The sequence below is a fragment of the Dermacentor andersoni genome, chromosome 3, assembly GCF_023375885.2.
Source record: "Dermacentor andersoni chromosome 3, qqDerAnde1_hic_scaffold, whole genome shotgun sequence".
NCBI classification, from domain to species: Eukaryota; Metazoa; Arthropoda; class Arachnida; order Ixodida; family Ixodidae; genus Dermacentor; species Dermacentor andersoni.
The window spans coordinates 141,308,578-141,369,525 of record NC_092816.1 but is presented as its reverse complement, the minus strand read 5'-3'; the positions used below and the strand labels follow the sequence as shown (position 1 = coordinate 141,369,525).

General features: G+C 46.8%; 1 long non-coding RNA gene across 1 annotated transcript; it reads left to right on the top strand.

Annotated features, from left to right (window-relative positions):
• Positions 1–17,358: 17,358 nt before the first annotated feature.
• Positions 17,359–37,963, top strand: LOC126525006 (uncharacterized). The gene is made up of 5 exons (XR_008611059.2): positions 17,359–17,436; positions 25,958–26,028; positions 28,492–28,593; positions 33,115–33,247; positions 35,315–37,963. It is a non-coding gene; the product is annotated as an uncharacterized lncRNA (long non-coding RNA).
• The last annotated feature ends 22,985 nt before the right edge of the window (positions 37,964–60,948 follow it).

Below are 60,948 nucleotides of genomic sequence, written 5' to 3'. Positions count from 1 at the left end.
AGTTACAAGGTCATAAAATAGAGAGTGAAGTACTGGTGATTGAGGGGGTGACTTACGACTTTCTGCTATCCAGACCAGATATAAAGAAACTAAAAATGAACGTATACTGGGACGATGCGGTTTTAGTGGAAGGACTATCAAGGCAAGAGACACAGCCGGATAGAAAAGAGAACGTGCTAGTTGTCAAGTGCGCGGAGGATATTGCAACGACCTATCCTGAACTGGTATTCATAGGAAGCTATCCACAAGCGATGATGTCACACAAGGTGCCTTTCAAGCTAACTGACAAGACCGTCATCCGAAAATCACCTTGTAACTTGTCAAGAGAGCGCAAGATTTGGTTGAAGAAGGAATTGCAGGAGATGCTAGACGCCAATATAATCCGGCCTTCGGTGTCACCCTTCGCCTCTCCCATAACTATTGCGCCGAAAGCAGATAGAACTTTCAGACTGTGCACAGATTACAGGGTTCTCAATCGACAGACAGAACTTATACCATTTACCATGGCGAAGATAGACACGATTATAGATGTGACAGGTGGTTGCCGAAGTTTTTCACGTATTGACTTGTGCAAAGGTCTCTGGCAGATCCCACTAACCGAAGAAACAAAAATGTACACTGCTTTAATCACGCCCTTCGACCTGTACGAGTATAACCGGCTTCCTTTCGGCTGGAAAAACTCGCCAGCATGGTTCCAGAAGATTATGAACGAAGTCCTGAAGCCTTTCCTAGGTGTCTTTTGTAACATGTACATAGACGATATTATCGTCTTCTCCAAAACAGAGGCGGAGCATCAGGAACACCTGTCCCAGGTATTAAATGCCTTGAGCTTACCACACCTCAAGGTTAATTTTAAGAAAAGTGCGTTCTTTCAAAGAAAAGTTGTGTTTCTTGGAAGAGTATTTGATGGGACTACCAAAAGCACGAAACAAGCGTCCGTCGGGAGGATATCCCAACTGGTAAAACCATATGACGTCCACTCATTGCGTGTGTTTTTGGGATTAGCAGGACATTTCAGACCCTTCATAAAAGACTTTGCCATAAAAACAAGATGCCTCACGCGCCTCACGCAGAAAGAAGTTCCATTTGAGTGGGATGAGGAATGTGAGAGAGTCTACCGTGATCTGGTGCACAGAATCTCTGCTGACCCTATTCTACGCATACCAGATTTCACTTTACCCTTTGAACTGAAACCGACGCTTCACAGTATGGGACAGGTGCAGTCTTGTACCAGAAATGTCCAGAAGCATCCGGCCGAGAAAAGCGACACGTAGTAGGTTACTACAGCTACGCCCTCAAGCCACCTGAAGTCGATTACACCACTACTGAAAAGGAAGCTCTTGCAATCCTTAAAGCGATTCAGTACTTCCGTACGTACCTAAAGGTGCGAAGTTTACTTTGTTCACCGATCACCAGGCCCTCACTCATCTCTTGAATATGACCCAACCTAAGGGACGTATCGCCAGATGGGTGAACTACTTGCAGCAGTTCGATTTCACCATCTCCCACAGACTTGGACCCCTTTTGACTGATGCAGATGCATTGTCTAGACTTATTACACAGGCCAACAACGAACAATCGGAAGAAATCAATGAACTTAAATTGTGGGAAGGTACTGAACAATTGATTTTTATGGAAGGTCGTTATCAAGTCCCGCCAACGCTGGTTTCCAGGGTGCTTTATTTGTACCACAATGCGGAGCGTCTGTCTAACGGAAGGTGCCTCGAGCCCTCCCTCGTTCACGAACCCGGGCGGATCGTGACATTGCCGACGAGTACCCACGGATCGTCCCACGCCGCTGCGAGCGGCGGAACACCGCCCCCCGTTGCTGCCGCCACGCCCCTGTATGGAAGGCTCGAGCCGGTCGAGGGAGATGGATTCGCCTGGCGAATTTGCGAGGAACAAGTACACGCGTTCTTTCGAGCAAACGACACAGGACGTTCCTGGCCATCCTTGTCCCGGTGCGCCAGGACGGTTCCCACGCCGTACGGCGACGCATCTACGGTCAGGACGACAGGCTTGGCAGGATGGAAGTGTACTAGCACTGGAGCCTTGGTGATTAGCTCCTTGCTGCGCTATAAGGCCCGGTCCTGCTCCTTCTTCCAGCCCCATTGCTGACCATCTCGAAGCAGAAGATGGAGCGGCTGTACATGCTCAGACCGGTTCGGCAGGAAACTCCTTTAGAAGTTGATGAGGCCGAGGTAGCTCTGAAGCTCTTTCTTGTTCTGAGGCTTAGGCGTCTTGAGCAGAGCATCAACATTGCGGGGAGCCGGGGCTAGGCCAGCCTGAGAAATGACATGTCCCAAGTACTCAACACTGGGGGCCAGGAAAATGCAGTTTTCTAGTTTTAGCTTGCCGGCGTCTTAAAGTCGTGCGAGGACATTGTACAGGTTCTGCAGGTGGTCCCCGTCATCGCTGCCAGCAACCAGGACGTCGTGCAAGTACACCACCACGTGTCTTATGCCCCTGAAGAGGTTGCCCTTCTACCTCTGAAATATGGCTGGGGCTGAGTTCACGCCAAATGGTAAGCGCATGTACTGGAAGAGTACTAAAGTTGTCGATATTGTGACATACTTCCGGGAGTCATCCTGGAGCACCAGCTGCTGGTAAGCATCTCTGAGATAGAGTTTGGCGAACTTCTGTCCGCCGGACAACGCTGACCAGAGATCTTCAATCCGGTGACACGGGTACTTCTCGACGGTAGCGATGCGGTTTATGGTAACCTTGAAATTCCCACTCATCCGGACACTGCCGTCTCGCTTGAGGACTGGTACAATGGGAGCGGCCCATCGAGACATCTTGAGGGGCACCAGGATGTCCTCTCGCTGTAACCGTTGCAGCCCCTAGGTGATCCCGTCCTTCAGGGCGAATGGTAGTGGGCGAGGTTTGACAAAACGTGGCCGGGCTCCCTCAGGTACCTAGATACCAGCCATCGTGCCGGCAAATGTGCCCACCCCTCGCTGGAACAAGGACTTGAACTCGGTCAAGAGGCTGGGGACGTTTTTCACCACATTCAGGCTGGCTTCCTGGTACTATGGCAGACGAACGCCCAGTGCATGAATACTATTTTGGCCCAGCAGCGTCGGTGACGACTACCTTGGTTAATTAAAAGGGAAGGGTTGCCTCTCGTCTCCAAAGCGAACCCTGACCTGTGCCTGACCCTGGACCTGGGAGAGCTGCCCGGAGTGGCTGCGCAGCATCACGCTGGAAGCGTCGACGGACCCGCCGGGGAAGGCACGCTTGAACCATTTGCCGGCCATGACAGACACGCTGGCCCCTGTGTCCAGCTCCATGGAAATGTGTTGCCCGCAGATGTCGACGGTCAGCATGTACTGCGGCATAGACAATGGTACAAGGCCTGTGTGCCACATGTCGAAAATCGGCGGGTCCACGGCCACGACGTGGAGCCTGGCCGCGGAATAACTTGAGCCTGCCGCCGCACGCTCCCGCCGCATACCCTTGCGACGGCTACCCTGGCCGCGGGCTTATGGGGTACCTGGGCTTGAACCAGGCTGCTGCTACTATTTGCTGTTCATCCTCCCCCTTCGTACACCCGTGCCAGGTGCCCAGTTTTCCCGCACGTGAAGCATTGTGCATGAGAAAACTGGCACCGTGAGGTGGAGTGGCCACCACCACAGCGACCGCAGGTACTGCCCTTTGTCGCCAACTTGTTCACCACCGCTTCCGCCGAAGGTGAGCCAGTCGCACGGGCAATCCCGCCGGCGTCCTTGGCGGCAGCCTCCATTGCCAGCGCTGCCTTAACGGCGTCGTCCTGCGAGGGGTCGGAAAGCTCCAGGAGTCGCGTCTGCATGGCAAGGTTGTTGATGCCGCAGACGAAACGGTCCCGGAGTAGCGAGTCCAGCTGGTCCCCGAAAACGCAGGCACTCGCTAACCCTCGTAGAGCAGCAACGAACTGCCCAAGGGTCTCTCCTTCCCGGAGGCTCCGGTTGTTGAAGCGGAAACGCTCCATTAGTGTGGGCGGTGCTGGGTTGAAATGCGAGTGCAGTATGGGGAGCAGCTCACCCAGCATCTAAACATGCGGCGTGGCTGGCTTGAGAATGTCAAACAGGAGACTGGAAACGCGGGTCCCGCAGCTGGCCAGGAACGTCCTGTGTCGTTTGCTTCTCGTCGGGTGCAGAGCAACGCTACAGCCAGCTGCACAAGGAAGGCCTGGCCCTAATGTTCGGAGTCGAACGCTTCAACCAGTATCTGTGGGGCCGGAAGTTCGAGGCTGTCATAGACCAGAAGCCGCTATTCGGGCTGCTGGGGCCTGACAAGGCAGTTCCCGTGCAAGCATCACCTCGAGTGGTACGCTGGGCCGTGAGGCTGGCAGCTTACAGTTACCCACTGGTTTACCGTCCGGGAAACGACGTGGGGCCTCCTGATGCCTTGAGCCGCATGCCCCCGCCAGAGGTGCCTGATGCTGTTCCGGACCCTGCTGAAGTGTTCATGATGGAGCACGCGTACTCGGACGTGCTCTCCAGATGTGCGGTATCTCAAGCGACCAGCCGGGATCCAGTCCTCTCTCAGGTGATCAAAGTGGTGCCCCATGGGGAGGAATTGGTGCAGCAGGCTTATAGCCACAAGGCCGCTGAGCTGAGCTTGCAGCAGGGCTGCCTACTGTGGGGTTCCAGGGTGGTGATCCCAGAAAGTATCCGGTCCAGGGTCCTGCAGTTGCTGCACGCGCGTCATCCTGGCGTGGAAAAGACAAATATGGTGGCTCGGTCCCGTGTTTGGTGGCCTGGCCTGAACCAGGACATCGCTCGCATGGTGCAGGGCTGCCATATCTATCAGGAGCATCAGCGGGCATCAAGTAATGTGGAAATTACCCCCTGGCCGTTCCTACAGAGACTCTGGTGCCGCCTACATGTGGATGTTGGGGCGCCCTTCAGGGGCGATTAATTACTGGTTGCGGTGGACGCCTTTTCGAAGTGGATGGAGGTTCTACCTACCACCAATCCATCAGCAGGCACGACCATTGCAGTGCTACGTCAGGTCTTCGCCACCCAGGTGTTGCCGGACGTTATCGTGTCCGACAGCTGTCCTCCTTTAGCCAGCACAGAGTACCTGGCCTGGCTGACGAAGAACGGAATCCGCCGGATGACGGTTCAGCTGTACCACCCTGCTTCAACGCAGATTGCCTCGATACTGTTTCAGTACAGGACCACGCCCCACGATGTCGCCACGCCCCCTGTGAAGTCCTGCTGGGTCGGATAGTCAAAACACCCTTGGACGTCTTGCATCCGGACCGCCGATCCACGGTGCTCCTGAAGAAACCGAAGCAGAAGCTGGCTGCTGACCGAGGGTGCCGTCCCGGCCTTTGCTGGAGTCCGGTGTTCCAGTTTTTGCCAGGAACTTCCATCATGGCCCACCCTGGTCCGACGCACAGGTGGTGTCTCCTGTCAGTGCCTCATCGCTGCTCGTCCGCATACCAGACGGGGCCACGTGGTATACACACGCCGACCATGTTAGGCCTCGAGTCGGGACCTGACCAACACCCTCAACTGCCCCTTCGGAGTTTCAGCCCGCAGGAGGACAAGCGGCAACACCAGTCGCTTCCAGCGGAGCACCGAATACCTCGGAGGCGGCAAGCGTTTCCAGTGGTGCTGTGCCCATTGGGCTGGTGTCGAGCCCGTACCACTCACAAGGCAGACCACTGCGGACCCTCTGGACCGAGCGAGGCTGTCTCAGGCAGCACCCGGCATTGCCACACCCGGCCCGTCAACACCGGTGCCACCGGACCGTTACTCGCCTGGGTAGCAGGCATTGTCAACGGGACTGGACGGAGGCAGAGCCTCGTACTTTGAACTTGGACGTTTCTTTTTTAGTTATCGACAAACAAACGGGGGGTAAGGGGGTGTAAGAAGCATATGACGCCCCCTCGGGTATAATCTTCATTGGCCCGCTAGGCTCGGTGGCCTGCCATGCTCGGTAGGCAACATTGGGCACCGCACACAATAAACACCGACGAGCACAGCTGCTCGGTGGTCAGTCATCGTTCATCACCACCACGCTGCGGAGCGTCTGCCTAACGGAGGCTGCCTCGAGCCCTCCCTCGTTCACGAACCCGGGCGGATTGTGACAGTCCCGTAACAGTTGCTACGATACCCAAGCAAATTGGAATAGACGTAAAATATCCCCTGCGATTCAAATATAATAACCCAGAGAAATTGAATCTAGGTAAATCATGCAGCCCAAACCAAACGCTTACTCACAGAAGCAGCACCATGTCACCAGTCCTCCGCCATATCCAGACAGTTGCAAAAGGTGGTCATTCCCAAGTAGCCTTGGGAACGACCACTGACTAACAGGAGTGGCCTGAATGACTGATCGGAAAACCGGTCAGTCACCACGTCCCAAGGTCCGTGAGGTCAATCTCACCACTTCCTACTGCTTGTAAGATTCGGGGGTCGTGGCCTCGGGGTCTGGCATTGACTGAGGGTCTGTTTAGCCTACGCCTCTGGTGCGTCTCGTAGCTGGTAGCTGGACTAGCCTACCGGAGCCTCGCATGGAGGCTAAGCGGGCCCACGCGATTGTCTGAGTTTCACTGATGAGGGCTGCTACTTTCGTGAATGCTACGAGCTCTACAGGTTAAAGGAACAGAACAGGCGGTTTATTTACACAGAAGAGGCAAACTTAATTACAAAGCGATGCATTTTCGTACTGACAAGAGCACAGAGTGCAATACATCGTTCTCGTAGCATGAGGTACAAGTAAGAGCAAACATCTTTTTGGAGAGCGCACAAGGACACGTCAGCATACATCAGCACGCTCTCACTGCCTCAAATGCGTCTGCATTGAAAGCGGTTCATTTCTCTAGATAACTAGACTATGGAATCTGATGGCTGCGCCTCGGCCAGTCACAATCACCTTATCGTTCGCGAAATTCCGCTCATGACATCGCATGCTACCGCCGGACTTTGCCTCCAACGCAGCGCGATCTGCCCCGCATACGAGGCAACGAGGCCGCGAACTGGGAACTGGATGTCGACGCCATTCCCGCGGAAGTCCACGACGTTCGCCACTTTGATCAATTAGTGGGCTCTTCGTGACGTTCTGCATGTCACGGTCAGGTTCAGGTAGAAAGGTCTTCGTCGTAGTTACCGCTTCCACGGAAGGTGGCTCCTGTTATCGCCTCGAAATGAGCTCCTTTGTTGAGCCGTCACAGCCTACGTCGGGTCTTGTTGCCGTCTGGGCAATGCTGGTGGGACGTATTGTGAGCTCCACCAAGCTGAAGTGGATCAGCTGAGGAAAGCAGGAGAGATTCGAATGTCGCTGCCCCCGCTGGCCTTTCGTAAGAGCTCCTCCACGGCCTGGAAAATCTCAACTGGTCAGTGCTAACAATCGCTGGTCAGGATGAGAGTGCCTGGTGACCAAGGAGATGGCTTGGCTCTCAGCAATAACTGCAAACTCAGAATGCTTGCTTCCAACCATCTCACAGCAACCGACATGCGAGCGTTGACCGCGGCAACACATTAGCGCATAGCGTCCAAACGTCCGGAATCAGCTGTCAACTCAGCAGGCTTCATATCACACCAAAATTTTAGTATAAGCCGCTGAACTGGAGACTGCAAATTTCGAACACAAAGTTTTGTGCCGCCAAAGCGAACACTCACATTCCTTTCTGAGTTCAATCAAACCTGCAGCCGTTCTTAAGCGCCGTACTCGTGCATTATGCTGCGTACGTGTTGCTTGAGAAAACCCCACCATTCCCCCAGTTTTTATTTAGAGTGAATGGGAGAGATACTTAAAAAAATCAACCTGTAAATATTGAAGTGGAGGTGAAAATTAAGGGCTAAATCAAAAATGCAACACAATCGATCTGTGCCCGTTTAGAAGCGTAACGTGCAACGCTCAGACATTTTGCCCTGGTGCACTTGAAGAAACAACAGACAAAGGGCGCAGTTATATTTCTTCCAGGATATGCAGCTAAATTCCACGATGTTCGTAAGCACTTAAAATGCTCTGAAATATTCACATGAATTGCTAAAATCAATCGATTAACCTCCATGACTTTGCCTTCGTTTTTCTTCCTATTCGTACTGGTAAAAGTGGATGGCAATCATAAACTTCGAAAATCATTACCGAACGCTGATTTTCGCAATTTTTATGTGCATTATGTAGGGCGCGGAGTACGTTTTATTGCTGTCGTCGGTTACCTAAACATTGTGTTTTGATAAGGTTTAGCGTAAATATTAACAGATGTAAACTTTCTTTTAATTGATAGTTTTCTACCGACTTCTTATGACGCGTTCAGGAAGAGCGGCACCAAATTAATATGACCAAGACGCAATATACGCGCATAATATATATACACTACATTTATGTATATAAAACATATACAATCAATCCGGGAGCATTGCACAAAAAAGTAGCAAACGCTATTGTGCATATTAGGCAAAAAGATGAAAAAATACAGTCCAAACAGCAACCAACATAACGATGTACAAAACTACCCACTCCAACTTCAGGATCAAATACATACAAATAAAACGCAGAGCGATAAACTCAATAATACATCAAAATAGCATCAAAACTGATTAAAATAAGAAAAAGGACATTGTGCTTTTTGTGATCATTATGCAGGCAGATATTAACATTAAGGTAGCGGAATTTATCAGGGTTTGCTTAGGAAACATTTAAATAAGTTGTTCCATATCCGAAGGCATGGAGAATGCCATATCTGAAGACTGTTAAGAACGGCCTGCTGAGGTGCAAGTTTTGCCAGCCAGTTGCGACAGTGGCGTCAAACTTTTCCTGGAAGGCCACCGCTACCCTCTAGTCGCGGCGTCACCAAGTCGACTGTGTGTGGAGAGCAATACACGCGTCCTCGACTCTCCGTCGCTGGAGCCAAGATGAGTGCGACGAAGCAGGCTAAGTGCCGGAAGCCGCCACCACCAACGTGGTCTGCTGTGAACAAGGTAGTCCCCGGGAGAACGTAGTTCGAGGTCCCTCCCCACGTGTCCCTTGCTTTCAAGACGCAAGACAATGGGCAACCGGCCGCGCTGCGGGTGTCACCTCGGGGAATAGAAGGCACCTCTCCTGACGTAAGCCCCGCGTTCTATGAAGTCCGTCTGGCCTCGGGTGGGGACCGTGAACCTCGCCAAAGAAGTGTGTGTGTGAGGTGTGTGTGTCCCGCCCGCAAAAAGGCGACTCGTTTACGATGACTGGTCGAACGTTTCCCTCACCTTGGGATCGAGGGAGGACCGAGTGTTTATAAACCGCTGTTGTGCGGCTGCTCAGTGTACTTTCTCGTAGTCATGCTAGACGGATAAACTGCAACTACCTTATGTAGATAATAAACCCATATTCCTCGTTCTCCATGAGAAGCAGTCCTTCCCTCAGCGCGGATAAGTTGGAAGACGGCATGGGCCAGCTACCTTCTAATTCATGCCCGACTCCAATCTGGAGAACTGGTTACGAGCAATGGGATTGAGCCCCAATCCTCACAACTGACTGACAGCGGTGAGATGGACTTCGCGACGTGGTACTGTGTCTGCGGTGAGTGCTTGGTTGTTGCTTTGACTCTCTAGGCTACATTTTCTGGTTGTTCTGTTTAGAACAGTAGGGAAGCTTGACTGTTGATTGCTAGCTAGGTTGTGTTTTCCTAGGTAGGTTTAGCGAGCAGGACCAAGGCAGTAAAGCGGCAATAATGGAGTTAAGGAGACTGCTGAGAGACGAATTGTTGTTGAGGAGCTGGGCCTAGAGGTACGCAAGGAAATGCTAAAAGCGGAATTATAGGAGCTAATTTCCGAACAGGCCCGTGAGGAAGAAATTGAAATGGGGTTGGAGAAACGGGACAGAGAGAGAGAAGAACGTGAGAAAGAAGAACGGGACAGAGAGAGAGAGAGAGGAACGCGATAAAGATCGCGAGTTAAGAAAAATGCAACTTGAACTTGAAAGCAAACGTTTGGAGTTGTCTCAAGGAAGTGAAATGGCTCTGGGACGATCAAGTGAGGCAGAATCGTACCACATGGATAGGCTATTACAGTCATTTGAGGTCGGGACCGAGATAGGCTTGTTCGTATGCAATTTTGAAAGGACTTACGAGAAGATGAATTTCGGTCCGAGTACATGGCCACAGCGGTTGCTGTCTATGTTGCCGTGTGAGGCTGCAGAGGTAATCGCCAGACTCAGTGCGGAAGATGCATATGATTATGCGAAGGTCAAGGCCAGTCTTCTGAAGAAATACCGCCTTTCAGCCGAAGCTTTTCGGCAAAGGTTTAGGAGCACAGGCAAGAAAGATAGCGAGGGGTATCCGGAGTTTGCATATAGCTTAAAGGCAAACCTAGTCGAGTGGCTGAAAAGCGCGGTAGCGTATGAGAGCAGAGACATAATCATTGACTGCATGTGTCTAGAGCGGTTTTACAGAAGCATCCCACAATCTGTAAAGCTGTGGGTGCAAGACAGAGGGAATGTAAACACTGTGGAAAGGGTGGCTGAATTAGCCGAAGAGTACGCAACGCGTAGAAAGTTGAACGCCGAGGACGGAAATTGGGATGGTCGAAATGGACCACGGAAACCATTTCCGTTCAAGAAGAGTTCGCAGACTAGACGACCGGAGCCTGTAGCCGTGGAGAAAAAGCCGTCAGAAAAGAGCGAGGAGAAATCAAACGGGGAAACAGTACCAAAAGAGCAGAAAAAAAATCAAAACTTTCAGACCAATCCACTGTGATAAATACCAAAAACTGGGACATATAGCTATAAACTGCGGGAAGCCTAGCCTAGTTTTCTCCCTCGTGGAGGAAAAAGATGAGAATATGGAACTTTGAAGCCCATATGTTCACGACCTGCAAGTAAATGGCAAACTATGCCAAGTGCTAAGAGACAGTGCCGCCTCAATGGACATTGTTCATCCGTCTTACGTGACGGTAGATGACTTCACCGGAGAAGTAGCATGGATGAAACAGGTTGTAGAAGAACACAGCGTGTGTCTGCCCATGGCAAAAGTCGAAATCAGTGGACCATTTGGGGAGTTAGTGACCGAGGCTGCAGTTTCCACGTTTTTGTCCCTGCGGTGCCCTTACATTTTTTCGAATCGTTCGAATCGGTTACTGCGTGACAAAGGGCTAAAACTGGGAGAGGGCATAGTACAGGCCAAGCTCGTACAGGCCAAGCCCGAGGCCAAGCTCGTAAAATCGCGTTGCTTTCGGCTCAAAATGCACAAGCTGCTCCAGCGGAAGCAGCAAAAGAGATAACCTCAGTATCCGAATGCGAGCTAGGCCCGAGGGACAAAAAAAGAATTGAGGAAAGCCTGCCAGCTGACCAGCTCAATGAGAGCGTATCACTAGGGTGTCAAACTTCACGCCTGCAGGAAGAGCAAGCTGACGCAATCGCAAGCGAGACAGGGTCGTTATTATCACTGGCATCAAAGAACTTTGATCAGCTCTTACGTGTGGACAGAGAGTCAGTGGCAGCCGAGCAGAAGAATGATGACAGCTTAGCTAAATTACATCACACAGCTAAAGAACGCATTACTAGGTGCAACGTGACGATGCATGAGAGAGGAGGACTGTTGTATCGGCACTACAGAGATCGAAAAGGTAGGATTTTAGATCAGTTAAACGTACCTACTAAGTACAGGCAGGACCTTTTGAGTCTCTGTGAAGGAAATGGGTGGTCCGGCCACCTAGGCATAAACAAATCAAACGAAAGATTGCTTATGGAATACTACTGGCCTGGCTGTTTCAAAGACGTAGAAAACTTTGTAAGATCATGCGACACCTGCCAGCGCTCGGGTAAACCAGGAGAGACATGGAAAGCTCCACTAAACGTAGTGTCCTTAATAACAGAACCTTTCAGACGACTTGTGATAGACACGGTAGGGCCTCTACCAAAAACAAAATCGGGTTACAGGTACTTGTTTACAATGCTGTGTCCGGCTACAAAGTTTGCAGAAGCAATTCCTCTGAAAGAGCTCAGCTTCACCGAAGTAGTAGACGCGCTTTTGACAGTATTTGCACGAGTTGGGTTTCCAGCCGAAATTCAGGCGGATCAAGGGTCAGTATTCACCAGCGCACTGACTTCCACATTCTTGCAAAAGTGCGGGGTAAACTTGATACACTGTTCCGTCAATCACCCTCAGTCAAACAGTGTAGAAATGTGGCATTCAGTGCTTAAGCGAGTTTTGCGGGTGCTCTGTTACGAGCACAAGGAGGACTGGGAGAACTATCTGCCGGCAACTTTGTTTGCTTTGCGAAGGGTTCCACATGAAGCGACACGCCTTTCGGCAGCAGAACTAGTGTATGGGAAGACACTCCGTTGTCCACTAAGAATGTTAAGAGATGTTGGAAGAAAGATGAGAGAGTCCAACAGCGGTAGAATACGTGCTAAATCTGCTGAAACGGTTAAGCGCAACTCAAGAACTAGTCGGAAAGAACATGGGAGTAGCTCAAAAGAACGCCAAATTCTATTACGGCAAGAATGCGAGACTTCGTGCGTTTAACGCCGGAGACCAGGTAATGATCCTCAAACCTTAAAGAAAGAACAAGTTTGAAGTTCAGTGGGACGGGTCCGTTAAAGTGTTGCACAAACTTTCAGATACTAACTATGCTCTGAAAATGCCCGGTCGCAGGAAGGAGGTGAGGATATATCACTGCAATTTGATGAAGCCGTATGTAGAGTGGAGCGGAGTGGTTAACTATACCATCAAAGAGCAGGGTGGCACTAGTACCAAGTTCAAGGAGTATAGGGCGACCTCCAACTCTGAAATCGGCCCAAAAGTAGTAAAACCTTTGGTAAGCTCGCACGCTCTAAGACCCGAGCTGCTAGATGAGCTAAAAGGAGTGTTAGGGGAATATCTCGATGGATTCAGCGATCGGCCAGGTAGAACCGAACTAATAACTCATGAAATAGAGCTGATATAAACCGAACCCGTAAGATGAAAGCCTTACAGGGTGTATCCAAGACAAAGAGAGATTATGGAGGCAGAGATACAGCGCATGCTAGAATTGGGAGTTATTGAGCCCGCTGAGAGTGACTACACGTCACCGCTAATACCGGTAGAAACCCCTAACATGGACCCTCGTACGTGTGTTGACTACAGGGATTTAAATGCCATCTCTAGGGATCAGCTGTACCCGATACCCAACATTGAGTAACGAATTGAAAGAGTTAGCGCTGCTAAATATATTTCAGCTATAGAACTCGTGCAGGGGTACTGGCAAGTTGCCCTTTCAGAAAGTGCCAGCCACTATGCCGCATTCATCTCACCTGTAGACACTTTTCGCCCTCTCGCACTCAGCTTCGGGCTGAAGAACGCGCCGTTTAGCTTCCTAAGTTATTGAATATTGTCCTAAAGGACTTGCAGCACTTCGCCTTGCCATATCTTGATGATGTAGCAATTTTGTCGCACAGCTGCGAACAGCACGTATCGCACCTAAAACAGGTGTTCTCACGATTGAGGGAAGCCGTCTTAACAATGAAAGCGGAAAAGTGTAGATTTGGTTGTTCGTAGGGGCCTTATCTGGGCCATGTTGTCGGCCAGGGCACGAGACGGCCGGCCGAGCTGAAAATAGCTACGATTGGAGAATTTTCTCGGCCGCGCACGAAAACAGGCCTTCGTTAATTTTTGGGAATTGTGGGGTACTATCAACGGTACATTCCGAATTACTCGCAAATGGCAAGTCCATTAACGGACGCCCTCCGAAAGGGAGCACCGAGTAGCGTACACTGGGATGAGAACAAACAGAACGCTTTCTTTGCAAAGAGAACCAAAGTTTGAAAACGCTATTGGTTTCGCGACCTGTGCTTCGCGCGCCAGACTACATAAAGGAATTCATCATTCAATGCGGCGCAAGCGACAGAGGTATGGTCGTGGTACTTCGTCAGGTCGGCGACGATAACGAGGAGCATCCTATCCTCTATGCCAGCCGTAAGCTAACTGTAAGAGAGGAAGCCTACAGCGCTTCAGAGAAGGAATGCGCTTGTTTAGTTTGGGCCGCCCAGAAGTTGTCGTGTTACTTGAACGGAGCGAAGTTCATCTTCGAGACCGACCACTGTCCTCTGACGTGGCTCAATCAAGTGTCACACAAAAATGGCCGCTTGCTCCGATGGAGTCTCACTCTCCAAGAGTACAGCTTCTCCGTTGGATATAAGAAGGGAAAGTTGCATAGCAATGAGGATGGTTTGAGCAGGCTAATTTGAATTCTGCGTTTAAGGGTCTCGCCTAAATTTTATGGTTACTATTGTTAATTTGGTTAAGCCATGAAGATCCCCTCTCATTTAGCAGGATTCCCTCCATGATTGCTGAATTGGTCAGCACGAAATTGCCTCGCAAATTGGGATAGCGAAATGCGGCATTTTTTGTTCCTACGTTTATGTTTTCTTTGAAGCCTAGCGGGTCTAAAGAGAGATCCAAGGTACGTCATCTTGGTGCAGAGCCGTGTAGTGGGGTTCGTTTTGCAGTTGCCTGTCCTTGTTGGATGTTTTGGGGCGGTGACACCATTACCCAAGTGGTCGCTGCGAGCCAAGGCATCACCCCCTGGCCACCTGCCGTTCTCTTCCTGCCAGCGGTTGTCAGCACTGGACATTCGAGATTTTCCGGGCCATGGAGGCGCTGTTAAGAACGGCCTGCTGAGGTGCAAGTTTTGCCAGGCAGTTGCGGCTGCGGCGTCAAACTTTTCCTGGAAGGCCGCCGCAACCCTCTAGCCTCGGCGTCACTAAATCGCCTGTGTGTGGAGAACAATACGCGCGTCCTCGACTCTCCGTCGCTGGAGCCAATATGAGTGCGACGAAGCAGGCTTTGTGCCGGAACCCGCCACCGCCAACGTGGTCTGCTATGAACAAGGGAGTCCCCGGGAGAACGTAGTTCGAGGTCCCTTCCCACGTGCCGTTCAACACGCAAGACAATGGGTAAGCGGCCGCGCTGCGGGGGTCAGCTCGGGGAATAAAAGGCAGCTCTCCTGATGTAACCCCCGAGTTCTAGAAGTCCGTCTGGCCTCGGTTGGGGACCGTGAACCTCGCGCAATGAAGTGTTTGCGTCCCGCCCGCGGAGAGGCGACTCGTTTACGATGATTGGTCGAACGTTTCCCTCACCTTGGGATTGAGGGAGGAGCGAGTGTTTATAAACCGCTGTTGTGCGGCTGCTCAGTGTTCTTTCTCTCGCAGTCATGCTAGACTGATGAACTGCAACGTCCTTATGTAGATACTGTAAATAAGCCGATATTCCTCGTTCTCGATGAGAAGCAGTCCTTCCCTTCAACAACGCCCTCAGCGCGGATAAGTTGGACGACGGCATGGGGCAGCTACCTTCTAATTCATGCCCGATTCCAATCTTGACAACTGGTTACGAGCGATGGGACTGAGCCCCCAATCCTAACCATACCCATTGAATGCGCATGCGTTCCCGTAGTTGCGCGTGTAGCTCAGGTGATTATGTAATCTGCGCGATGTTCAAGGCGCAAATTTAAACGGTGAAGAAGACTCGCTAGCACCATGGTGGTAGCGAAAGTGATAACAGCGCAAAATCAAAAAGAGTATTTAAGGTCAGAAGTCAAATATGGTGATATATTTGTGAGGTGCTTAATTTGCTGTTATATTTACGTGACACATACCTAGCGGGCTTATTTTCAAACAGTTCAAGAAGCTCTTTAGGTTATTATGATAAGTTCACCAAGCCATCGAAGCAAACTCGAGCTGAATGACGTACAGACAATGTTCAAAGTGATTGGTTTTATTGCAGACCTGCCAGTAGACCGACCTACCTGCGGACCCGCCTGTCCTAAAATTTAGCTCGCGATCCCGGGCCAAATTTAACGGTCACCTAGACTAAATAAATATGAGAAATATGGGCAGTATGTGATGGCGCATGATTATATGAAGGCAAATAAATGCTCATAGATCACGGTCATTGAGAAACGTTTATTACGGAAGTCTCGAAGTGCGTTATTCTGCCGCTATTCAAATGTTTTCCAGCGTCCTGAGAGAACTGCACAACAAACCAAGTTTCCGAGTTCTAGAAATGCGGAGCTTGTTAAGGATAGCATGACCTGAAACACTTGCATTTCTCTATTCATTGCGGGCACTGAAAGTAATTACTGAATTTTCCTTTTCTGCATATTTTACAGCGTTATACGAGGCGACTAGTATATTCTACGGTTTCTTCAGTGTTCTAAGCAACGCACTTGTACGTACGCAGGGTGGTGCGTACGATGGACACAGAATTCGTGATGCGTAGGAGAAATTCGGAATGAGTGGAACGTCTAAAAATCTGGGTATATTTACTTGTCCATGTGCTCTAGTGTTATGTGCTTCAAGAGTGGCGTGGAATTTAGCCCGCTCTCCTAAAAAAATCTTACCAGCCATCGAGATGAAATTAGCGATAATGAGTAGAACAATGTGACTGACGCGCATATTGAGGCAAATGTGCGATGATAAAATGTCCTGGTAAACGAATTCTCGGAATAATATAGGTTCATTATGTGTAAAATTCCCCAGTGTTTGAGGGAACGGTTCGTCGCACTGGGTTGACATATACAGGAAATGGATTAAGAGAAATGTGTCCCTAATTCATCCTTTGTGGCCTAATTATGTGCTTTCAGAGATCACCACAGAAATATCCGTTTGTTTCTATATTTTAGGCCTTATACGAAGTTCCAGCACTGTCAGCCTGCTGTCCAAGAAGAATTGACAGTCGCGCATATTTCAGTTTGTTTTTACGGAATCAAGGGAGCCTGTTAGCTCTGACGCTCATGCAAAGTTTAATGTGTGCAGGTGCGTTAATTAATGCATTCCAAAACGTTATTTGCATGCATTCTCAGTGTCTTAAGATAAGGAAATGAAACATAAAGTGTAAATTTTCACATAGTATAGTCCAGGGAATGAGCCACTGCAGTGGAAAATTCAAAATGTGTGGTATGTTTTAAGGCAGTTTAACTGCTTAATGCAACTGCTCGAAAAAAACAGCTTCTCTTCAAGTTGGTCTGTGAATTCGCAAGGTCGCCCAAGTCTGCTCCCTTTTGTTTTCACTGAAGCGCCGTGCTGAGTGAGGACGCAGCCATATTCAGACAATGAGATGCAAATAATATTAAATTCACTGCATCCAAAACGTTAAGTCCTATATGCTAACTCTACGTGGCCTCTAACCGTATATAAAGTAGGTTACATGCTGCTATATGGTGCATAAGAATATGTGGATGTTAAAAAAAATTGTTTCAAACTCAAATGAATACCTTTCAGTGCCTCAGACGTCAATGTAGGCGAAAAGTCCGAATAATATTCGGCCTTGTAGGAGAGGTCATGTCATTCCTTGTCGAGAAAAATTAATCTGTCATTACACAATGCATACATGGCTGAAATGCGCGCAAGGTAGAAAGATACGCTCTTGTCCATGTCTGTCCCTTTTCAGAGACAATAGAACACATGAAGCGATGGATTTGCCCCAGAGAAGCTCGATGTTATACTCGTATTTTATCACAATCTCGATTTCAGTCGCAAGTAAGTGAATGTTAATTCTTTGTCTCTTTTTAATCGCAATGATGAATTCACAAATATGTAACACGAATCAGTACGCTATTTGCCGATATTTTTAGGCCGTATTGGACGAATGGAATTTAACTTCTGTAGACTTCATCCGGTATACTCCCCGCAATGCTTCCGTACCTTTTATGTATACAGTTACGGTTGTTATAATCAACGCTGACATCATTTTCTTTATTTCTCTTTTTTTTGATGAGACGGTCTGCAGCTAAGAATCCTAATGAAAGGAAAGTTTCTATCCACACTTGTTGCGAACAGCTTTCGAGACATGTTTGTCTGATCTGCTGCAAGTTCCTCGTGATTCGTGATCGCTATACACTGTTTTTTCATGGGCGACAACATATTGCTCCACAGTGGCTTCATCGATGGGCAGTCGGCATGCGAGCTTGGGCGAGCGCTGCGTTTTGCATGGCAGGTATACGTTCGACGATAGTTTCTGGTGTTTGCTTTCGCGCTCGCGCGGTTTATTTGGCATGACGTGCGTCTTCTGCGCGCTAAATGATTCTGCAAGACGTACGGAAGTGGTTTAAGTCGGTATGGCCGGACTTTCTGCCAGCATTGAGGCGGACGGAGCGCGCAGCGCGATGTGTGCCGCATATGTTTGAGCCTACAATCAGCCTCGGAGATCATTTGTGCATTTCTGAATGCTCCATCCAGATATGTGACCTTATTGCAGCATTATCCTCTAGTTCTAAGCTGCGGTTTAGGAGAAATGAAACATACGCGACAATCGTACCAGCGTGTGTATACCGTTCTGCTACGATAGGAGCTGTCCTGTTGTACTTTGACAAGCGTTCAAACTGTTCGCTGCAGGTTACATTGCATGACTACTTGGTTGGATGGATCAGGTTTCCACCCATGAATAAAATAGTTTTGGCTAGTAATAGCGCGTACCTTACAGTCTGAATAAAGGTGCTGGATTACAGATATCTTTGTTCTATACAGCGCATGGTGCAAGCCTACGGCATCAGCGGTTATATATCGTTATATATATCAGCCGTTATAATAATAAACGTTCTGCGGAGTGACTATGCGAGATCGTATTGAGGCGTTAGCCCGTTTTCTCTTGCTTTTTCGAGAAAGAGGACGATAACCGAATTTTTTTCGGTTGTGTTCGTTCCGTTCTGTACGACGCACTCACACGTATTACGGAAATTTTGTCCTCAAAAATAGCCATCGCATTCTTTTTATGGGATCCCTCTCGTATGTTATGGCTGTATAGAGGCCGAAAAGCAATGCCGAAGCAGACAGATTTTATATGTATCATGCTGGTTCACCAACCGCAGTGATCGCTGTGTTTAGCAGCGCCATCGGCATCATGCTGGAAGGCGAGCATAGACATATAGTAATTTCAAGCCTACTAGACTTCAAATGCGCGAGAGCGATGCCGGTGTATCACAAATATTTGATAGTACCTGTCGCTTTGATGGTTCGTGGTTGCCTTAGGTTGGCCGTGCACGAGCATGCGCCTCTTATGTTTTATGTTTTACTCCCTACGCCAAGCGATCAGACAGTGAGCTGATTTACCATATTATGCTGGAAATACAGACACCGGGATGCTTTGTTGAATTAACCCTTTGTTGCACGCGGAATAATTACGTGCGCGAACTGTGATTTTTTTCTTGTTTCGTGTCTTTCTGCATCAGAAAAAACGGGAAAAATTTTTTCATCTCTTTCAAATGTTTATTTTGGAAGATACAGAATGTCCACTACAGTGGACAACATGAATACCAGCTCCGGTAGGGGAAAGTAAAAATGTTTATGTTTGCCTTTTCCACCAGGCAAAGTTCTTCCAATAACAAAAGGGCACTTTACTCTTCATTATGAAATTAAAAAAAACAGTCACTTTTGCCGTCAATGCACAAGAACACTTTGCACTTCCCGCAGAGGTATGTTGTCTTCCGCTTGCAGCCATTCATTTTGCACCTTTGTGCTGCACACGTTTGCTGGCGGGGGAAGTGGCTTACGCTGTCGTACCGCACGTCTGCGGACACCGAGCTTGCTTTCGCAGGCGGCCTTCGTTTCGCTGCGGCTGAGCATGCTAGTGCATTAGAAAAATCAGTTTCATCAACAGTGGTCCTTGATTCTGCCTTGATCAGTGCTATCGCCACCGATAACTTGAAGTGGCTCAGCTGCATCTTACACTCTGCTGCAACACAGCGGTATAGCAGCCATGCTTTTACGACAGCCAAATCGGTCAGGTGAAAAATTACTCTTTTGTACCATTTTTTTGTCTTGAGGTGGGTCCGGTACATAGAAAGCAGCATGTCACACTTGTCGACGCCGCCCATATTTTCATTGTACCTTGCGATTAGTGCAGGGCTTTCGACCTCAACGTGTTTTTTTTTTGTTTTCGGTCAAACCGCCTCACTTTTACAAGTGGGTTGACGCCATGCACATTTGAGGCCACCATTACAAGCCTGTTATCGTACCACTCACAAACAATGATGCCATGCTCTCTATCGACTTTGTAGTCGAACGAGCCCCTGCCTTGTTTTCTCAGCTCTTTTTCAGGCATCAACGGGCATTTAGCTGCCCTGTTTCTGCGCAGGGTGCATGTCGCATGCAGTCCCTTATCCTTTAGGTGTGCCAGGAGCTCTGGGGACGCAAAGATATTGTCAAAAAAAAGGAACGTACTTGGAGGTACAGCTCTGGCAAGGCGCAGCACTACGCGTCCTGACGGGCCAATAGTCTGGGGTGCGTCAGGCGGGTCGGACTTCAGGTTGTCTCCGTGAAACTCTATTTCGTGAACATACCCGGACTGACCGGCCCTTACCCAGACTTTGTATCCCCATTTTTTTGGCTTGTTTGCCATGTACACCTTTAGCGAGTGCCTTCCTTTGAAGGGGATGATCTGCTCATCTATTGCCTGGCAAGACTCTGGTTCAGCCAAATTCTTGAATGAAGCATTCAGTTGGTCGATCATTGGACGAACTTTCTGGAGGCGATCGAAGCCTTCCTCAGAACTCTTCTTTTCTAAAGCAGCATCGTTGAGGTGAAGAACTGATAATATTTCCTCCCATCTGTTCACCGTCATTGCGTCAGCAACCATGTCCTGCCTAGTGTTTGAGGACCAGTACGAACGCCTTAAAGGAGATGTCGACTATTGACATGTACATGCATATGCCCAAAAAAACCTCCATTTCATTCTTTGTTATCACCTTCATTTTTGGACGATTAGATATTCTGTGCCTGTTAGATTCAAATGTTAGCAGCTCAATGAGATCCTCACCATACATGAGCTTGAACATTTTCAGTGCAGTTTTGCCTTCAGCAGCTGCAGCCTTAGGCTTCAGCTCGTTGTGCACTTCGGTGCAATGAGGAATATCTCTCTTATCCCAACGCCATACCTTCGGCTTTTCCTTCTGAATGCGACGCTGTTTTGGTGCGCCCTCGCCTTCAGCACCGCTGTCAAAGTCTTCCTCCTCACTCGCACTGCTATCGGTTATATCACTCCATCTGTCCACTTCTACTTCGTTCTGGCTATCATCTTCACTGTCAAGGCGATCATCGTCACTACCAGATGGCAAGTCTTCTCCAAGTAGCGCATTCACCTGGTCCCGTGGCAACGGGACATCCAATAGTTTATCGATTTCCGCATCGGTTAATTTCTTCTTTGAAGCCGGAATCCTCCTAATGAGAACAAAGTAAAGCTGCGTTAAAAACTATATAGAACATAATAAATAATGCACTCAAATCTGAGCAGCAGCAGTAAACCCTTACGAAAAGCCTCACATGGGCATGTCGTTTTCCCGCCATGCATGGTGTCCACCTCAGTGGACATTTGAAAGAAGTTGTTCGGAAAACTGACCTATGTTTTATTCAGTCGTAATATCAATGGCGCGTACCTAACAGTATCTCTTTTCTTGTTTCCGCATAATTATACATCGCAAATTAGGGAAATGTGCGAATGGTAAGCCAAAAAGTGAAGACAAACGTCACTTACCCGCTTGAGCAGGGGGCAGCCATCTTCGTAGCAAAATTTCGAGGCAGCCGCAGTATGGTGGCGCCATCTAGCGCATCGAAAACGCACCTTTTTTGTCCACTGTAGTGACCAGCATGCACAGGAGCACCTGGCGTACACTGAACTTGCTCTAAAAATCGCAGAAATTTGTCCACTACAGTGGACACCATGCAACAAAGGGTTAAAACCGATATAAGCAAAACAGTTCACAACATATACACACACCCCGACTGCTAATGCGCGTACGCTGCGGCTGATTATGCGCGTCACATTTTTGCGCCCCCAAGACATATTTCTGCCAACTGTATTTACCGATTCACCGAAAGGCTTCCTTGACGACCTTATAGGAACGGACATGGTGTCAATTTCACAAAGTACGATCTAAAACATTCCGAAATCGTTCCGCAGCACGCGACAGCAATAGTTTTCAAGCAGCGCCGCACCGGATCGCCCAAGGCAGAGAGGGGGAAAGCCTCACCGCGCGCCCTTTCCTCGTCGCCCGATGAAGAGGTCTGTCTATAGGTAGTGATCTTGTTCTCCTCTTCATGCTTTTTACCCCCTCTGCGATTTTTTTTTTATTATTCGGTGTTCTCTGTTGCTGTGGATTTCTGCAAGGTTTAGGCTTGTACGTTAGTCATTGTTACCAAAGCTATCCTTGTTCAACTATGTTCATTCGCCATTTCTGAGGCCATGGTGTAGTCGAAGCATGACTGTTTCTTTACAATTTCCTTTTTTTTAGTTCAGCACATTTGTGCTCCTGGTCGTCTACTACATGGTTGAGTTCCTCTTACGCGTGTGGGCATTGTATTCAGTAGAATTGTTACAATCTTTATGGAGAACCGTTACTACCGGTACCCACCGCAGTAAGGCAGTCGCTATGGCCATGCGCTGCTGAGCTCGAAGTCCGTAGGTCCCATCACAATATGTGTGGCCGCAATCTTATGAGGGCAAAATGCAAAGCGCTCATGTACTTACATTAAGCCTTACGTTCACTAAGTTCAGATAGAAAAATTGATACGCGCTTGCCCCCACAACTACTTACCTCATATTCAGATTTGATTTTGGCACGTAAGACCCCAGATTCTAATTTTAATTTATAATCACTATATTTCTGTAGATCTTCCATGTGCGCGTTCATACCTCGTACTAGTGCAGTAGTAGTTCCAATGCAGTGCACTGAATGTTTATAAAGCAAAGCTTGATTCGCCTCGTCCTCATTCCTTTTGGGTGCAGGCTGCAGGCCACTGGCTGCGGCCCAGAGCCAACATCATTGCGTTATTGCCATCATGCCATTCTGATTGTTTCTTCGTTGCCATGCCTTCGTCATACTTTTTCTGTTTTCTCTCTGCTCTCATCCCTGGGTTGTAATCCTGTCATCATCATGCCGTAATTTTCCCGTCGTCGTGGTCATACTGTATTCGCATTACATTCTTCACATTAAGTCGTCGTCATAGGCTCCTTGTTATAGTGTCGTGGCCATTCCATCGTCGTCATTCTGTCGTCGTTCTGTCATCATTCCAGCTTTGTAATCGTTGTTGCCGTCGACATATCTTTTTCACTCCAAGTGTCATAATCTTGTAGCAATGTTGTCATCCTGCCATCCTCGTACTTCAATTGTCGTCATTGAGTTGTAGACATTCCAAAGGCATTATGTCATTATTGTCACGGCGTTATCGTGATTGTGTCGTCCTCTTACGATCGTTGTCATGACGTCATAGTGGTTCCATGGCCCTCATTCTGTCATGGAGAGTCCAACATCATCATGCTGTTGTTGTCCTTCACATGTGATTGTTCCGTTGTCATATTCTGTGTTACTGATTGCAGTGTCGTCATGTCATTGTCTTAATGCCATCGTCACCTACATTCGTGATCGTCCGTTTTCCTTATTTTGGGTTCATCATTGTGTCGTCGCCACACCGTGGTAGTCGTTTAGTCGGTGTCATTCCATCGTCGTCATGTGCGGGATACGCATGATCGAGGGCCCGAAGTTAATGTAGAGCGAGGGGTTTAAGACAGAAATGTGTCAGATTTCGTAGTTGTGCACTCTGTATGCAAATGCTCGCTAAACAATAGCAGAAAATTTCGAAAACAACAGAAAAAGCTTCGTTTAAGCAGATTCCCAGACTGTGGGATCTTCATATTTTTTTCGCTCTCTGCCGTTAATATACGTAATCAGAGCCACGTTTTTTTTTTACTTTCCTATGCGCCCCTAATATATAAATGTTCCTTGCATATGCCTTGGCTCGTGAGAAATACGATCGCATTGCCTGAAATAATAAAGTTGAAGCCATGTCTTTAAATATACTTTTTGCACGCTGCCAACTAAGGTCTCACCTTATGAGCATGCCTATATACAGACTTTTCTTGGTCCATTCATTCAGTTGTACACTTCCCATACGAGATTGCCAATACCAGGTGGCTGCTCCAAATCTCGTAGATAGTGTGCAGTAAACTCATTAGTGTTAGTAGCTTCGTCATTCCAATGCATTTCAATATGGCCCACATTATCCTGCTAGCAATCACTCTGCACCTTTACGTACCACCTTCTAAAAGTGCTGCCCGTGACCCAAATCAACATCCAAGAGCAGTGCAGCTAGTGCTCGCTAAGATGCAGCCTGTTATATAAAATGCACCGTCACTGTTCGCTTAGCTCACTTCTTGGTTGATGCCAATGAATGTAAGTAAAATGAAGTTTTTCGAGATGGGGCAGCAACCGCTGGCAGCTTAACTGCTTGGAAGCCATGTTCAGATATGCGACTGATATCTGACGACCATGGTTTCATCAGCTGAGGTGCCATTCAGGAGCTGGTAATAAAAACATCAAGTATTGACCGGACTAGCCGGTTTACTAAGATTGCCTGGCGCTATATTTGAGCAGTATTTTGCTAATTCTTTGCGATTCGCAAGACTGACTAACAAATGAAGAAATATGTGGCCAAGTTACGAAGAAAATGAAGAGAATGCTCTGCACATTGGTAGTATCAGGTAGCATTTTGCTTTTTACATTTGGCGTAGAGCTGCGGGCCACGGTACTCCACCGTCAAATATTGATACAGTCACGTGGAGCCCCTACATAATTGGGTCGGTGTGCGTAGCTCAGCTCCATAACGTTTGCGCAAAAATTCGCTAGTTATATTTTTACACAATGGCTCGCTTTTCATTGCGTGTTGCCATGCAAGAAAAGTTCACGTTTCCAAGAGACGCCGTGTCCGCGGGGACAAGTTTCGCAACAGCGGGTGGCGGCGTCCGCCGTAGCATGGCCATTCGGATAACTGCTTTTGTACCACACTCGAATATGCGGGGCTCCACTGTTCGCCATTGTGATCTGTGCCCTCTTTGTCAGGCACAAAACACATTCAGGTAGCGTAGTCAAGGCTCCTTTAGTAAAAGTGTGCCCGCAATGCAAAACGAGCAAGCACTACGAACGCCATAAACCTAACTCTTCTTGGCTTGGAACGTAAACTATATGAATAAAAATACAAAGAAAGCGCATTTATTACTGTAGAGATAAACTTTCTCGAAAGGATGACGTGCATTACTGCTACAAAACTCTAACTAACAAAATAAGCAAAAACTTTGAGAAACTATCGAGGATGCTTGTAAGTGAAAGCGAATTGCCGAACAGTTTTAGAAAGCTATTCGATTTATTAAAAGAAAAGTGCACTTTAGTACGTATATTTGGCGCTCTAAGGACATCTAGGGAGCGTTTCTTCTTTCATTGCGAAATTTCGTAAAGAGCTTAACCGTTAACCGGAACACCTGTAGTGGCAGCCTGAGCCCTCTTCTGCACCTGACAACGTCGGATAAGGCCGCCGGTGAAGAGAAGGTGGCTCTTTTCGGAGTACTCCTGCACAGCATGTAAATCTTCAGAGGCCCCAAACCGCTGGCGTCAGAGCACGTTCGAGGGCCGGCTGTTCGCTTACACACACAACAATGCTGCGTGCGGGTAGCTTGAAGTGAGCCGAGCTGTAACTTCGTATTGTTATGCATTCCTTGAGCACAAACTCGTGCACGGCCTTGTAATGCAAGGAAACATTTATTTTTCAATTGCAAATTCCATAACAATAGAACTCATAAGTTTGCGAGAACTACTTTTTACTTCTCGTTACCGATGAATACGCCACGCCATTCGAAACTAATGGGAAAACCAAGTGTTTGATATCCTGGATCGCATATGTTTTCTCCTTTTATCAACGCAGGCGCATCATCGCTTTCTCAGTCTTACTGCTGTTTCTGTGAAGCGCAGGTTTCCATAAGTACTGCTGAGACTACTGATTAAAAAATGTGTGTTGGAACACGTTCCACGGCGCTCTCAGTGTAGTGACTCCAGGTTTCTGCACTTTGACCGTCAAGCTTTGCATTGCCGTAAAACGAAAATAATGAGAAACGTAGGCTATAGGTTACATTAACAGGATATGCTGTCTCCAGTATGTCTTCTGTTTCACGATATAGCTTCTTTTTCGTCGATACTTATCGCACAACTTTTTTTCTTTTCACTCTTGCTGTGGTATTTAGTGGCGTTCCCATCACGAACGCAACTTCCAGCGCATAAGGAGCATTGCTACCGCATTTGGCCTCAGATATTGGTGAGATTCTTTGCCCTATTTGATGTTCTTGTTTAACTTTTACCGCCAATAAGCGGACAACTAATATAGTAAATGCCACTTCAAAATTAGCAAATATTGACAAGTGTACTTGTTTATCTTTCTCAGGTGACCGCTTTGCACCGACTAACAAAGGTTAAACGTTATCGCTCAGCGCAGTACGCGCCTGCATGTATCGGAAGTTGCTCGAATGTTATCGATGGTTCTATCCTTTGTCTGTTGTCACCGAACCTTGTGTAGTCTGATTGTATGCGCCGCGCGAATTGTGTAGTATTTCCTGAACGATACGCGGATACCAGTGATTGTTCTGGAACATTCATTGACTCATGTATAAAAAGCGACATGCTTGCCGCTTGAAATCGGCCTCTCATTTCGTGAAAGAAGTTAATGGCTCGGCGATGCGCGAAAAGTTCTTGACGAAGCGCCTGCTATAGGCACACAAGCCAAGAAATCTACGCACTCCTTTCTTTTGGGTGGACTTGGGGAAGTTAGCGATGGCAGACGTCTCCTGCGGATCAGGGTGGAATCCAGATTTACTGATGATGTGGCCCAAAGAGAGAATCACGTCGTAGGCCAAGCGGCCGGTGCATGAAAGAAAAAACACCTCCACCAGACTTCACGTTGCAGTGACGATGAAGAAAACAATTCCGAAAAATAGAATGACGAAACTAACTCTTGATTGTCGAAACTGTGCGCAGTAAAACAGACTACACACAAAGCACAACAATGGCGGCGAACAGAGTCGGCGATCGTCAAAAATTGGATCTGCGGGGCAAGTGCTTTATGTGTACTCTCCGTTATAACGCCATAATGCTATGTCACAAATTTCCATTGCTAATATTGGTGTGACGAAAGCTATGACGTCAAGCTCACTACTGCTTCCTTTGAAGCATCCCCATTAGATCCTACGGTGGTCAGGCCAAGTAGCATGTCATGGGTAAGAGTTCGCAAGCCTTGTACCTTCTAGGTGGCGTTGGTAACGCGCGATAATTTGATTTTGTAGCGAAATCTGTTGCACTCATCTTAATTCCGATAGCAGGCTCGCCAGAAGTGCGCATATAAGTGAGCATACGAACATCTGATGACCCGCCATGTGCAGTGTCGTGTCTCTACAGCATGCTCTTGCTTCCTCAGAGGGCACGAAAATGCTGTTTAACACGCGCTCGCCGATTCCGATATATCTTGTCACCACCTATGCATCCCGTGTGAAGGCATTGTTAACTTATTTAAATGCCGGAGTTTTCTATGGCGAAGCCACCATTTTTGTTTTTATGCATTTGGTAATACGAAGGCTGCAAATTAATTTTCACTACCTTACGATTTTTGCGGTCCATCCAATGCATCGTACGGTGCACGAGCGCTTTCGCATTCCGCACCTATTGAAATGCGGAAGGCCCAGTTGAAAACTCACTCGCGGCCTCGAGCTGAGCCACGCCACGCCATCGCCAATGGTTTACTGCGGAGGGTGCACTTCTCGGGTAAATATACTTTTCGGTAAAGACAAAACATTAGAAGCTTCGGAAACATTTACACCACCACAACGGCACACATAGGAGAAAATGCTTTGAGATCCGCGACTTCACGCCACCGTACAGGCACTTTGGTTTGAGTGCGAAGTCCAAACATTGGCTCGTTGGTCTCCATTTTCTCTTTTAGTGTGAAACATCTCACTACGAAACGCACGAACATAGAGGCTTCAAAGAGTGTTTTAGCAGTATAAACTAACTGTGGGTTTCATTTTACGTTAACACGGTATTTTTACGCAAAAGTTAGTGAAGTGCATAGGGGAGAAAATTTACGGCATCAGGAATGAGTTACTGAAGCCAGTGTTCTCTTGTCTTGTGTAGCTCAGGCGTGGCGAAACTAATTGGGCAGTTTTAAGCGTGGCTCCGCCACTTTGAACAGATAAAAAAAAAGCAATACGCGCGCATTGACAAAGGTCTGAGGTGGTGTCTGGATATTCCAGATTTGAGCGATCAAGTTTTTCTGCAGGATGGTAATTTTCTTCGGGAAGGTGCACTGGAAAAATTCCTGCGTATGCCGTGGAGACTGGAAAATATAGTCGACTTCCATGCATCAAGGGAGCTTTCTGGCCATAATAGTTTCCAAATACTTGTAAACGTTAACTGTCTCATTCCATTGATCGAAGGAACATGTGCATATATAAGTGTCATCAAGACGCATGTTTTATTTCATGAATTGACGCACCTTGACGACTAAATGCATAAGGCATTTATTGCATTTTCAAGACAATATTACATCTTCCGGATATAAGCTACGTTGATATTGTTGCGTTAATCAAGCAATTTGCTCTTTAATTCAGGAGCGCGTCCATTCGTATGCGCTGTATAGGAACGACACGTGATACTACATAGACTACTTCGTTATTACTATTGCTTATATGACTTTACCCGTGGAAATACGACACCTTTTTTACGCTTTCAGACATCAAGACTCACACCTTGTTACTACTCATGCTCTGTTTCTACCGGGAGAGCAGGCACACACACGCTGCAACGTCGAGAACTGGATGGCACTAAGTGTTGGGTATGTTTAACGCTGATCTTCGTTTAGTTTGATTCAAGATCGGTGTAGAGAAATGGCTAAAACGTTAGTGTCGAGGTTTCCGTGCTTGAAATTAACGGCAACGACTGAAAAAAAAACTATGTATAATTTTTATCTAGGCAAGCGGTCTCTTTCTTTAGTGCTTTGTGTGTGTAAGCACGCACGCCACAATAAAGAATATTTATTCTCGGTAGAACTGGTCATTTAGTGATAACAGATTTACAGATTCGTAGCGTATAGTTAAGCACGTGCTAAACCCACTAAGCAGCATTGCATGTTCCCATGATTAAGTTCCCAAGGCGTACACGCGATTCGCATGATCGTCGAAGCCTGGAGTGCCTTTGCTGCAATCACAAGGCGGGGTCACAATTCCTATAAATATCTAGCAGCGAACGCCGCTCAGTAGCCACGACGAAATGTAATATCGTAACATTGGGTTGTTATTTCTAATATTATTCTGTAGTATTGTTTTGTTTACTAACCTGTCTTAGTTAATGTCGCAAAACAACGCTGTGGCTGCGAGATATGCTGCAGTATAGAGCTACCATATTCTTACAGCCGCCTGTAGTTCGTCAATCTGCACCTAAATATATGTACGAGGTCGTATTTCCATTTTGTGCCCAACGACATCCAACAGCCACGGACGAGAAATTTATCCGCAATCTGATCCTTAGCCACGGAATGTCATAGCTACTGAGCTATCATGGATTATACACGCGCCATGTGCTCATGTTACTTGCGTGGCGCGTACTGTGCCTGTCCTATGATAGCGTTTGGGTGTGTGCGTGCGTGTGTGTGTGTGTGTGTGCGTGTGTCGTTTGACATCATCCTATAAAGAAATAATGGCCCTTAATTGTTCATTCAAGAGATATATTTGGTGCATGGGCATGTGTATCTGAATCTGAAATGCTAGTGCAGCATAAATAATGTTAAAAGTTAAATTTAACCATAAGCATGGTTTAAATGTGTACGCGTTTAAAATATGAACAATTATCGCATCAACAGCAGAAAGGTACGAAAACAAAGGTGGGCCTTTAGTAGACATTGATGGAAGAAACGCAAATGAACACGCGAAAGAAAACGGAGACTGAATGAGGGCAAGCTGAAACATATTTATTCAAAGATGTTGAACCGATAAACTTGGATGGAAACCAAGTATGGCCATGTAAAATAACTTATATGGAAAGCAGCAAACAGAAAAATACACGGTATTAACGAAGTGCTGTGATGATATGTAACATTCTAGTATACACACACTGGTGAATGACAGAGGTGGCAAAAAAAATTATGAACACTGGAATTGACGCGGTTCTTAAAGATGTACTCACGTGATGCTGATTGCCACTTCTGAGGTAACGCTGAATATTTCGGGAGAATTTCATTAGCAACTATGCACGCCTGTTGCGTCGTCACAACATGGCAATTAGGCTCATATATGTTGCACTTATGCTAGCACGTCTCTTTTTTTTGTTTCATGACTAGCACTCGTATTTCGCCAGCGAAAGAAATATTTAGAATTACAACATCGGCAAAATCATACAGCGCGAAAGGAATCAGATAACTCAAGCTCTCTTTGAATCTGTGCATTTTTTTGCTAGAGTTCGGTGTTTGATTCTCACGAAGTTAAGCTACCTTGTCACTCCATTTGCCGTTTTGCCATTGAGTTAGATGATTAATTTTAGAACGTGTGCAATGGATCCCGATAAAGGTCGGCTGGTGCAGAAAAAAACACGACATGAACGCTCACTGACAACTGCCCTTGTGTATTGCATCACATCATTGCATCCGCAGTTGCATGAGCAGTTTCAGCAACTGGTAATTAACAACACAGTTCGAAGCGTAAACTGATATATGACACCCATTTGATACTTTTATTGCGTATAACACTTTTGAGAACTTGCTTCGGAACTTTTTAGCAAAAACCGTACCTAATTGCTACACACTTCAAAATTCCCATGCACATCATTCTCACTGTTTCTACCACTTTCACGAAATTTCATCTCGGTCGCTATTATAGCACTTCCAATAAAGCTATGCACTCTGCACCTCTCCGCAAACTCTGTACCTTTCTTAACGCACCCTCTGGAGCGCTCGAATATGTGATTTCCTACAAAGGCCGTAACTAGCCCACAAACATTCAACTTTCTTTACGTATCGTCCTTACTTTGTACCCTACTCTCCGAAATAGGATAAACTGACCCCTTTAGTTCAGACAGCTTAGAACAGGCGCATTGTTGCACATGGAAAAAAGGGACAGAACCAAACCTTAGCAGTTATTTGAAAGGCTCGTAGTTACACAAATAACAGGTATGTTTCGCCAATCAGTGCCATGAACATTCTTCCCTTCCTCCCCCCTTAAGTATCAATCCAATGTTACGCAGAATTCTCTCTTGATGCAGAGAGACACCTCATAAGTACAGTAGACTGCTTTGAAGCATTTCTCTAAGACTCCTTTCGCAAAGGCTATAATTTGTCGACACACATTTTCACCTTTACATTCACATTGCCTATAATGATCCGCCATTTACTCTAAATTTAGACTTGGTGACATTTACTGTTCTCTCAAATATAAGATTTGCGTCATTTGAAAGTACATTTATAATCCTCCAGAGCGTTTGCATACGTGAGACGCACCAAAATCTGTACTTACACCCAACATTTGAACTTTACCTGAGCATAATTCATAACGAAATTGCAAGGAAGTTGCTTTGAAACAGGTCCCATGTTGTTAGAGTGGCTTCGCGGTTCCCGAACCAAATCTTTTCGGCATCGTCCTAGGAAAAGTACACATGGTTCAGTTCCCTGGTGGTCAAAAAATTAATTCCAGGTCGCCCATCTACGGCGTTCTCCATATTCAAATCGTGGTTTTGGCACGTAAAGCCCCAGAATTCAATTCAATTCCTCCAAGTTCCGGTTTTCGAATGCTGAAACCCTTTCCAAAGTCTGCTGCTAGCCATCCGGGTCTTCAAACGATTTTAAAGGGGTGTTAACTAGCGCGATTAAAAGACGGCACCAAACAAGACACACAGGGACATACACAGCGCTAACTTACAACAATGTTTATTATCAAAAACCATGTGGTACTTATACACTCAGCGAACGTGAGTCAGAGCCACGTGAACAAATAAACAATCATGCATTACCAACAGGCCTACATTGCAAGCCTCGTGAACTTCAAACGATGGTACGCGGAACGGTAGTGCCTCCATGAATAGTTACTTCACAATTCCAATCCGTCGGCTGGATAATAATATCCTTGGTCTTCTAGAGTACAAGTCCGTATTTGCGGTGATCGTTGCATGCTGCGGTTAGATCGTTTGTTTGTGGCAACGTTGACGTGTTCTTCACGGCTTTGGCTTGTCGGGCTTTCAGAGGGTTTCCAGTAAACAGGAAAATCAATTTCAGCAGGTGTCACGTTGCAGCGAAATTGGTGAATGAAACAGCGGCGCAACTGCACAGTCAGGAAACTCTTTATCGGGCGAACTTCTGCCGACCAAGCAACTAACACTCAAGCACGAAAGTAGCGGCGTATACTGGCGGTGATCGTCGAAATTTGATCTGCTGGTGAAGCGCCTCGGCTTTTATATATGACTCGTCGAAGGGTCCAGCAGAATCACTGTTGCCCGCGCACGTTCCAGGAATGTACTAGACAATACTTTTTGCACATACAGTCTCAGTACACAAGGTTCGGTGGCAAAAGACAGTTGACAGAACCTGAGATAGAATTCCGGAGTCTTCCGATACAGGAATGCACCTCTTGCCCTGAAGGAGCGATAACCTTAGCATTTAAATAAATTCTGGTGTTTTACCTGCCGAAACCACATGATTATGAGGCAGGTCGTTGTGGAGGGCGCCGAATTAATTTTTTACCACCCGGGGTTCTTTTATGTGCATCCAACGCACGGTGCGCCGGCGGTTTTGGATTTTACCCACATCGAAATGCGGCCGCCGTGGCCGGAATTCGATCCTACGCCCTCGGGCTTAGCAGCCCAACGCCGAAGCAACTACGCCACCACGGCGGGTAGCTTTTAACATTCGTAAGCCGGTTAAATGAAGTTTTCGGAATAGTACAAACAAGTGCGGACATCAATATGGAGCAGTTGTGAAACTTAGGCTTTCTTTAAGTAGGTAGTAACTTGTGCGTCTTAGGCGTAACTGCTGATTTTTGTTATAACCGAGGGACACGTAACGAAAAATGCGGCGCTCGATGGGGATGGGCACAAAGACATTTGTTCCCAACAAGCATGACACTTCTCCAGATTTCTTGTCAGCATTGTTCCGTGTATCACGCTTATTACTTTAAAAATAAGCAAACATTTCGAGAAATAACGAAACCAATGAATTGTGTCCGAGATACGCGGGTCATTAGCACTTAAAAAACACTGTGAAGAGGTTTGGCAAAGTGAGAGCTTTACAACCATAGTGGAAACTATCTTGAAATACGCCTATGATTGTTCAAACGAAGTGAAATTGCACACGACATTCCGAACGTTCCTTTTGCAGGCGCCGAAACCAGGAATATGTGTACAAGGAAAATGTTACATCGACGCAGCTTCTGAAGGTTATGAGATCGTCCATCAACGTGAATTGCGATATTCTGATCAACTTCTCCGCACGAAACGAAGCCCATCTTTAGGTAGGGGAAGAATCATGTTTACATATCTAAGAGATTAATTGTCGTCTATACATATAATGGTGCGACGCAGAGGCATAGGGGCAAACAGGAAAAGCAGCAGATAGGCAGATCCAAGTACCTCTGTATGAAGTGCACATGGTAAAATGTCAAGACGAATGGACGGAATAGTACCATGCGATGCCTAGCCATTTATTGCACGTCACTTTGGCGCATCTGGGCGAAGCCCTACTCCGGCGATCGACTTCGCTCACGCAATAGAATCGCTGAACAGATCATTGAAAGTGTCCCATATTCGAGCGTTACGAGCCTCAGTGGAACCGTACACGTGAAGTAACCACCAGTGTACCTGAATGTACTGGTCACGAACGAATCAGGGACAGCCGACTTCGTTTAAAAATTATTTGCGGTGTTCATAAGCACGCAGTTCAACTGTAGAAGACCAGGAAAGAAGTTTTGCAACTCCCTTCGAAAATTTTCTCTTTGATATATATACTGTCTTTCTTGTACCATCATATAGAGTGACCAGAAAGAAAGAAAACATGAGCCGCAATTAATGCTGTCAAAGTAAATAACAGTAGAATATGTACTATTGCATTTTCAAAAAGATCCGCTGAAGTTACTTGATGAAAGATTAGTTATTTCCTCTTTTCTTTTCCATATCCTTTCTATATAATGTACCGGATGAATATTCGCGAAGTAACTTTGAGCATGTACCTATTATTTAGGAATGTTACCCGACACGCTGGGGAAATAGCTATGTGCGCAATCAAATAACATAATTTATGACATGTCACCTATCTTCGATGTTACGGATGGCAGAAGCACAACCTGCTCACCTAGGTAAAAAGGCAGCCCATTAAGAAAATTAGCGCGCAGCAGAGACCAAAAGTGTAAGTATATAAAAAACTGACCTTTTTCAAATTTTATTCCGGCAACAAATATATGGACACCCCAGTCAGGTTTTTCCCGTCGCCTTTATGTTCGGTATAAAGTGGAAGGGCAATAACACCGTCACCACGCCTGGTATTCTGTATGCGCGAGTGAAAGCACGCGAGGGAAGTCGATGACCGCGGATCTATTTGGTGCGCGTGAAGCAGAAAGCGGCGAGCAAAACGCGCCGCCTTCCGTCGCGCGAAAGGCCCGTGGGGGTTGGAAGGGAGGTAGTGGTGGCGGCAGCGTTGTACTCCGGCAGCAACGGCGCATTTCATGACAGGCGCAAGGGGAACTGACGATCTCGGCTCAGTCTCGCACGCTATATATAGAGGAAAACGGGGAGGCAGTGCAGCAGGAAGGGGTGCAGCTTCGACTCCACCCCCAAGTGCGTACTTTGCACGGCCGCGAGCAGTTGCGTGCGCCGTATATTGAAAGCGATCTGCAGACGGCTCATACCTTTGTGCGCGCTCTGTTCGAGCTGCTCCTTTGTTGAAATGATAGAAGGCGCGAAGATCACTTCGCTCGCAGCCGCGTTTGATCACACCAGCGCTTTGACAGGGAGTGTCTGCGCTCATGCAGTGCGATGTGTTCATGTTTGCTTGTGTGCGCTGACAGCAAGCTTGTTATTTCACTTAGCAAGCGAATGTTTTCAAGTCTATACGGCCGATAAATCTACTATCCTTACCTCGTATAGCTGTCCACTAATTTGCTATTGCAATCAATACTTCGTCTTTCGGTCGAAACTGCGCCATTTTATCTATGTCATAAAAACGACGGCCGTGATGCGATAAGAAAACGGGCGGAGTTGCCATTCCTAGCATCCAGATGAATCAGTCGTAGCTTACTGAACATTCGGGCGAGATTTTCCATTGCACTAAATATGTGATCAATTGTGTTTGTTTAAAGTGCGTATGGCCTGCTATAAGCATTGTAGTCTGTACCATGGCGTGTCTATGCGCTTCCTGCGCACATGTTTCTCTATACTTCTTGTAACATTGCGTTAGGATTAAAGCACTCAGACCAAAGGAACTGTCGAAGATACGTGTTAAACATGCTGCAATGTATAACACATGAACCTGAAAAGTAAATCTGGCAATCCGCAGTATTTATTCTGATTCTTCATTTTATGTGCAGGCTCGTTCTGGCATAAGTTCAAGACCAAGGGAGGAGCGGATATGAAGGCTCTCAGAGAACGCTTTCCTTTGGTAAAGGAGGAGCAAAATCGTCAGCGTGAGTCATTGAAGGAAAAAGTAACGGAAGTGACAACCGCGTTTGATAAATTCGTCAAAAATAGCCTGAAGAATGGCATAAACCATGTGAAGACTGTCGTGCACAGTGCTGAACGTGTAAATGAGGACTGGACGCATGATGCTTTTGGAAAAGATTCTGGAAAATTCTTAAGAGGCAACGCTGTACAACCTTCCCCGACTTGGAGCATGCCGAAGATGCCTGAAACACCAAGCAGTTTCCCACTTAAAGCCGTGGCATCATCTGAAAACGAACGTGAAGTCAATACAGACACCAGACACAAAGTAAACACAGAGAGCGAGTTTGAAAACGCATGGCCTGGATCAAAGTTAAGCATGCCATCAGTCATTAAGAGAGTAAGCACCAGTGAAACACCATGGTGGGATGGTAACAAAGAAGAAAACTCGAGAGTTGTAAACTTCGCATCGCCAAGAAAGCTCAGTGATAGAAAGATGGGCGCAGATGGCCTTGGAAGCAATCTGGATGAAGAGGCCGCAGAAGATGCCAGAATGAGCGCACCTGATTTTGGAACAAGCGGCGAGCTACGTATACCGTCTCACTTCATGGCTGACAAGGAGCATTCTTCTTCAACTCACTCAAAATTCAGATCAAGTTCCCCTTCAATGATTGAAAATGCATACAGTAATATGAACAGCCTCCTAAAGTTTTCCGAAGGTAACGCTGATGACACGAATAACCGAAAGCAAAGCATGGACACTAATTCAGTTTACAAGCCACCACCTCTAGAATCCTCCCCAAAGCCTCTATTTCGTTTAATAGACAATGATTTTCGTCCGCGTACGCAACGTTACCTTTCTAATAGCGAACTAAGAACTGCTACTTCCCTGCCATCGGCGACCAGTTGGAGAAACATAGCAAATAACAAACTCACAATACCACAGAATGAAGTCGCTACGGGAACACGACAATATAGCCTTAACAGGGACGTATCCTACAGTTCAGAGCTCAAAGCATTTCCGAACAAAATAATAGAGTCAGGTGAGCCTGAAAATAATTCCAATTTCTACTCCGGGAGAACGTCTCCAAATGAAAATCTGGCGACAACCGAGTCCTATGTCAATAACACTGGTCCCGAAGCTTCACCTTTTCTGCCATCGTCCATCACTCGGTTGAACGTGGCAGCTCATGCACACAAAAACATTATCAGAAAATCGCAGAATGAGGCAGCAGTAAGAATGCCCCACTACACCTTGATTACTGAATCATTGTTCAATCCAGAGCCTAACGTCTTTCCTAGCAAATTGCCAGAATCATATGTATCAAAATCTAATTCTCCAAGCGACAGTAATCGCCCATTGTCGCATTACTTCTCTAATATCGGACTGGGTTCTAATACACCCCCGCGATCGGCCACTAGTTGGTCAAGCATACCAAATAAGACATATCGAAACAGCCTTACAAAACCACAGAACGAACCGTCAATGAGAATGCCCCACCACATCTTTAATGCGGAATCATTCTTTAGTCCAGAACCTAAAGTATTTCCTAGAAAATTGTCTGAGTCAGATTTATCAAAAACTAATTCAAAGTTGTCTAGCGCAATATATTCACCAAATAAATACAATCAGCCATCACGGCCTTACTTACCCGATATCGAACTGAGATCTAATACACCCCCACGATCGACCATCACTTCACTGAGCTTACCAACTCGTACAACAAATCATTATGTCACAAAACCACATAATGAGCCAGCAATGACAACGCGCCATGACAGCTCTAATACTGACGCATCCTTCAGTTTAGAACCTAATTCCCTTCCTGGTGATATGCTCGAGTCACATGTAGCGGAATCCAATTTAAAGTTATCCAGTACACTAACTTCCCCAAGCGAAAAGCGTGAGCCAGCAGAGGCCTATCTGTTTGATATCGGAGGGAAGCCTGACAGGCCTCCGCCATTGGCCACGACATGGTCAAGCACACCAGCTAACGCACCCAAAAACATTTTCACGAAACTACAGAATCAACCAACGGTGAGAATGACCCACAGCAACTTTAATGTGGACTCATTCTTCAGTCCAGAGCCTAAAGTCTTTCCTAGGAAATTGCCAGACTCAAACGAATCAAAAACTAATTCAAAGTCGTCTAGCACACTATATTCCCCAAGTGAGTATAATCAGCCATCACGGCCTTACGTACTTGATATTGAACTGAAATCTAATACGCCCCCACGATCGACCGTCAGTTCACTGAGCGTACCGACTCATACAACATATCATTATGTCATAAAACCACAGAATAAAGCACCAATGGTAACGCGCACTGACAGCTTTAATAGTGACGCTTCCTTCAGTTTTGAACCTGAAGCTCTTCCTGGTGAAATGCTCGAGTCACATTTACCGGAATCCAATTTGGAGTTATCCAGTGCACTAACATCCCCAAGTGAAAAGGGCGAGCCAGCACAGGCTTATCTGTCGGATATTGGAGGGAAACCTGACACGCCACCGCCATCGGCTGCGACTTGGTCAAGCACAGCAGCTAACGCACACAAAAACATTTTCACAAAAGTACAGAATGAACCAGCGGTGAGAATGACCCACCGCAACTTTAATATGGGATCATTCTTCAGTCCAGAACCTAAAGTCTTTCCTAGAAAACTGCCTGACTCACATGTACCAAAAACTAATTCGAAGTTGTCTAGCGCAATGTATTCTCCACATGAATACAATCAGTTATCACGGCCTTACTTACCTGATGTCAAACTCAGATCTAATGCGCCCTCACGATCTACCATCACTTCACTGAGCTTACCAACTCGTACAGCAAATCATTATCTCACAAAACCACAGAATGAGCTACCAATGACACCGCGCCATGACAGCTTTAATACTGATGCATCCTTCAGTTCAGATCCTGGAGTTCTTCCTGGTGAAATGCTCGAGTCACGTGTACCGGAATACAATTTGGAGTTACCCAGTGCACTAACTTCCCGAAATGAAAAGCGTGAGCCAGCAGAGGCTTATCTGTCAGATGTCGGAGTGAAACCTGGCACGCCCCCGCCATCGGCCATAATATCGCCAAACATACCATTCACAAGGCCAGAGAATAAAGAAGCAGTGAGAAGGCGCCAGCAGAATTATAATACTGACGTAACCTTCAAGTCAGAAGCTGAAGTCTTTCTTCGAAAAATGCATGAATCACATGTACCAGACGACAATCTAAAATTATCTACCGCGCTAACTTCCCTAAGTGAAAGTGCTGAGCGAAGGGCGAATTATTTAAATAATATTGGACTGAACGCGACAACTCTGCTGCGGTCTCCCACTAATATGTCAAACGTACCATCCAAAAATATTTTCAGTAAACCATGGAATGAACCGGCAGTGGCAATGCATAACGAGATCTTTATCACCGACACATCTTTGAGCTCAAAATCTAGAGCTGTTCTTGGCAGGTTAAACGAGTCACATGTAGTAGAAACTGATTCAGAATTATCTACCGGAATAACCCCGCCAAATTCAAATCTTGAGAGAACGGCACCTTATTACCCGAATTTTGAGCTGAGGCCGACTACGCATCCACGATCGGCCATTCGCAGGCCAACACCAACTCACACGCCTGAAAACATTTTCATAAAAGCAGAGAATAAACCAGTAGCGACAACGCACCACCAAAGCTTTAATACTGATCAGTTCCTTAGTTTGGCTCCTAAAGACTTTCATAGAAAAGGAATTGTGTCACATGTGCTAGGTGATAATTCCAGATCATCCACCTTACTAAGTTCGCAGAATGAGCATGATGGTGTTCGAGGAATGGAGGTCACCAATCCGAAAAACTCTCCCCCTATAGAAGATATGTATGGTATGTTCGAGTCAACATCAAAAAAAGAGTTTTCGACAGGCGCAAGCACCGCTCCTTTTATAGCGCTCCCACACACATCATTATCTGCAACTGCGGAAACTCTTTTATCCGGGACCCGTCTTTCAGGCAACAAAAACAAAGAATTTACCATGTTGATGTCTCCAAAGGAAAATACTAGGTCTCCGCTAGTGAAAACATTGGGAACCTCGACGCCACTTTTTACATTTATAGATACTTTAGCACCTAAATATACAGCAGTCAATGAAAAAGCAAGAAGTTCCAAGCCAACAAATTCATCAATATTATTCCCAAAGCAGTCTTTAAAGTCAGGTGCAGAATTTCCATCGCTCCTGACAAGTTCTTCCGATGAGAATGACTTACGCTTTCCATCAAACATGCTTCCCCAACCAACCATTAAGTCCAACGCCCCAAATGCACGCTTAGTACTAGAAGCGACAGCTATGCCTGAAAATGCACCTGTAAGCAGCAGGGTGTCGACCAAGTTCACGAATTCGTTGCAATCGCCATGGGGCTCAATGGCAACGAATGCGCAATATCCTCTGCTGGAGAAAACTCTTCCGAACAAGCTAGAAGAACCATCCACTAAATTAATAAACACAACAGACACGTCTCGGCTTTCACCAAAGTTGCCGACTGAAGTCTTCAAGTCAGTAATGAAAGCAGTTCCAACGCGTACGGGGTCAGAAACCAGTGTGGACACCAACAACACGACTAGCTTTTTCAAGACGTCAAAACTGTTATCAGAGACAATTAATCCACGTAACTTAGATGTTTCTACGAGTGAAACTGCTTTGTTGAAGAGAGAAGGTGAGACATTTGCTTCACCGAAATCGTCTGGAACAGATGTTACGGACTTTACTAGAGCGGATGCATCGAAGGTCTCGGAACCTGTTCCCGAGTTAGCAATTACTCGTGCAAAGCATTCAGAATTACATGTGAAATGCGAGAAAAAATGTGTACGTTCAACACAACCACCCACAGTGCAATCAGATGAACCTGTAAATATGAACATAGCCTTCACTTCAAACAAGAACGTCTCAATGAAAGAAGTTAAAGCTCAACCATTGAACAGGACATCTAAAACTGAAATTTATCTCTCTGCTACACCAAACTCTCACAAGCTCTTCGAGCAGCCATTGAAACCTGTAACTACTATCACCAAGCATGGAGCTAAACCTGGACGGGGTTTATTCACTACCGTTGCTTCAGGAACGACAAATTCATTCCCAAAACAAATTCTGTCACCGACATCTTTGGTTCTGTCTCCAGAGGAAACCCTTTCGACAGAAGATCATGGTGATCATCTATCGTACCAAGCCTCCACGCTTAAAATTTCACATCTGCCTGTTAAGTCTTCATTACCGTTGTCCAAGCAGTCGGAGTATCCAAATGCGGTGAACTCTCGCCTAAATAACAATCCTAATGTCAAGACCAAGGCTGCAGCTGCATCAAGGCTCACAATATTGCCCTCCGACCAAGCTAGTCGAACTAGATGGAGGGTTCTCCCGGCAAACAAAGGTGCTCCGTCGACAGAAGCCAAAGTATATTCCAAAATGGTGCTGCCTTCCATAAAACTATCTCTATCAGACACTATGCCCACTCTATCTGCACAGAAACCAGCCTATGGCCATACTAGTAATATGACTCCCTTGTCTGGAAATGCCATTCCCAGATACACGGCTGTGGAAGAGTTTGAAAGAATGAATTCAGGCATTCTATCCAAAAAACTATTACAACAGAATGCGAGCGTCCAGCCGTCAGAAGAAAACGTATACATCAAATTGGCACCCCTTGGATTAAGACACTCTCAGCCGACTAATACAGGCATTGTATCTTTACCGAAGAAAGCTTCAGAATATGCTATAAATAGTGCTCCTCCTAAGCCTGAAAATGATACCAGTAGTAAAAAGAGAGCAACAGCATTTGAGAGCACAGCTACAGCAGTTCTCTCAACGCACACGATTCAACCTGGTTTGACAAGTCACCCGGTAGAAGTCGAAAAGTTAACGAAAGTCGGGAAAGTTGTTTCTGCATTGGTGGCGTCTTCCCCACCACTTTCACAAGGGACCAATATGTCTAATGAAGATGTTATAAAGGCAGTTTCCGAAACACCAGATTATATTGCTCGTTATATGCCAGAAAAGGTTACTGAAAGTAAAAAGACAACGGTAGCATTCGCGAACACGCCTTTAGCATTGCTTCCAAAGTGGAGTGCTCAGCCGAGCTTAAAAGATTCTCCAGTACACACAGGAATATTCAAGTCCTCGGCAGTGTTCTCAAGAGAAGCGCTCCAACAGGGTTTGAAAGTGCCAGAGAAAATGAATGGAATACTCACAAAAGATGGCAATTTAGTTTCGGAAATAATGTCACCAGGCGCAAAACTTACTCAGCCGACCAGTGTTGCTATTAACACTTTCCAAAAGGGATCCTCAGGATCTCTGGTTGATAATGCTTCTAAACCAGAAATTGGTCCAAGTAGTGTCAAGACAGCTACATCACTTACAAGCATGCCATTAGCATTGCTCTCAAGGCAAACTCTCCAACCTGGCTTGAGGGTCCTTCCAAAAGGCGAGGCACTACTCAGGTCTTCGTCATCCCTCTCACTACCAACTGTCACTTCCAGCTTAGTAGTCCCGCAGCACGTGACCGGAGTAATAAAGAAAGGAGGTGAAGTAGTCCCCAAATCGGCGCCGTCTTCACCAAAATTTTCTAAGGCGACTGCTTCGACTATTATAGCTGTACCAAACATAGCCTCAGAATCAGCGCTTGATAATTCCCCTCATGTTATAAATGAAAATATGACTGAGCGTACAAAATCAGCGTCACAAATTTCAAACTTGCCTTTAGCATCGCTCTCAAAGCAGATCGAGAAAACGAGGTTTAAGGCCCCCCAAACAGAGACTGGGCTAATAAAGAACGGTAAAGCAGATACCGCAATGATGTCCAGTTCACGAAAGCTTAGTCAGAGAACCAGTGCACCTATTAATTTTCTTTTGACGGCAGGTCCAGAACTTGCGATTTATAATTCTCCTGCTGCGCTACAACATGTTACAAGCGGTAGCAAGGCAGCGACAGGATTTGAAACCAAACTTACAGCATCGCACTCAAAGAAAACAGTGCAGCCGGGAATAAAAGTCAAACTCAGAAAAAGCGCATTAGTAAAGAAAGCAAATGAAGTTACCATGGGACACCCTCCTGCAACAAAATTTTCTAAGGCGACCACTGCACCTATAGTAGTTGTTCCAAATACATTCTCCGAAACTGCTAGTCGTAATGCTTCTGCGACCCCTAAAAATTTTACGGCCTGTCGCAAGCCAGTGACACCATTCCAGAACACACCTTTAGCATTGCCCTCAAAGCAGACAGTGTCGAACCTCAAAGCTCCGCTGACCCTTACTAGAATACCAACAAAGGAAGATAAGGCTGTTAATGCATTTCTGCTTCCTTCAGCAAAACGCTCTCTGCTGACCAGTGTGATTAGTGAAGCTGTACCAAAGAGGCCCTCAGAAACTGCGCTTGATAACGCTCATTTTTCCCTTGAAAATGTAATTGGCAGTAACAGGATCGCAAAGGTATTTCAAAACACGCGTTCAACGTCGCTCTTAAAGCAAACTGCGGAAACGCGCATGAGAGTTTCACACAGAGAGATCGGAACACTCACGAAAGAAAACAGAGCAGTTATCGAAATCAGGCCGCCCACGCCAAAACTGCTTCCGCCAGCCAGTCCGCCTATAGCAGAGGTAAAAAATACAGCGTCAGAATCTCCAAATAACACTACTCTTCCTACACCCGGAAACGTGACTGACGTTAGAAAAACAGCGACAGCATTCCAGAACACACCTACAGCATTGGTGATAACGAAGACTGTAAAGCCGAATTTCACAGTACAACACAGAGTGAGCGCCGCAATCACGAAGGAAGCCATTGTAGTTACCAAAATGACCCCGCCTTCGTCTAAGCTTTCCCAGCCCACAAGTGTGCACCTTCAAACTGAACCAAAGAGAGTCCCGGAATATGCGATTCACAATGCTCCTAATACGCTTGAAAATGTGACTCGTGGCAGCAAAACCGCCACAGCATTTCAGAACATGTCTTCAGCATTGTTCGCAAAGCAGACTGTGAAAGCGAACTTGAAAGTATCACATGCACAGGTCCGAATACTCACGAATGAACACAACGTAGAGAGCATAGTGCAGCCGCCTTCACTAAAACTGTCTCAGTCGACCAATGCGCCTATTGTAACTGTAGCACGGATACCCTCAAAATCTGCGATTGACGATGCTGCTCTTTTGCCTGAAAATGTGACTGGTGGTAGCGAGATAGCGGAAGTACTTCATGCCAGGCCTTCAATACTGCTCTCAAAGCAGCCTGTGCAACTGAGCTTAGTAGTGCCCCACGGAGTCACCGCACCAATTACTAAAGAAGCGGTAGTAGTTTCCGAAATGATGGTACCTTCATCAACACATTATCAGTCTTCCAATGTGTCTATTGTAGCTTTACCGAAGGCAGCCTCAGAATCTGCGACACCTAATACTCGTAATGTAAAAAATGGGACAGGTGGTAGCAAGACGGCGACTGGATTTGAAAGGGAGCTTCAAGAATCGCTCTCCAGGCAGAATATCACGGCTCCATTAAAGGTCACTCCGGAAGAAACCGGAGCACTGAAACAGGAAGCCAAAGTAGTTAGCGAAATCGTGACGCCATCACCAATACTTTTCAAGCCTACCATTTTGCCTATAGTAGCAGTGCCAGAGATAGCCTCATTACCTGCCATTCGCATTTCTCCTATGCGGGAAAATTTGACTAGCGCGGCTAGAACAGCCACAGCATTTAAGAATACGCCGAGAGCATTGATCTCAAAGCAGACTTTGCCACCAAGCGAAGCCAAAGTAGTTACTAAAATGGCGCTGCCTTCACCGATACTTTCCCAGCCGAACATTTCGCCTATTGTAGCGGCAAAAAAGACAGCTTCGCAATCTGCGAATAATCCTCATTTGCGAGAAAATGTGAGAGGCGGTAGCGAGACAGTGACAAGACTTGCAACTGATTCCTTACCAACGCTCTCTACGAAAAGCATTCAACCGAGAGTGAAAGAAGTTACCACGACAGAGACGGGAGCACTGAAGATGGAAGGCGAAGTAGTTACCGAAATGAGGACGCTCTCAGGAAAACTCTCGCAACCGACCATTGTGCCTACAGTAGCTGTACCAAAGACAGTTTCAGAGACTTCTTTTAATAATGCTCCTCCGGCGCGTGGAAATGTGACTGGCACAAGCAAGACAGCGAGACCACTACAGAACACGCTACTAGCACTGTTCTCAAGGCCATCAGTTCAACCTGGAAGAAAAATCACTCCCAAAGGCAATAGAAAAGTGATACCTGCAGTGTCACTCTCAAAACAAATTGTTCAACCAAGCTCGAGAGTGCCACCATTAGTATCTGCAGTATTGACGAAAGAAGGCGAAACAGTTTCTGAATCGGTGCCCCATTCACCAAAACTTTCGGAGGAGACTACTGGGCCTATTGTAGTGGTACGAAGTACAAAATCAGTATCTCTGATTCATAATGCTGCTCCTATGTCTGAAAATGTTAATGGTAGAAGCAAGACGGCAACTGGATTTGTAACCAAGCCTTCAGCATCGCTGTCAAAACCTACTTTTGAACCTAGATTGAGAGCCACTCCGACCGAAACCTCACTAATGACGAAAGAAGGCTCGATAATTACCAAAATGATGCGACGTTCGAAACTTCACCAGGCGACAACCAGGACGTCTATTATACCTCCAGCAAAGACAACCCCAGAATTGGCGCTTAAAAATGTTTACGTCAAGACAAAAACTGCCGCAAGCAATAGCAAGGTTTCGACACGATTTCCAAACACGCATTCCGCCCCGCTCTCAAGACAGACGGTTCATTTGAGCTTGAGATCTTCGCCGACAGCTAGCGAATTACTGTCAAAAGATGGCGAAGTACTATCTGAAATGGCGCCCGCTGCGCTGAAACTTTCTCCGCCGAAAGCTGAAGATATTCTATTTCTTTCAATGAAAAATTTCAGTTGCTCACATGGAAGTCAAAATAACCGCAAGACAGCTACGGAGACTGCAACAATTCCTTTAATACTCCCTGCAAAGAAAACCGTGCAACCAAGTTTTATGGTTAGGCCGACTGAAGCAATGTCTATGAAGAAAGATTCTAACACGCATTCGGAGATGCTGTCGTCTCGACCCGAATTTCCAATGGCCATCACAACGACTACTTCGACAGTTTTAGGCCTGACCACAAAACCTGAGGTTTTAGCACGTAGCAGTGGGCTTAACACGGCCGCGTCAAAGAAGCATGATACCTCTGTACACCCTAAACCCCGCTTTGGGGAATTTCCTTCTGAGACAGCTGTTTCGAAAATTTCAGATAAACGGCATCCACAGAAATTACCATCTCAAGTCATTTCACATATTCGTCGCGCTAATAGTAAATCGAGAGCTAGGAAGCCAATTGTAAAGCTTTCCAAGTCTCGTTTGGGGCCAGAAGACGTGCATACAACAGAAAAAACAATAAATGGAACTTTGGCGTCTGGAGCAGCTTTCGCTACGCAACTTTCAAAACAAATATCGAAGCTTACACCAATTGCCGCAGATCTCGAAAGAAAAAGCGATAAAGGAAAGGTTTCAAAAATATCGTCCGCAACTGAAGCGCTCCCTCCGCTTACAGCTGCATCTTCAAATGTCGCTACAGTTGCAAACGAACCGCAAAGATCCCTACATAGCAAAAGGAAACTGCTCCTTTTGAAAGTTTTATCCCCCAAAATTGATATCTCAACCAAACGAAATGAAGAGATCAGTAAGAAGACGTCTGCTGTGCCCACAGTTTTCATACATTTATCCACGTCTACATCTGGTGTCGTTAAGCAAGTTCCCAAGCCAGTTTCAGGTATTGAAGGTTTACTTCTTACCTCTGAACACCCCTCTGTCCACGAAATGTCAGCAGCCATTTCAATGCCAAGGATAAAGGTGTTGTCGGAGCAACCTGGTTTTCGGCACTCAAAGCCATTTTCGAGCGACACAATAATTTCCAAGAGCGAATGTAAACGGCTTTCAACTAACATGCCGTCAAGAACCAAAACTTATTCGCTTGAGTCGACAACAGTGTTGAAACCATTTATTAAAGCTGGAACTCGTCTTCCTGAGTCAGAAACTCAGGCGGCCAGCAGCGCATTACAGTCCCGATTACCCCTTATTACCAGAATGATTGCGCCAGAGCTAGCTCGTAGAAACAACTTTATATTATCAAGTAGTGTCACTACGAAGAAACAAAGCGGACATTCAGGAACAGTGGTTACAGTATCTGGCATTTCTCCAGTAACTACACGGAATAAGGTAACGGTACCAAGAAGTATAATAAATAGAAATTTTCGGCTTTTCAAGAATAAGAACTTGCCGCTAAGAGCGAGCTTTGTGTATAGTTCCCAGCCAACACTCAAACGAAATGGCGTCGGTAGTACTACTCCTGTAGCTGTAACAGAAATAATTCCATTTCAGGATTACTCATTCATGAGCTTGAGGCCCCGTTTGCACAGCACACAAGCCACAAGGTTTGCTCATAAACTGCCCGGAGGGACACCACAGCTTGCTGTTTCTTCAAAATTAAAAGGACCTCTGTATGTCAATTACCACAAATTTATTCGGGATTCGCAGATCAGATTGCCCAGCCTTCAGAGTATGAACATACTTTCCTGGACACAGAGACCATATGGATTATCAGGCAATGTGAACCCAGAATTCCAAAATACTTACTCTTTATACATTTTGAAAGGACCGTCGTCACTATACACATTACCGCCGCGCTGGTACTCTAGGACATTCGAACGTCTGCTGCGTCGAGCAGTGCAGAGTGTCAACCCTTTACTATTCAAGCGGGATAATAGGCAGCGTATGCGAGTAATTGGCAAAGCTCTCGTTTCGCCAACAGGCACTTATTCCCGATACATTTCACGTTTTGCCCGAAGAAACATCGCAAAAATCCGAACAGAAAGTGGGAGCCGCTTCCTAAGCAAGATTAAACGCAATTTGCGAAATGCGTACCATTTTAATATAGTAAAAAGACAATTATCACAATCGCAGATGTACGCAATGAGTCCACGATGGTACCCCACTACGTTCGAACATGCTCTCGCTCGGGAAGTACAGCGCGTTCACGACTCATTAATAAAGCGGCAGCTTCGGCCTTCTGTGCAATTTAACGATGAAGGTGTGCAAGCCCTCGCTTCGCCATTAAGCGCTCATTCCCAATATAATTCACATATTTCCCGGACAAACGTCGCAACAAGGGCACGCATTGCAAGTGAAGCCTTCGATCCCACACCTTACACCAGAAGACTGACGCGAAGGATTTACTGGAGAAGGCCCGCATTCTCCAGCATGGACTATCAGCGCTCCCCTGGTCTGTGATTTGACTACCCTTCTCGTGAAGGCTTCAACAAGTACTCAATACTGATGCGCCCCAAAGTGTGCAGAGTGGTCAGTTTGCCACCAAGCTTTCATATAATAAGCTTATGCTAAGGCCGAGAACCATCCCTGCACGCGCAAAAACGGAGCATATTTCGCTTTATCATTACTATTTTCAATATAAGTAGCCCAATGTACGGCTAACAATTCCAAAACAAGCGCCTTCTTTCTCCTTTGACTTACTACTGGATGGCTGATGATCGTATTCCGAACGTACCATTCCAATAGCTTTCTCATAGGAGAATCAACCAATGAACGTTATTCGATCGTAGTAATCTCTCATACAGAGTGCGCCTCAAGGTGTTCTTCGAGGTGTACTTAATTATTGATAGTAGCGGTAATCTTGGCTGCATTCGTCATCACAACTAGAGGCTTGCAACGTTCTGATGCAAAAGCATGCAACAGTCCTACGGAAAGAAGCTGACAAAGCTCCAATCCGAACAGTGGAAACAATGATTATAAGGATGAAGAGGAAAGTGTCTTTCCGCATATAAGTGTTCGCTAATATTAAATGAAGAAACGCTACAGTTGTACTACTTTAGTACTGATGCAAATGCAATGCAATGACTTCCTTATACGTGCAGGACACTATGTCATGTAGAATATTGTGGACTTGGTTACAGCTTGTCGTAGCAGGATATCAAGAAATATTCTCCGTCCGTATTTCACGCAAGTTAGTCATTATTTGGACCTTCAACATCAATGTTTTCTTCAACAAAACTCGATGAATAAAGAATAAAATCAAGGCGAGGCGGATAAAACATTTAAATTTATAGGCAACAATTGGTGTCGCACAATATGTACAGAAGACATGCACCACTGCTTTTATACACATACTTGCCATAAGCTTAATTGAAATACCGCAAATAAAGTTAACATAAGCGAATAAAACCACTAGGCTATAACTCAAAAATAAATCTAGTTCCAGCAGCCATCATCTTCCTCGGCCGCCTCTCATATATGGCGCGCTCCGACACTTGTGTCTAGTGCCTCGTGCTGGGAGCTCCGAAATTCGTAGGAAAAGGAAGGAAAAGCAACAAGGAGGCTCTTCCGGTCCGTTCATCGGTGTCCACGGTACTCCGGTCTTTCGCTTTCTGACTCCCACATTTTTATAGTGGAACTAACCTCGGTCCCTATAACGTGATGATCCGGACGTGATTCTACGGCGATCATGACGTCATAGACGAGGCCACGAACGGGAGACCGATGACCAGCGCAAAGGGGCTCCCTACGGTGCAGATTCATCTGCCGTCCTTTTGGCCACAAAGTCCTGCAGCCTTGCGTGCTCAGGTGGAAGCCATCTTCCACCTTCGGCGCATTACCTTGGGCACAGCGAGGTTCCTCCACGCTGTCTCTGCACTATCTACTAAGGTAGTTGAAGAGTTCCAAGACATTGCGGACCACACGACGCCACCCCCTACATCAACTTCAAAACAACGACGCTAGAACGAAAGCTTATGTCTTTGCGCAGGCACCTCGAGCAGCTACTCAACAAAGAGGAGCTCGGCCACCATCGTCAGCCGGAATTTCTAGGCCGTATGTGGCTGCTTCTGAGTGACTTCAGGCTGAACGCAAACAGCCCGCTGCTGCGTGAACTGTTTCTTCAGCGCCTGCCGCAGAATCGGGGGGTCACCTTGGCTACCATTCCAGAAGACGTGCCTCTCGACAATCTTGCAGCGCTGTCTGATCGCATTGCTGAGTATTCAGCAAGAGGTACGGTGGCTACAACAACCCTTCCACTGTTTCTCCACCAAGATCGGCAGTCTTGCCTTGAGAAAATGATTGGACAACTTGCTGATACTATTACTGCACTACGGTCATCTCCCCACCATCGTCAGCGTGAGAGCGATTGCCGTTCAAGATTACCTTCCCGCTCCAGCTCCTGTTCTGGCCCCGTCGCATCGGAAATTGCAGGTATCGCAACGAATTTGGTGCCGGCGCACGTCACTGCTGTTTCCCTTGCAGCTTTGCAGCTCGCAGGGAAACGTTGCTGCTGGCAGTCACTGATGGCGGTCGGTGACTCTTGCCGTACTACAACTAGCCTGTCCTACGCCACTGACAGGATTGCCGGACAACGATTGCTCGGGACACAGGTGCTGAGAGTGAGCGAGCGAAAGACCTGAGAACCGTTCCAATGCGTGGCAGGAGCAGAAGAAACTTTTTTATTCTTGTTCCTTTTCCTCTAATCTCGCAGCTCACAGCTTGAGGGACGAGACACAAGCGCCGGAGCTCGCCATGTATGAAAGGCAGCAGAGGAAGGTAACGATGCCTGCGGGACTAATAATGTGTAATTTCGTTAATAGTGTGATTTCGCTAATAGTGGAACTGTACTGGGTGAGCATTTTTAAGCTTTATAGTAGTTTTTAAAAATCGCTCGTTGCAGATAGCCTAATTCCAGTTGTTTGAGCTGCACTATTCAGGGAGGCGGACGTTACTTGCACCAGAAGTCTAACCATATATTGATCTCATTGCCAAACGGAATAAATTAATTTTTTGATTATTACTTATGGTACATCGGACAATTTACGAACTGTAGCCGGTGGGTGCAAGGCCCATCCACTTCAAATTTCCAGAGTTATGTCAGTTCAGAAGAATGCGCTACATAATTCGCCGAAAAAAACGCACTGTAATTCCACTTACTTCTTTAACAAAACGTTCTTTTATGCTTTTATAAACAGAACTATCTGGAACGCGTATGTGTTTCGTCTCAGAGTTTTGGAAATAATATCACAAAACTTATGTAACGTGGAAATTCGTTTCAAGTGGATACGTCGTGGAAACCCACCGGCTACAATTCCTAAATTGCAATATGTGCCGTAAACTAAATAATTATAAGCGCTTTTGTGAATTTTCTGTAATTAGTTGAATATGTATTTTGATTTCCCGTACAAGTAAAGTCGCCTTCTTCGAATAATGCAGCTCAAGGACAATAAATATGCTATTTGCCACAAGCGATTGTTTAATGCTCCGTGACACCTAAAAATGATTACACCGTATAGGCATTACAAACATTCATACATGCAACGTGATCTTGCAGCAATCTTAACATTGCACCGCCCTCTCAGCACAATTAAAATGTATTTTCTCAGATTACAGATGTCTTTTTTTCGTTTTGTTTTTATAAAAAGGCTGTGAGCTAGCGAGCGAAGCTTTCTGGCCGACAAGTTCATAAGCGAGACGGAAATACTGTCGAGAAACATATTTACTAGATTTATTATTTCATTTTTATTAGAACATCGAAGAAAGTTGCTTACATGGCGAATTTGGAAGCAGTTGTATTTTAATGCACCTTTCTACTACCAAATTTGAAGATCGCACCAATTTAAAGAAACTAATAGCTATCGTAGCCGAGGTAAACGCCCCTTGTCAAAAGTGAAACGCAGTGTTGAACTAAACCGACTGAACGTCGCAAACAGTAACGGCAGGCTCTTATAGACCACGTTTTTCTTGCGAGCACACGCCGCGACGTGCCTTATCACTATCTCTCAAAACATGTCATCATTCAAGCATAGAGAAAGCAATTCAACAAGAGGGAACACTCGGAGAAAACTGGCAACAGGAAACACGTCAACCCTGGTGTTAATCGCATTCGTTGTTTCACGCGAGCATCGTAAAAAGATAATGGGAAATGAACGTACAGACGTTTATGTTCTTAGTCTTTCCCGTTAAAACTAAAAAGTTTTGAGCATAAATGAAATCATACTTTAAGACTTATTTTTTTTTATTGCGTTGCCTATCAACAAGCTAACGGCACGCCAGACGCATCAGGGAGCAACTGGGTTTTTTTCGGGACCACAACACCACCGAAGCTTGCGAGCCACTGCAAGCTTTGTTTGAAAGCAGGGATAGAATTATCAACTCGTTGTATAGGTCACTCCCTTGTAGAGGCATCAGTTGTGAGGAAATTGACTGTTGTTGTCATCGGCATGAGTCGGCTGCTGACAAGGAAATTTATTGACCCGTAGGCACGCTTACAACTGTGGTGTGAACGAAAAGTACAATATAAAGTACATCACATGTAATACATCATACTTGATGTAAACAAAACAGATTAACAAATGAAATAATAAATGGTGTCTACTTGACACTGGCTTTGCCACACACAACAACAACAACAACAACAAACCTCATTACCGCATCCACGCAAAAGCATTATTGTCAGCCTCGAATTTATGAAAGGTACCCGGGGCACATACAGATACAGTCTGAACTCAGGCAACAGAATTGAGTATTATTCTGGCTGTAGAAAGACTTTGCCTCGGGAGACGGTTATGTACCGCGTAGACCAGCGGCGAAGAAACTCGGCTTCACCGAGTTTGAACAACTGTTCTTCAGGATGACCCCACATTATCACCCGTAGTTTCCGAATTCTGGGGTACATTGCTCTATTTGACTGCCGAGATCGTTCTGCGATGTTACGGAAGCACCACAAAATGTAGCTAGCGCTGTAGTAGACGAGACTCGCAAACCGATCTCGGCGCTGCGGTGGCCGCTCGATGGATATTCCGAACATTCTTGCAACTAGCTTCCAAAAGGTGCGTGCTACAACGCAGTCCTTTACTACATGCGCGTTGGTCTCTGTTTGTGCGCAATATATGCATTTATCATTCGCTACCATATGCCAGCGTTCAAGCCTGTCTCTTGTAGGTAGAATGCCCCACTGATATTGCCAATGAAAATCCTTCACTTGAGAGGGCAAATCAGGTGAAAGCACAGCTGTCCATGTTTGTGTAGTAGCTGTCCGTGGAGGTACAGCTGTCTCACACAACATTTCACAAAGCCTGGAAACTGGTGTCGCACGCCACTTTGTAATTCTTAGCCGTACAAGCTGGCTTTGCAAGCGCGCAGCCGCCGCATACTGCGGTGTTGGCGTTACCGCCGTCGGAAGCAAGTTGCCTGTACTCTGCGGCGTAAGCGTTCGACGGTAATGGCCCAGCGAATAAAGGAGCAGTGGCCTACCAGGGTACTCATCATCATCAAGTAGATCACATGTACTCTTAGTGCACAACAACCTACCGAATGTAACTATGCACGGCAAGCTCCATCCTCCGCTGGATTTTGGCAGACGCAAAAATTGCTGCGCTACGTATTGCGACTTGTTTAGGCAGAACCAGGAGAAAATGAGTGAGTTTACTACTCGTACTGTCGGTGACGGCGGGAGAGCTACCCCTGCAGCAAACCACAGTTTACTGCACAATACGTTCTTGATGAAGAAAGCCCTTTCTGCCAGCGGCAGTGGCGACGCAGTCACTGCTTCTGACTGTTCTTTAATGGAGCTGACAATGTCTCGCCACGTGTGAGGTGAAACACCACTTGTACAAAATTTGATACCTAGTATTTGCATATGGTCGGTCTGTTTAATGTCCCCTGGTAGCGTTATTTCGCCGCGACCTAAATTTAATGCTTCACATTTTCTCATATTTATGCGCCTGACAAGGAAATTTATTCACCCGTAGGCACGCTTACAACTGGGGTATGAACGAAAAGTACAATATAAAGTACATCACATGTAATACATCATACTTGATGTAAACAAAACAGATTAACAAATGCAATAATAAATGGTGTCTATTTGACACTGGCTTTGCCACACACAACAACAACAAGAAAACTCATTACCGCATCCACGCAAAAGCATTATTGTCAGCCACGAATTTATGAAAGCTACCCGGGGCACATACAGATACAGTCTGAACTCAGGCAACCGAATTGAGCATTATTCTGGCTGTAGAAAGACTTTGCCTCGGGAGACGGTTATGTACCGCGTAGACCAGCGGCGAAGAAACTCGGCTTCACCGAGTTTGAACAACTGTTCTTCAAGATGACCCCATACTATCACCCGTAGTTTCCGCATTCTGGGGTACATTGCTCTATTTGACTGCCGAGATCGTTCTGCGATGTTACGGAAGCACCACAAAACGTAGCTAGCGCTGTAGTAGACGAGACTCGCAAACCGATCTCGGCGCTGTGGTGGCCGCGCGATGGATATTCCGAACATTCTTGCAACTAGCTTCCAAAAGGTGCGTGCTACAACGCAGTCCTTTACTACATGCGCGTTGGTCTCTGTTTGTGCGCAATATATGCATTTATCATTCGCTACCATATGCCAGCGTTCAAGCCTGTCTCTTGTAGGTAGAATGCCCCACTGATATTGCCAATGAAAATCCATCACTTGAGAGGGCAAATCAGGTGAATGCACAGCTGTCCATGTTTGTGTAGTAGCTGTCCGTGGAGGTACAGCTGTCTCACACAAAATTTCACAAAGCCTGGAAACTGCTGCCGCACGCCACTTTGTAATTCTTAGTTGTACCAGCTGGCTTTGCAAGCGCGCCGCCGCCGCATACTGCGGTGCTGGCGTTACCGCCGTCGGAAGCAAGTTGCCTGTACTCTGCGGCGTAAGCGTTCGACGGTAATTGCCCAGCCAATAAAGGAGCAGTGGCCTACCAGGGTACTCATCATCATCAAGTAGATCACATGTACTCTTAGTGCACAACAGCCTACCGAATGTGCCTGCGACAAGTCTAAGGCTACCGCTGTCCAATGGCGCCAAATGATGCCTGAAGAAGCCTACATGTTATCGCTCATAATCACTGCAATAACTCTCGCAAGCTTTGAAGTTTTCTGACAAATACTTCGTCATTTTATGATTGCTGAGAAAAATCAGAACACTCTTCGTGGACCGTTTCGGCAGCAGCAAAATCCTTTTAGCTGAATGTTTCTCATGCAAAGCTCTCAAACAGCAGAAACGCGATGTTAATGGTCATATTTAATAAGAAGGCACTTTTTGAGAGCCGTAAAAAAGCCAAGCCCTCGAGGCCGACCCTAATTTGCCAGAAAAAAAAAACCTTTTTACGTGAATGTCACCGTGTAGGTGTAATATTGCTGTGATACTTGCAGTTACCCAAGTTTACGTCAAAAAAGGTTCACGGAAGAACGGCAGACGATGGCTCGCCCCAGGTGCATGCGTCATGCGCCGGACAGGCCACCGAAGCCATGGAGCGAAGCCGGTTGCGCGTGTGAAGTTCGCCTGTTCGGCGACCCATCCCTTTTTGATGTAGCTTGTTTGTTGGCCTCCCGTCATATTCTTGCATTGCTTCTGCACTTCGACACGGCACCACTGCACTTTTGGACCAAGGCAAGGTGAGAAATTTTTTGCACATTCTGCATCACATTTCAAGTAATTTTGGCTTCTTACGGCACGGAACCGTGACAGTTCCGCCATCCTGTCGTCGTTAATTTGAGTTAATGACTCGTATTGGGAGATGTTGGCGACGCTTTCTATGAGCCCTAACATTATTATAACTTATTTCAGTAGTTTTTGGCCACGCTCGCCGCACCCGGCTTTGTGACGCAGTTAGGGAAAAGCAGCTCGGCCATGTGACGCAGTTTCGCGCGTGCTGAATCTTACCAGGACAACTTTTTGCGCTTTTTCTGATTCCCGAAATTATTGTAAATAATTTTGTAAACTTTTGGAATACGTTTGAGGAATGCTCGCCACAAATGGGGTTGCGAAGCAGTTAGCAAAAAAGCAAGTCCGCCATAGTGACAGTTAGCCGTTTACTGAATCTTAGTGAGACAAGTTTGTAACGCTTTTTATGGCCCCGCAACATAGATCTTCTTTCGGTACTCAAGCTTGTCGAAGGCGCGGCGAGCAATTGCCAAGGGGGATAACACTGGCATGTGTTGCTCTCGCCGGCAGAATGCGCAAAAGGTAAGGCCGAGGAGCTCAAAACCCAAGAACACGAAAATTCTCTCTTCTGAAAAAAGGCTTGGCGCCCACGAAGTACCCTTAAGTGCGAGTAGAAGACATTTTGTGATTGCCTAGCGTGGTCTGGCTGAGAGCCTGTGTTGTGGCCATCTATGTGTGTCCGCTCTTGTTGAATCCTTTCTCTATGCCAACGCGCTCATCTCCGAGCTGAGACAGAACACATTGGGGCTCTTCTTGTTGAACTTAGCAACAATGAGATAGAAACAATACGTGGCGTCGCGGGCACGCCACGGCGTTGGCACAGCACACGAAGGAACTAACAGAGTATAATACGAGTACATAGTGTAATCGTAACTGTTGTGGCTAACATACGTACGGGACTTGTTCGGACATACGTACGGGACTTGCCGTCGCATGCCACTGCTTACCTGCCGTACGGGGGGTGGGAGGTTAGTCAAGCGTCAATCGCTTTTATTCCCATTCCCTCCATCAATGTAATGGTGATGGAAATAAATCATTATATTATTATTATTATACACGGGAACTGTGCAAGCTAGGCGAAATGGGCACTAGTTCTCAACACAGCAAGTCGTACGTCGCCTACTGCAAGTAGTAATGGCGACGTTTTTTTTTTAGATTTCGCTGTGAAAAAATGACAGTGATGATTCATTTCGTGAATGCGGGTTAGGTGCAAGTGTATGGGTGTATTTCTTAAATATTTACGATAATAATTGCACGGACATTCCAGCCACTGTATATGCAAGAGAAATCGTGTGACTGTGAGCCGACGATCGCTGCTCAATGTCGGGTCTGCAAAAGAGGTAAGCGCGGAGGCAGTGCGCTGTGCGCTGTCTTCCGTCGTGTGCATAGTCCCGGGGGGAAAGAAGGTAGGTATCGGAGAGGGGTGGGGGGCTGTACTCCACCAGTTACTGCGTCTTCGGCGGCGCGCGCGTTACCTCGAAAGCGCTCGGCAGGGTGTAGGCGTACCGTCGGCGTCGACGGCTCATAGGTGCATGGGTGATGCTCTCGTCGCTTAGTTTGCGTTGAAGCGTTTGACAGCACGCATGTCACTTCACTCGCTACTGCTGCCGCGCTTGCTCGTGGCAGCGTTTGGACAGCAAGTGCCCGCGGTCATCGAATGCGATTTGCACATGTTTGCCTGTGCGTGCTCACACTGTGCTTGTTAATTTAGTTAGTAAGTGAATACTTGGAGATTTTTACTGCCGATAAATCTACTGTCCTTACTATCTATTGCTGTCGACTAATTTCATATCGCAATCAATACATTCTGTCCGGTGTTGTGCTACCGGGATTCGCGCAAGACACTGCGATTGGCTTCCAAACGGGGTTCACGCGGTTGTAGAGATTTGAGGTACGGCGTCTTGCCTGATACACCGGCATTGTTGCAAGCCGCCTAGCACGTTCCTCGGGAGTCTCCTGGGCATGTGAAGCCTGCGCCTTCTGCCGGACTTGTTCAGGTTGTTTCCCGGCGCTTCGTGACGACTTCGGGATCGGTGGACTCGCGGTTAGCCTGCTAGCGCTTGCATTGCGGCTCTGTCCACCTCGCTCGGCGCTCTGCCACTTCATCACGAAACGAACCCGGTGCTTCCATAACGCTCACACAGCCCGTAGTAACGGCCTGCGGAGGTCAACCCAGCGCGCCTCCACCTACCTTCCTCCTTGGCGACATTTCGCCTCGTTTCTACGTCCCCCGTACGATCAACGCTACATACACTTTCCTTTAGGTGGTGTTACTTTGCCACGCGTTCAGTGCTCTCTTTCGCACTTTCCCCGGCGCGCGATTCTCTTCACCACCAGGTGCCTTCCTCCTTCGCTTCCTGCCTGGCTTCAAGCATACATTCGCCGATTGCACTAGCTCGCCAGATACGCTTGCACGTAAAACATTGATGTCTGTAATGGTGTTGTGCCGTACCGACACACGATTCAAGGGTAAAATTTCACACAAAGACTGCTCTATGTATATATTACTTGAAACTGGGCTTTGAACCCAGTCGAAAATTTTGTTGTAGTTGGCTTTTTTAGTCAATTTAATGTTATTATCAACTCAACAAATTTAGTTCCATCACAGGATGAAGATGTCTCCAACCTATTTCCAATTACCTGTCCAAGGAAATTGTTACACTCGATTGCTCGCAACAGTCTCGCAACAATTGCTCGAGAGACTCGCTCGCAAGTATCTGCCACTGGGCAACTCGAGTGACGAAGACTATCCCCCCTACAAAGGCTCATCTTGCCCCGAGCTAGATAACCCCTTCAAGGCATGCGAAGTAAGGGAAGCTCTCCAGAATCTAAATGGCAGGTCTGCCCTTGGTCCTGATGGCATCCCCAACCGTGCCCCCAGAAACCTGGACGACTGCTCTGTAGAATGGTTGACAGAGGAGATTAATGGAATATGGGAACGAGGGGTTGTCCCGCAGTCCTGGAAAATGGCCTCGGTCATCCTCATTCCAAAGCCTGGAAGGCCCCCGAGTCTATCAAACCTCAGACCCATTTCCCTCACGTCCTGCGTGGGGAAAGTAGCGGAACATGTCATACACAATCGAATTTCTAAGCACATTGAGAAACAAGGATTGTTTCCGTACAACATGATCGGCTTTCGTCCGGCCCTGTCAACGCAAGGCGTGATGAAACTCATCAAATGTCAAATCATTGACAACACCACAAGAGATATCAGAGGCATCCTAGGCTTAGACCTGGAGAAAGCCTTTGACAATGTAATTCCCATGCTCACATTCTGAACTCCATCTCAGAGCTCAATTTGGGAGACGCCTTCCACAGGTACATAAGCTCGTTCCTACGAGATCGCAAGGCCACGTTCACAATCGGTGACCTCAGGTCCGACAATTTCAATTTGGGCCCCAGAGGCACGCCACAAGGAGCGGTAGTCTCTCCACTGCTTTCTAACATCGCCATGAAGAAATTATCGCAAAGGCTCTCCAACATAGAAGGGATCAATCATACGCTCTACGCTGATGACATCACAATCTGGTGCACCGGAGGAAGCGAAGGAGCTGTTGAATTAGGCTTACAGGAGGCTGTAGATGAAACTGAGATGTACCTGTAAAATACGGGGCTTAGATGCTCCCCGAGCAAGTCTGAGCTCCTCCTCTACAGGCCAGTCAGGAGAGGTCCCAAACCTAGAGGCTGGAAACCGTTATCCGAAATAAACATCAAACTCCACACTAAAAGCGGCTGTACCATCCCCAGAGTAGACACCATTCGGGTCATTGGCATGTTCATCGAATCCAATGACAGTAACAATACGACGCTCAACAAGCTCAAAGCCAAGACTGAGAACATGATGATACTCATCAACAGAGTCTCGAACAGGCGTGGAGGCTTAAAGGAAGACAACCTCCTCAGGTTGTTCCACGCCTTCCTCATGAGTCATATAGTTTATGTGGCAGCCATGCACAACTGGTATAACTACGAGAAGAAACGATTAAACACGCTCATCAGAAAAAGTATTAAAAAAAGTACTAGGCATTCCGTTACGGGCGAGCACGGACCTCCTTATGCAACTAGGTGTGCACAACACATTGGACGAGATAATCGAGGCCCAGGAGTCAGCCCAACTGGCCCGTCTATCCTGTACCCCGGCTGGAAAGAAGATACTGGCAATTCTTGGGATCAACCCTATCCTCATGGAAGAGCGGAAACATGAAATTTCAGAAAATCAAAGGAACAACATACGAGTTGCACCGTTTCCCCGTAATGTTCATCCTCAACAGAACGTAGGCAGACGCAGGGCAAGAGCCCTCGCCCTCCTCAAGCGTACCAAGGACGATCCCTACTCGGCATGTTTTGTCGACGCAGCCCAATATGGACAGTCGTCTAACTTCGCCATTGCCCTCGTTGATCATAACGGACAGATAGTGAATGCGGCTTCCCTGAAGTGCTCAACACCAACCAGAGCGGAGCAGGCCGCAGTTGCTATAGCAATCCTAGACAACAGCAGATCACAAATCTTCACTGATTCGAGATCGGCGGTCAGGGCTTTCGCTTCAGGATCCATCGCTGAGGAGGCTCACAAGATTCTCAAGAACAAGACAATCTCTCCGCACACCATCACGTGGCTTCCGGCTCACCTCGACCCCCAGCTTGACTCGTTTCCCAAACTGAATGACATCGCCCACTCCAAAGCGCGCGCACTAACCCACCGCGCGGGAGCAGGACCGAGTTCAGACTCCGGGGTTCTCGAGTTTCGGGACATTCTCACTACTTTCAGCGAAATTACTACGCACTATCACGTCGGTAGGAGGACTTATCCTCCCCCCAGATCAAACTGGCTAGACCTCTGGCGTCCACTTTACGCATGCTTCAGACGATGTGCTATCCAAACCTGGCCCTTTTCCACACGATCACTCCATAGGCTTTCAGCTCTACTTGCCCCGACTGTGGGGCTGTTAGCAATCTCGCACACATGCTCTGGCGATGCCCCTCGTTACAGGGACCCAATCGCATCACAGAACAAGAATGGAGCTCTGCCATCCGGAGCTCAGAATATGCACGTCAAACTAGGGCTGTCCAGAGAGCCCACGATGCGGCGGTTAGGCTCGGCCTACCAGTCCCCACGTGGGAGAGGCCCGCAGCTCTGCCCTAGGGCAAAGCTTCGCAGGACCTTGTCATTAAAGTTCTCTGTCTGTCTGTCTGTCTGTCTGTCTGTCTGTCTGTCTGTCTGTCTGTCTGTCTGTCTGTCTGTCTGTCTGTCTGTCTGTCTGTCTGTCTGTCTGTCTGTCTGTCTGTCTGTCTGTCTGTCTGTCTGTCTGTCTGTCTGTCTGTCTGTCTGTCTGTCTGTCTGTCTGTCTGTCTGTCTGTCTGTCTGTCTGTCTGTCTGTCTGTCTGTCTGTCTGTCTGTCTGTCTGTCTGTCTGTCTGTCTGTCTGTCTGTCTGTCTGTCTGTCTGTCTGTCTGTCTGTCTGTCTGTCTGTCTGTCTGTCTGTCTGTCTGTCTGTCTGTCTGTCTGTCTGTCTGTCTGTCTGTCTGTCTGTCTGTCTGTCTGTCTGTCTGTCTGTCTGTCTGTCTGTCTGTCTGTCTGTCTGTCTGTCTGTCTGTCTGTCTGTCTGTCTGTCTGTCTGTCTGTCTGTCTGTCTGTCTGTCTGTCTGTCTGTCTGTCTGTCTGTCTGTCTGTCTGTCTGTCTGTCTGTCTGTCTGTCTGTCTGTCTGTCTGTCTGTCTGTCTGTCTGTCTGTCTGTCTGTCTGTCTGTCTGTCTGTCTGTCTGTCTGTCTGTCTGTCTGTCTGTCTGTCTGTCTGTCTGTCTGTCTGTCTGTCTGTCTGTCTGTCTGTCTGTCTGTCTGTCTGTCTGTCTGTCTGTCTGTCTGTCTGTCTGTCTGTCTGTCTGTCTGTCTGTCTGTCTGTCTGTCTGTCTGTCTGTCTGTCTGTCTGTCTGTCTGTCTGTCTGTCTGTCTGTCTGTCTGTCTGTCTGTCTGTCTGTCTGTCTGTCTGTC